We start from the raw sequence: 52,051 nt of genomic DNA, 5'->3' as shown, positions 1-52,051 counted from the left end.
CAAGAGAAGGTGGGATAAAGCTAAGCAAACAACAAGAACAATAATAATAGTAGTAGTAGTGGCACAACAATTATCTGCTAAATCAGATCTTTTTAATATCTTTTAATACCTTTCAGACATTTTGTTCTGTTGTGCGCTGGGCCTGTAACAGCTGTACTTTTCTATAGGACATATACTTTAAGCCCAGCGGGAAGCCAGGGGGCCTCAAAGAGAAGTTCTCAGGGATTTTTCTGAAGTGATGGTCTTTAGAGTCTTTAATGATACAACAAAGTCTTTATTATGGAACAAACAACAAATCTTCAAAGGTTCAAATAACACTTCAAGGCTTTCTTAGTCCAGTCTGGTCTGGACTGGTACCTGACTTTGATCAACTGAACCTTCTCTGTAGGAAAAACCCCTTTTAACCTCTCACAGGCTGCTTTCTATCTATGCCTCATTGGTGTGGGTGCTACTACCAAATACAAGTGCGTCTGGGTATCAAGTAGACCTACCAGCCAAAGCTTGAAGATATTTCAGCTGGAGTTCAGTGGATCTGTAATGTTATCCTCCCTCCGAGAATTCTTTGAGAACTTCAGGGCTGTTTCCCTCTGATGCTGTGGGGCTGAGAGGCTGTGAGCGCTCAGCCAGAGCCTTTGGGACCTTTCCCCTGGAATTTCTGTTTCTGTATCCCTGAATGTTCCTTTTCCCTGGATGCTCTTAAGAAAGGAAGCTTTTCTATGGGACGAGCTGGTCTACGTCCTATAGCTTAGCTACCTTGTGTGAGACTGCCCAAAATGGCTCCTTTCCCTCCCAGAAGCCTGAACAAGGGGCGGAACCAAAGCTTAATTAAGATGGACAGGATGCCTGCCCTATAACTGCAAACTTTAAGAGAAAGAAATAAAGTTGGAGCTCCTGGTACAGCCGTACCAGCACACATTTTCATATGAGACCTTTCCTACAATGAGTACCCATGCATACTTATATCTGATTTACACTTCAGTCTCAAAATAAATTTAATTTTCATTTATTTTATTTTGAATAATAATACTTATGAAAATTTAATTAAACAATGAGACTTTGGAGTAGAAAAGCATAGGATTGGACCATGAATATAGTGCTTTGATTGTGTTTTTCCTGCATGGCAGCAGATTGGATTGGATGGCCCTTGCAATCTCTTCTGAATCTATTATCCTATGATAGTATAAAAATCTGTGCAAAGAACAATCTTGTCTTCTCTGCACTTTAATGTTCCTTTTGGATTCAAACCTCCTCACCCCACCCGTAATATTTTAGTAAGATCTGAGCTTGCTGGCCAAAAGAGAACAAATTAGTGTAATCAGATGAAAATGAAATGCATATGTTCAATAGAATATGCACAACTAAGAAACAGTCACATTTTATCTTCTACCTCCTTCCCAGATTAGGTTGGTGGGGACAAGAGACAGGGCCTTCTTAGTGGTGGCCTCTCGTTCATCGAACTCTCTCCCCAGATAGATTAGATCCGCCCCTCCCTCTTGACCTTCAGGAAAAAACGAAAACCATGGCTTTGGGACCAAACCTTTGGTCAGTAAATTTGAGCAGTGCGATAAGAGATTACAAAATAACACAATGACGAATAGAATAGCCCTAGAGTATGACTTGGCTTGTGTGATTTTAATTGATGTTTTAATGTTGATGTTTTTAATTGTTTTTTATTTTAATGAATAGTTTATTTATCAATATATATATATATATATGTATTTATCAATATATATGTGTGTGTAGCATTGAATCATTGCCTTTGTAAGGTCGCTCTGAGTCCCCTTCGGGGTGAGAAGGGTGGGATACAAGCAGGCCCGTAGCCAGGATTTCGTTTCGGGGGGGGGGGGTAATTTTTTTTCAGGGGGGGTTCGGGGGGGCTGAGTTTGGGGGGGGGGCTGAGTCTGAGTGAAAGAGGGTCTAGCCTAGCAAACCTTTTGTATCATTACCCCAATACCCCCATACATATGGGATATATTGAGTATGGCGATCAGATCATGATATGAATAAACATAACAGTTTAAATAATGCACCAGTAAGGCCTTTTCGCGAACCACCATGAGAATTTCGGGGGGGGGGGGGGCTGAAGCCCTTCAAGCCCCCCCTCCCCCTGGCTACATTTTCTGTTGGTCATGGGGGTTCTGTGTGGGATGTTTGCCCCAATTCTGTTGTTGGTGGGGTTCAGCATATTCTTTGATTCTAGGTGAACTAGAAATCCCAGTAACTACAACTCCCAAATGTCAAGGTCTGTTTCTCCCAAACTCCATCTGTGTTTATATTTGGGCATATTGAGTATTCGTGCCAAGTTTGGTCCAGATCCATCATTGTTTGAGTCCACAGTGCTCTCTAGATGTAGGTGAACTACAACTCCAAAACCCAAGGTCAATGCCCACCAAACCCTTCTAGTGTTTTCTGTTGGTCAGGGGAGTCCTGTGTGCCAAGTTTGGTTCAATTCCATCGCTGATGGAGTTCAGAATGCTCTCCGATTATAGGTGAACTATAAATCCCAGCAACTGCAACTCCCAAATGACAAAATCATAATTTTTTGAGTGATGGTCACTCCTTGTGTAGTGAGACATTTTGTTGCCAAATTTGGTTCTTTTGTTTTTAAGGTACTCATTATACACAGAGCATTTATAGATAGATAGATAGATAGATAGATAGATAGATAGATAGATAGATAGATAGATAGATAGATAGATAGATAGATAGATAGATAGATAGATAGATAGATAGATAGATAGATAGATAGATAGATTAGACTCGTAGCCATCCAATAACCTCGTTGTCCTGTAGGTGGCGCTACCACAGAAGCCTCCAGATTGCTTTGTGCTGCTCCCTTCTGCTTTCCTCTCTCTTGTTCCGGTTTCATTTGGAAGAGGAGGAGGCGAATGGCGTGCAAAGAAGGCAGCGTGCCACTGAAGGTGTCCCAAGACCTCCTTTCTGTGGGGAGCCGAGGAGGTAGCTGAGGTGGAGGGAGAAAGCATCCTGCATATTGGCTCTCACCCTTTTCCATTCCTTTGGCTTCATTACTCAGTATCCTGCTTTTACAGCTATTGGTGCCCTCTCTACACTGTAGAATTTAATGCAGTTTGATCCCATTTTAACTACCATGGCTCAATACTATGGAATCAGGAGATGTTGTAGTTTTACGAGATCTTTAGCCTTCTCTGGCAAACCTTTAGCCTTCTCTGCCTGGTGCCTTACCAAAGTACAACTCTCATTATCCCATAGCATTGAGCCAGTTGAAATTATATCGAACTGCATTAATTCTACAGTGTAGAGCAGGCGTGGGCAAACTTGGGCCCTCCAGGTGTTTTGGACTTCAACTCCCACAATTCCTAACAGCCTACCGGCTCTTAGGAATTGTGGGAGTTGAAGTCCAAAACACCTGGAGGGCCCAAGTTTGCCCATGCCTGGTGTAGAGGGCAACTGAAGTCTTATACATTTAATTTTTGTTTGTGTCAGGAGCTACTTGAGAAACTACAAGTCACTTCTCATGTGAGAGAATTGGCTGTCTGCAAGGACATTGCCCAGGGGACGCCTGGATGTTTTGATGTTGTATTTCCTTGTGGGAGCATGGAGAGCTGGAGCTGACAGAGGGAGCTCACTCACGCTCTCCCCAGATTTAAACCTGTGCAAAGGTTTAACCCATTGCGCCACTGGGAAGTTGTACATGTCTTTTCATATTGTAATACACATATTCCTCATGGCCTTGAATAATGTGCTGTATTGTCTATATTTGTTGCTGTTAAACTTTTCTGTTATGTGCACTTTTAACTATTTCTATTAACACTTTCATAAGGCATCTTGAGCCCTAGAGGGGCAAAGAGATATAAATGAATAAAATAATAAAATATGGATATTACTTATATTAGAGAGTGTACTGTTTAGTAATATTTCAGATACATGAAAATGAATTGTACCTTCAGTGCTGCACTACTATTACCTGTAGTATTCAAATATCACGAAATAGTGCTGCATGGAGTATAGCTCCATCTACACTGACAATTTAATTCATTCGGAAGCTAGCATCAAACTGCAACAGCCAAGCAAGAAACACCCATGAAAGCATGTAAAAGAAAGCCCTTAATGGACATCAGTTTGCATAATCGCCATCTAGACCTCAAACTGATTCCAGAATTTCATATGTATTGTTTACTATTTAGTTACTATATTTCTGTCCCACACCATCTCACCCTGAAGAGGACTCAGAGCGGCTTACAGTTTGGTAAAATTCAATGCCACATAATACATAAGGGGGGGGGGGGGGAAGCAGTACATAACATAATCAATAGACATATAAATACAAATTAAAACCATTAAAACATATTAAAACATATTAAAGATATTAAAACATCATAAAATATATTGAACATTACACCAATCCTATAGTCGTCATTTGGCTGTTTCATTTATATCTGTATCATGATTAAATGTTATACTGCAATTCTGTCACTCAGCGAATGCCTGCTTGCTTACACAACCAAGTTTTAACTTTTTTCCTAAATACCAGGAGGGAGGAGGCTGATCTGATCTCACTGGGGAGGGAGTTCGTGTGCACAGCCAAAGCACTTCCTTCAAAAACTTGTTTGAAACTGCATTAAATGGTCTATATAGATGGGGGCTATGTGACAAATACATTTAGTGTACTAGCTTATCTGCAATATGGTAAAGTCCCCCCCCCCCCCCCATACACACACACACACGTACAAATAGTACAGTCAGTGTGTGCCTACTCAACTGATGTGAAGTTTCTGGATTACAGGTATTCATAAGAGACTGCTGCTCAATTCAAATCATGCTAAAAAGAAAGCCACAAGCTTACAGACAGCCAGACTGCCAAGGAGCAATAGTAAGTACTGAACATCATTAAGGATGTTTCATCTGTAGTGCAATAATAGCCTCAATGTTGGAAATAGCAACCTTCCAAGCCTCCACTAACTGTTTGTTAATGTATACAATTGTTAACCTGTATTCTATGTGTATGTTGATTTTCCAGTTTGGCTGACCTCTTTGATATGGGAGGAGTTATACATGTGGTTATACTGAGCATGTGCAAACTCAGGACTCAATTTTGTGTTTAGTATGCTTTTGAACATTGAAGGTGAATGTTTTCTTTTGGAGGTAGATGTATGCTTATGGACTTCAATGCGATAAGTTTGGTTTCAGACCTCATTGGAGGTGGATGTGTGTGCTCATGGATTTGAGTAAGTACAGATATACTTAAAGACACTTAAAAGACTATGTTTTTGTATACTGAATATATACAAGTTTCTTAGTAAACAAGATATGTTATTTTTCAAATAAGACTGTTTTGTCTCTTGAGTACATGTTTTAAGGGCGTGTATATCTTTTAGGCAACCGCAATTACAATTGCAAATTCTACTTCAAACAACCATCCTCTGCTAACCAGATACATTTTTGTAGTGGCCTGTCTTTATTCTTGGTCGTTTAAAGACGTGGATCTCAGTTTAACAGCTGAGCAACTTGTATGTGCTATTACATTAATACTTTATGAATATGAATTGTCTTAAGGGTTGACTTCTAACAAGGCCCACCATACTTGACTTGTGGTTTTTAGATGATCTCTATGTTCAGGGAGATTTTGCCAAACAGAGGTAACATCATATCTACCTTTGCAATGAGGTTATGGTGCACTGGAATTTCCAATAGATTATGGACTTTACAATACTCAAAATATGTGCAGTGGATCTTTGGAACGGCCCCGGATTATGATTTGGGGATGGGGTGATTTTAATAGTGAATGCAATGTTTTATATGTTTTAATGTGCATTTAATTTTAATTTTTAACTTAAATTTATTTTAACTATTCAAAGCCATTGAATAGTTGCCATATGTAAAGCCGCCTTGAGTCCCCTTCGGGGTAGAGAAAGGCAGGATACAAATAGAGTAAATTCTCTGCCCACTTTTCCTACACAGAAGTACATTAATATTTCTACAAACACTTTTTCATATTTTAGTTTTGGATAGAGTCCAGACCTTTCTACCACAGATGGCCAGTGCAAATGACAAGCTAAGGAAACAAATGGACAGCACATCCATTGAAGAGTTTGATATTGAACACCTAGATCCTTCTACTGAAAATGTAATTGAAATGGTGAGTGTATTAGTTTTTTTTATTTTTGTAACCCAAATCTTTGTCTTTGAATGCTTCACTTTTTTTACAATGTTGAAAAATAATTCGCCTTGCATCTCAAATTCTTTAGTGTATGCTATCTAACGAATGACTGCTTGCCTTATAGCTACCTCAAATCTAAACCTTGTTAGTTTATTATAAAATTGTTGCACTCCAGACCAGGAAAAGCCCTCTGACTTTAAACACCACACAGTTGAGTAGAAATACAATCAATTTATTGAAGATAATTAAAAAGCAGTAAAGTAAAAAGCACTTTAGAGGAATAGGTAAATCAAATTAGGTAGGAAGATAAGCCGGAACAAAATAGTCCAGGGTATTAGTCCATCAAAGTTCATGAAAAACAAAGGCAAAAACTTCTATTTCATGGGAATTCTCTGGTAGCAATTCAGGGAACACACCATCAACTCCACACCCTTCAGGGGCATTCTCATGAGAAAATACACTTTAAACAGGGATCTCCTGGTCATTCTCTGCCTCAATATCATTGGAAACACCATTACCTTCATGAACCTCATTGTCATCATACCCCACATCCAAAGCACCCTGATTCTTAGACACAATCACAGGCTGAGCTCCAACAGAAGTCAAGTTTGCTTATGGTGTTATGCTATCTGAAATAAAAGACTAAATGTCTCCTTATCCCCATCTAGAATCAAGATGCATCGTACTCAGTGCTAGCCAATGCATCTTGACATCTGAAATTAACATTTACAGAAGTTTCTCTTCTGAGGAATAAAAACATGGCAATAATAATTGAGAAATAGCTTCTTTTTTGTTATTTCAAATCAGCTGCTCATGGAAGCTATATAACTGCCTAATTATGAGGGTGATCGACTTATTGTTCAAACTTTAAAGCAATTTTATCTAAACCTGAACCATTAAGAATATAAGCAACATTCTGGATCTCACAACAGTCTGTTGAGTCTATCTTGTTTCTCACTCTGGCCAAGTAATTGCCCATGAGAATCTCAAAACATATATTTTGTCAATTTTCACCACATCAGTTTCTCAATGAATTTATCCAGGTCTCTTTTATGTATTCTGCATCTTGTGGTCATGAATTTCTTAAGAGCTCTTTATAGTTCTGAGCATTGACATGTAATTTAACTGAAACACTGAACTTCAAAATGTCTTTTGTATTTCTTTGGGGGGGTTGCCTTTAAATTGGCCTGCCTTTTAATCTCCAGTTCTCACATAATGATGTTATTCTAGTAACCAGTTTTCTTTGTTGCAGAATGTGGCTTTGGTTGAACTGGATGGTTCTGATACAGAAGAAGAAGATTCAAATTCAGAGGAGGAGTCTGAATGCGAGGACAGCTCCGTCTGTGATGAAGTGACTGTAGACAACATCAAGCTCCCAAAATCAAAAAGTGAAGGCAGAATAGAAATCTTGGACAGTAAAAGTGCGGAATAGACATGTCATCATAATTTCAGACCATAATGATTTCAATGTTCTTTTGGAGAGCTGATCTGTTTCTGGTCACACTGCCTACAGAATAGCTTACTGACTGCATTTCACACTGCTGGAAGACATGCAGGTTGCCTTCAATTCTCAAGATGGAAGAGATGAATGATAGTAAGCATATTTTCTTTCAGAATGCCAGCATGGAGGAGAAATGAGAAAGAAAACATGTAATTGGATGAAAGTTAAGAACTTTTACTGTCAAGCTAGCTCAGGAATTTTGATATTTTGTCTTGCATTAATTTTTCCCAGTTCTTAAATTCTGTTGCACAGAGATCCCTGGAAATTCTTCTGTAACAGCGATCTTCTCCAGCCATTGCTTTGAGTATCTATCTAAATCAGAGTTACTGGTCCAGCAAGACGCTCTTATGAGCAGACAAAAACACTTCAATCTGCTTTGGCGTGAACTATAGCTTGGATAGGAAATGATTAGCTCTGTATATACTGACATAAAGCTCATTTTACTGTGACCATGATGATGTGGGCTGATAGGAGTTGAAGTCCAAAATACCTCAAGCAAAGTGCAAGCTAAGTCTAGCTATGGTAGGACTGAAACTCAGTAACCCAAACCAACATAGCCACTAATGATGAATGCTTGAGGCTGCAGTCTTAACTACATCTGGAGAGATGTGCACCGTAATTTGGATCTATGATCCATAAGTTGCCCTTCTATTTAAGAGTTAACTTTACTTTTACAATAAGGAGAGGGAAGATTTTTATTTCTTGTGGGTAGTAGCTGGTATGCTCAAAACCTTTATAGGTATTTTTTGGGGCACATGGGAAGTGCCATTGAAATCCTGTAGCTTATTTTTCTGGTGTTCGGAAGGCTCATATTTATAAAAGAGTGTGCCTTATATTTCCAGCCACTTCATCTGAATTCTAGGAGCCCCCAGTGGCGCAGTGGGTTAAACCCTTGTGCCGGCAGGTCTGAAGACTGACAGGTTGTAGGTTTGAATCTGGGGAGTGTGCGGATGAGCTCCCTCTATCAGCTCCAGCTCCCCGTGCCTCCCACAAGGATGGTAAAACATCAGAACATCCAGGCGTTCCCTGGGCAGGGTCCTTGCAAACAGCCAATTCTCATACCAGAAATGACTTGCAGTTTCTCAAGTCACTCCTGACACAGAAAAAAACCTGAATTCTATGGGATAATTTATTTTGGAAGTATTTAGTCGAGGATCCCTTTCATGCCACAAATGTTGATTCCACTTTAACTTCCATGCCTATATCGTTTGGATCGGTGGGGTTTATACTTTAAGGAGGTACTAGAGACCCCTGGGTGGTACTGAAGGCCTCACTAAACTACAAATCCTAGGATTCCATAGGGTAGAACCATGGCGATAAAAATGAATATATAGTGTTAAATGTACACTATGCATTTGGGATTATCTTTTCTTAAAGAAACAGATGCAATAAGTTTGTTTTAGTAACTGATTTAGAATGCTCTGTATTTATAATTTTGAATATACAAATCTGCTTATACAATATGCCACTCTTACATTTTGTTATTTTTACAATTCCATAAATAGAAACAGCATGATTTATAGAATTGCTCAGGTCAAAATGTAGTTGTGTCCAGCAACCGGAAGGCTTGCATCAGCATCTCCAATGCAGAAACGACAGACAAGGGTTTGCAGGGAACCCCACTCACTGCGTTGCCACTGCTGCCTTTTGACCCTGCTCTGCAGACATGTGCTTCAGCTGCTCTGTGTTGGAGTCATCAGGGCCTTTCTGTTAATGATCAGAGAGAGCAGCCATTTAACCACGTAGTTCAGTGGTTCTCAGTGGCCTTCAGTTCCCAGAAATCCTAACAGCTCGTAAACTGGCTGGGATTTTTGGGAGTTGTAGGCCGGAACACCTGGGGACCCACAGGTTGAGAACCACTGACGTAGTCGAAGGTGAAGGCCTGCAGGCCACTGAGAGTGAGCTCCGTGGCATCGGCGCTTAAGATGGCCTACTGCTGCTTCATCTCAAGCTTCATAATGAGGCAGTGGGGCATAAAGTTGATTTTGACGTAATCTTTGAAAGTCCATGTTGGCTGTACTCATCTGCAGGGCCATCTCCAGCAAAGCCTCCATCTGGATGAGGATGATGTCCTCCATGGGCTTCTTGGTCAGGACTATGTAGTGGATGTAGAAGTCCCCTTGGTTCATTAGGAAGTAGTGCTTGATGGAGCATAAGTGGGCCACGAGCTTCTTGTCTTCCATGAGGAAGTCCAGGAGGACCTTAGTGGCATAGCTCTAGACCTTCTCAAGCTTCATGTACTCCCACTCCTTCAATGTGTAAATGACCTCCTTGGCAGCTCCTGTTCTTGCCACACTCCTGGACTGGTAGGATCTCGAAATAAATTGGTCTTGGTCAGGTAGAGGCAAAGCTTATGCAATATGCAAAATCATTTTTATTTGAAATTAGCTTATTTTGTGAATTTTAAGTATAATTGTTCAAATAATAATAATAATAATAGTCTTCCGCCCTATTTCCCCGAGGGATCTCAGCGTGGATTCCAGCATACAAACACAAATACCAGTGCCTAGAAACAACCATAACACAGATAAAGGTAAAAGACTCCCCTTCCGGCTCTAGGGGATGGTGCTCATCTCAATTTCTAAGCCAAAGAGCCTGTGTTTTCTGTAGAAGCCTAAGCCATGTGGCTGGCATGACTGCATGGTGCACCGTTAACTTCCCGCCGAGGTGGTACCTATTGATCTCACATTTGCATGTTTTCAAACTGTTAGGTTGGCAGAAGCTGGGGCTAATAGTGGGAATTTACATCATCCCACCGATTCAAACTGCCAACATGATCAGCAGGTTCAGCAGTGCAATGGTTTAATCCATTGCACCACCACAATCTTAACTGGTTGGCAAAAAAAAACCCCAACTCTTAATCTGCCATTTTAGGCATTATTGCAAGTCCAATTGAACAAGAATGGCTTGTTTGTGAATAAACAAATAAATAATATCTGGCCATTAATTTTACAATGGAGTTGGATGAAATTTCAGAATATTGTGCAAGTAAAAAAATGAGATGTGGTGTAGTGGGTTGAGCACTGGACTGCAACTCAGAAGACCAGAGTTTGAATCTTTACTCAGCCATGAAGCCCACTGGGTTAGCTTGGGCAAGTCACACACTCTCAGCCTACAAGCAGTCAATGAAAACTCTTCTGAACAAATCTTGCCAAGGAAACCAGTGATAGGTTTGCCTTAGAGTTGCTATAGGATGGAAATGTCTTTAGTCACACAACAGCAACAAAACAAAGGTTAAATATTTTCAATATCATTGAAATAGGTCTGACTTTAGAGTGCCTATGGAAAACTCGATTTGGCCTAACATTTTTTAAAGGTGTATGAAACAATGAAAGGCAATTATAGCTGTTTCTTAAATGACCAAAACATTGTAGAATCTAAGCAATATAATAAAGCAATCAGTAGAACATGGATTGGGAATATCTGGCCCTTGAGTTCTTGTCCCTTGGAGCCGCCATAATTCTTTTGCATCGGCCATGCAGATGTTTCTGGGAGATGAAATCTAGGATATCTGAAAGGGCAAACTCTTGCTGCCATATTCTGGGATTGTAAAATACCATGTAACACATCCAGCACAAATGAGGTTTAATAATTGGCCTCTACACTTCTGATTACACATCACTCATTGGTCAACAAAATTATAAAATAGTTGATGTAGCTTTTATATGTATAGTTCAATACAAATTATAATAGGATTTCTGCATCATAAGAAATCATAGTAAGTGCACTTCCTTGAATGTATTTACAGTGTTTATGGCACATTTGTTTTCCCCACTGCAAAGAGAAGCAGAATGCTGATGTCAAACACATTTTAAAAGAAACTTAAGTTACACATGACTACATTGGACAGGCATGGAACATTAGTATTTTGCTTCTCACATAGATAAAACATTCACACTGCAAAATCAAGAGGTTGGATGTTTCAGGATGCTGTTCTCTAGATTCCCCACTTGGAGGCTTTTAAGCAGAGGCTGGATAGCCATCTGTCGGGGGTGATTTGAGTGCAATATTCCTGCTTCTTGGCAGGGGGTTGGACTGGATGGTCCATGAGGTCTCTTCCAACTCTTTGATTCTATGATTCATCAGGGCATGATATGAGCATTCAAGTTCACTGCACACAGTGGAGACCACACAGTAAAAAAGGCTAGAAGAGAAGAGATCTCTGATATTTCAAGACTTAAGATCGAGCAAGACTCAAAAATGCAGGTCTTTGTTCATGGATCCATATGTATAATAAACACTTGGCACAAACAGTTTAAAAGAGAATATTTTGTTCCTTTTTTGACTGCAAATGATGTTCTGGTTTGTGTATTAATGCCAGGAACAGTCTTCTACTCAACATTTACCTTTCTTGTTTTGCCTTGTGCTCAAGGAAATATTTAAAAGTTCAAGGTATTGGCAAGAGAACGGTTTAGTTACATAAAAAGAGCAGCTTAATATTCCACAGTTACTGCTTTTGTTCTCAGGTATTCATGAAGAGCTTCTTCACCTGAAGGAAATGAGGAAATAACGTTATCCACTTTGCTTTTACAAGAAACAATGTAGAACCATAAACTAATGCATTGTTGAAAGCTTTCATGGCCGGAATCACTGGGTTGCTGTGCATTTTCTGGGCTTTATGGCCATGTTCCAGAAGCATTCTCCCCTGACGTTTCACCTACATCTATGGCAGGCATCCTCAGAGGTTGTTTTAATTGGCAAGTGGACTGGGGCTGCCAATGGAGCACAATGAATGGGGGAATAATACTTTAGTGTGATGTGTTTCAAACTATAGGTTTTGGATTGCATCTACCCTGATTTTGCAGACTAGAGTGTATGGGATCTAGGTGAAAAAATACAGAAGGCACCAGCTTATCTTCCTCATACTATAGGGCAGGGCTTCTTAAACTTTTCCACTTGGGACCCATTTTGGCCCAAGAAATATTTATATAACTCTGGGTATATATGTATATAAATTAAGTATACATATTTTTAAAACATTATAGATAACAAATCAGCATTTGCAAGGCTTGCTAAACAGGCTCATTTTCCTTTTTATGAAGTACAGCTAAAGCACCTTTTGCAGAGCCCACTGTAAACACTGCACAACCCATTTGTGTAAATGTTTAACACAGCCATTAGGTAATGTCCAGAAAATTCTTACTGTTGCCAAATTTTTTGTGACTCCCAACATTGAGCGAAGGTGTCCCCATTAGGGGTTGGGACCCACAGTTTAAAAGGAGTGCTCTAGGGAACTCCCCATCACTGTATTGGATCTTATGAATGTTGTACAGATTCATTTCATGCAGGCCAATGAGCAGACTTCTGTAGTCAATTACCTTGTATTAACTAAAGAGTCTTATCTTTAAAATACATCCAATGTATCTGTAGATAGCAATTGCACCCATAAAGTGAAGGTGTACAGCTACAAGGTAATATTGAACTATAGCTCCTATAATCCCTGACTGTATTGGCTGGAGGTGCCAAGAATTGGTGTCAGACAACAATTGAGGAAGTCACAGGTTTGTAAAACCCCACTCTAAAAAATAAATTAGATGCACATTTAATTAAAGTAGGGGGGGGGAATTGTATATATATATATATTTAAAAGACTTCCTGCAGAACCATGTCTTTATAATTAAAAGGCAACTTACCTAGATCTTTTCCAAACCCAGATTGCTTAAATCCACCAAATGGGGCTGCCACATCAGTTTTATTGTAGGTGTTAATGAAAACTGTTCCAGCATCTAGTTTGTCACTGACATACAGAGCTTTGTTAATATCTTTGGTGAAAACCCCTGAAGCCAGACCGTATTCTGTTCTGTTGGCTCGTTCTAATACCCCATCAACATCCCTACAAGATGAGAAAACATGTCAATCCGAAGCAACATAGACTGCATTAAAGACTCTGAGCTAATATCTACCTAGCTTTTTCCTCAACATCCCCAACCACAAAACCATTCATCTATGGATAGCATATTTCAGCGGTTACAAAGTAATATATAGGGAGATATCTATAGCTTAAAACTGATATCAAATTTGTAGAAGAAACTGCATTGGTGGACTTCAATCATATTGCACGTGTTGTGTAATATAACAATGTAATCCTCATTTGTGCCACCCTTTCCTTGTGCATTGTCCAGAACTTGGTCTCCATAACTACAAAATCTACAATAAAATCTCGCAATTACCCAACCTCATCTTCTGTTATAATATCAAGCAGGCAACACATCTATTAGATGTATGTTCATAACCCTACTCAAATGTTTTGTCCATGCAATTAGCAATTGCATGACGTTGACTCATATTCTGTCTCATCCACAAAAGGATGTCTATAGAACACAGAGCCTGCTTTATGCATTATAGCATTTTGCTGCAAGAACCAGTCTACCCAACAAGCAGAATGTATCCAAATGCATTAGGCTATTGCTCTCTTCTTTCCCACTTTTGTGGATAATGGAGATGGAAACATAGCCCTGCTTTATGTGATAATTAAGTAACTACCAGTCAGCAGTCAGAAATTCAAAATAAAAGAGCCCACTGGAGAACTACAGTGGAACATACCCATCTTTAAACTTGGAAATTACCATTACAGGACCAAAAGACTCTTCACGTGCAATATACATATGGTCTTCAACATCTGTGAAAATGGTAGGTTCCATGAAAAAGCCTAATAAGAGAGAAAGTAGAATACTAAATGCAAATTCTGAAATTATCTCAGGTTTTCTCTATCTTGCTACATGAATTGTAATGTGATAACTTCAGTGTGGCTGATTGTAGTAGTGATGATAGTAGTCCAATGTTGTTGCCTTCTTAGAGCAGCAACATTAATTAATTTGATCAATGGATAAACAAATTTTGCTCAATGTAAAACAGTGCCTCTGATTTAATCAAAATTTAATTGAGCATGGTTATCACATCTAAATATGTAAAGCACCTTGTAAAAATTCATATTAATTTATTTTCATATCTAGGAAATGCTCCCAGTGGAGGCAAATGGGAAAAGGGATAAGAGACAATGCTCAAGCAACAGGTATAAGGAGCTTGAGTGTAAGATCTGTCCTGTGGCCCTGGCAGCCAATAGCCTCCATCTCAACATCCACTCTGTTTTCTAATCTAGATGTTAAATACGCTGTCCAAGGTACTGAACTCTGTCTGCAAAATAAATTTAATATCTTGAATAGTTTCTTTCAGAGTAAAACATGGAGTGTTGTTCCCACCATTAACATGGAACTCGACCTTCACAAATAGTTGCTTACTTAGGCCTTCTTCAAACTGGCACCCTCTATTCAGAACAAGCGACACAGTTTTCTATTTACTTTGTTAGAAGGAATGCGCAATAGGTATGTGCCGTATTACATTACTTATTTCCACAAGGGAAAGATCAATCAGTTTTCTCTCTCTGTAAAACAATTATATAGACTGCCATGACCCTCTCTTGGCTCCTGCTTCCCACCTCTATGCAATATTGGGACTGTGAAGGGAGAATCAAGAGAGTTTGTGAAGCTGTAGCCTCACCATTTGTAGTCTGACAGATGGTTCATACGATTGCATCATGATTGCATGTCAAGTGTCAGAACGCAGCCCATTATTATTTTCTTCACCGATCTGCCCCTGTACTGCTCTCTCAGATTTTGGGAGACAGATAATAGGAAAGCTGGAACTGGAGGGGTGAAAGTAGTCCTTGAGACTATTTGAGGACCGAGAGGGAAATGAGAAAGCAACTTGAGGAAGATCGGAGATTTCAGAAACTTAAAAACCCATTTTTCCAGTTTTTGTATTTGAAGCTTATTTGCAGCTCTAGTTGTCTAATGTTTTGTATTTGAAGCTTATTTGCAGCTCTAGTTGTCTTCTCAGTGGTGGCCCCCCACCTGTGGAACTCACTCCCAGTGGATATCAGGGCATCGACATCACTCCTGTCCTTTAGGAGAAAGACAAAGACGTGGTTGTGGGACCAGGCCTTCGGGCAGTCTGCTAACTAGATAGGACAACCAGGCAATTAGGACCGGCAGGACTGATATATTTGGACTGATAAATGTGGAAGAAAACTCTGAACCATGAGATAGCGAACACTGACTGGCAAGAAGGAAGAAGTGGTTGTATCGGTTTGTATGAAATTTTACTGGTTTTATTGGTTTTAACGGGTTTAGATGCAATGTATTGTTGTTGTTGTTGTTGCTAATTTGTTATTTTGTTTTATTGCTTATTATTGTGTATTATGTATGCTATGGGCATCGAATTGTGCCTTGGATGTGTAAGCCGCCCTGAGTCCCCTTCGGGGTGAGAAGGGCGGGGTAAAAGTAAACCAAATAAATAAATAAATAAATGTTATGTGTCAAAAACAATGTAACAAGTAAAAGGGATCTTCCTTCTCTAGTACAAGAAGAATTACAAGCAATATAATGAGCTATTGTTTACTACAACCAGGGCAGACACAGCAACATATAACAAGAACTCATTATATTTAAACAGATATATTCCATTTCAGTCAATATGATCTAGTGGTTTGAGTGCCAGACAACAGAGTTTGAACTTGTACTCAAAAATCTACTGGATGAAATTGGGCAAAGTACATCCTTTCAGCCTTCTAGGAAGGCAATGGCAAGCTTCCTTGAAGAAATTCCTAAGTAAGGCTCACCATAAGTCAGAGTTTGTATTTCTAGGGTGCAAAGATTACTGCAGATGCAGACTACAGCCAAGAAATCAGAAGATGTTTACTTCTTGAAAGGAGAACAATGACCAATCTCGATAAAATAGTGAAGAGTAGAGACATCACACAGGCAACAAAGATCCGCATAATTAAAGCAATGGTATTTCCTGTAGTAACCTATGGATGTGAGAGCTGGACCATAGGGAAGGCTGAGTGAAGGAAGATAGATGCTTTTGAGCTGTGGTGTTGGAGGAAAATTCTGAGTATGGCTTGGACTGCAAGAAGATCCCACCAGTTCATACTTCAGGATATAAAACCTGACTGCTCATTGGAGGGAAGGATATTAGAGGCAAAGATGAAGTACTTTGGCCACATAATAAGAAGACAGGAAAGCTTAGAGAAGACGATTATGCTTGGGGAAATGGAAGGAAAAAGGAAGAGGGGCTGATCTAGGACAAGATGGATGGATGGTATCCTTGAAGTGACTGGCCTGATTCTGAAAGAGCTGGGGGTGGTGACGGCCAACAGGGAACTCTGGCGTGGGCTGGTCCATGAGGTCATGAAGAGGCGGAAGCGACTGAACAAATAAACAACAACAATAGGTCGGAGTTGCTTGAAAACACATAATAACTACAGGGGTTTGGTGGGGTGTGGTTGGGATGACCCCCAGGCCCACAAAAATGCCCATCTCTGGTTAAAAACAATTAAACAAATGGCCTCTTGTATAATTGGGACACGATCAATCTGATCCAGCATTACTCTGGGGAAATACCTTATTTGCTTAGGTTGCCACAATAGATGTAGAAAAGGATAAGCCCTCAGCATGTAGAGTTATAGGATGAAATATTGTCCTGGGGAGAGGCTTTCAAAGGGTACAAGATTTACTGGATCTATCCATCTGAGAACAAACAAAGAAGTCCATACCCAAAACGGGCAATGTGACTTGGGTCCCTTCCTAAGCCCTGCAGTGTTGCACTATAGCCCTGGAGCACTTTTTCACTCAACACCACACAATGTTGAGATAAATAAGTATAAAAGGGAAAAGGCAAGTCAAAAAACAAGAAGCAGAAAAAGTACAAAAAGTAATTCCCAACAAGATCAAGAGTTCATCAGCTTTTGAATCAAGGCATCGAAAGGCAATCCACAGAGCAAAACAGAGCAAAATAATCCTCAAGCAGGATATTGTTCAAGAGTTATATCCATAAACATGAAAATAGGAACACAAGAAATGTAAAACCACCAAGGACATGGTCATAAACCGAAATCAAACCCAGAATCTTGAAATACAGGAACCCGGAACATAGGACTAGAAGGAGGAGCTGTTCCCCCTTTTACAATGTTGTTTCCACTAAAGGCCTGAGAGTCCAGAAACCACTTAAAAGGCCACAATTTCTCCCATGAAATCACTTTGCACAAATCTGCTTTTTTCTCTCCTTATTTCTAAGCCTCTGAGAAAAACGAGTTTGTCTTTGTTTTACATTCTGCCTCCTAACTTCAAGGCGACTTGATCTGGAAAAACCTTTGTCTCTCATATTCTCTTCCAAAGGCCACTCTGGCCTATTCTCATGGGAACTGATATCAATTTATCCTCTGAGCACTCAGAAAGTTCATCTGATACTTGCCAAGCTACAACATGCAGAAATATTCACCTACCTCACTTCTCCCATGTTGAAAGTGCAATAACAAGAGAGCGGGAAAGAGGGGGAAATAAACAGAGGCTCAATATGGATTGCCTGGGTAAGTATTTAGATCTGTATTATCAATTCCCGTTTTGCTTCCTGAAGCTGACATAAATCTTCTTGGCCTCATGGTAGCAATGAGACTTGGATGTTCCAAGTCAGAATGCTTCATAGTGGTCAGTTGCCATGCCTTATAATCAAGTAGTCTTACTTTTGTAGGTCTTTTAATCCTTCTTTAAGCATTGGTTTACCTGGTCTACATACTTGTCGTCCTCCATAGACTAGTGTAGCTCCTTCTTTCACTCCAGTTTCACAGTACTCCAAAAGTTTTTCCATGTGTGCTTTATGGTTTTGTGGACCATGATCTGTAGATCTATCTAGTGGATCACCAATTTTCATCTTGCTCGTTTCCTCCACCTATATTATATAATGCAAGCAAAATGTAAGGCCTTTTCAGATAATTATGTCCAAACCCCATCCAAAACAGTAGCAAGAACCAGGGTGATTGAAATTAATTGAGTGGGGAAAGTGTCAAAGTGAATTACAATGTATATGAATCCTTAGAGGGGAGAAAAGAGGCAGAACATGAATGAAAGAGCAGGGTTGAAAGTACAATTTAGATAAGTCAAAAGAGCAAGTCATTATAGTGCAATGCAAACTATGAAATTAACACTGTAATGCTTCTCCCATGTTGAAAGTGGAATAAGAAGAGAGCAGGAAAGAGGAGGACCGGATTGTGATGCAACTGGTTGGGAGTCAGCTGCATTAAAATCACTACTGACTGAGGGGGTCATGAGTTCGAAACCAGCCCAGGTTGGAGTGAGCTTCTAGCCATTTGTCTAGCTTGCTCTCGACCTTTGCAGCCTGAAAGACAGTTGCATCTGTCAAGCAGGAAATTTAGGTACCACATATGCGGGGAGGCTAATTTAATGAATTTACGATGCCATAAAACTCTCCAGCAGCATGCAAAAGAATGAGGAAGTACTCTATTGGTGTCATAAGTGAATGGTGAAGCGATAGCTCCCCCAGTGGCTGGAATTCAAAAAGCATACCCTCATGAAGCTGGAAAGTTAAATAGCCTCCGTGTCTCTGTATATGTTGTGTGTCTATGGCATTGAATGTTTGCCATGTATATGTGCATTGCGATCTGCCCTGAGTCCCCTGCAGGGTGAGAAGGGCAGAATATAAATACTGTAAAATAAATAAATAAATGCTAGTATAACAGATTTATTTTGAAGCACCCAAATAAAGTTTCTTACCACTCTCCTAACAAATTCATCATGAATTGATTCTTCCACAAAGAGCCTCCCAGCTGCGATGCAATTCTCCCCTTTATTGAAGAAAACTGATCCCATGCCCTGCATCAGAAAAGAGAGGATGAAATTCTATAAGTATCCTCAAGTCAACTCCTGCAGCCAAAATCCTAGCAGACCCCTGGCAAAAGGAGATAGCAGAAAATGGTCAGGAGACTCCTTTAAAAATTGTTTGTGTATGTTTATAAGAAGACCTACCATTCTCACAGCTTTGTCAAGATCACAGTCATTAAATATGATCAATGGTGATTTTCCACCCAGTTCTAGAGAAACTTTTTTCAGGTTGCTCGCAGCACAACTACATTGAAAAGAGAAATGAAATCAGCAAGGAAGTAAATGACAAGCTTTCATAATTTAGTACCCTTCAGTTAATAACATTATATAAATAGGGACATTCCTATATATTTACTGATTTGCTTAGTCCCATCCAAAACTATTCAAATTAGGTAATCTATGTTCATACAATAATTGGAGCCTACTCTTTATATTGTTGTGTTATTTTTTATGATTTAACTAGATTTTGAGCCACCTCCCTTGGGTGTATTTTACTTGGGTATATTTTCAAGGGAATTCAAACTATATCAGTAAACAAGTGGGGCTGTTTGTATGAAAAGGGGTACAACCATGTCTGATTCAAAAAAGTAAGAGAATCCAAGCTAATATCTCAAAATATTGAGGGCTTTATTCAGATACAAAGAAGTTCAGGGCTGGAAGGCAAACTAATTGAGAGCCAAAAATGTCTGCATATTTTACTGTAAAGCTCTTAGTGGGAGAAATGATGTCTTAGGAGAGACGTCTAAACTTTGCCGAATGTGAGAAAAACATAGCCTGTCCTAACATTAAGAAACTACCACATAACCATATCATGGGAGAAAAGCAGCCGCTATCAAGGAGATTATACAAATTATAAAAATGAAAAATCTAATAAAAATGCAGGGAAAACATTACCTCTTCATTATCTGTTTTCCAATTGGTGTTGAACCAGTAAAGCCAAGTTTACGAATATCTGGGTGTTCTGACAAGCGTTTTCCTGCTACACTACCTTCACAAAACAGGTAAGATTAAATACAGTGATGTTTAGTAAGCTGTAAGTTGTTGTTCTTTGGTTACTATTTAAATGTGTCACACTCCTCACAATCTACTATTGGATTGAAAAGATGGATATTTCTATTACCTGATCCAGGTAGAATATTTATGACACCTTTGGGAAATCCTGCTTTAACAGAGAGCTCAGCAAACTTTAAGGCAGTCAGTGGAGTGACCTAAATAAAAGCATACAGATAAACCAGACAACATGTCATTTTCAGATATAGATGTGTTTTCAGAGAATATATTTCAAAGTAAGCATAGCATATACTGCAACATTTACTTTCAAAATATAAAGTAAAATATCTACTACTCTGATTGGGGAAATTAGAAATTTTAACAGCAGTTATGTTTATTAGAATGGCTCCCTGATGGTGCAGTGGGGTTGTACCATTGAGCTGCTGAATTTGCTGACTAAAAGGTTGGCGGTTCGAATCTGGGAAGCAGGGTGAGCTCCCACCTTTAGGCCCAACTTCTGCCAACTTGGCAGTTTGAAAACATGCAAAATGTGAGTAGATCAATAGATACCACTTCTGTGGGAAGGTAATGGCACTCCATGCAGTCATGCTGGCCCCATGACCTTGAAGGTGTCTATGGACAACACTGGCTCTTCGGCTTAAAAATAGAGATGAGCACCAACCCTCAGAGTCAAACACAACTAGACTTAATGTCAGGGGAAACCTTTACTTTTATGTTTATTAGATTGGAGCATGCAGTTGTTTACATATTTTAATACTCTTCCTAATACTTGCTCTAGCTGAGACCGAAGTTTTGAATAGATCCACACATTTGCTAGCACTTCATTTATTTTGCACTTAAAATGTTTTTGCTGTACTAAATTCTTCACAGATTCTTTGCAGTAGCATGAAAACCTCTACCTCCTCAAATCACCCATATTTATCCCAGTTCTTTTTGTGACAACAAAATTATTATGCATATTTATCTGGGACTTCTGAGAGTTGAAATACAAAATGTCTAGAAGAGCAAAGTTTGAGAAGCATTCTTGTGTTTCAATATGCAGCAACAATGACAATGACAACAACTTTAACAATGTTGTTGTTGTTGTTCATTCGTTCAGTCGTCTCCGACTCTTCGTGACCTCATGGACCAGCCTACGCCAGAGCTCCCTGTCGGCCGTTACCACCCCCAGCTCCCTCAAGGTCAGTCCAGTCACTTCAAGGATGCCATCCATCCATCTTGCCCTTGGTCGGCCCCTCTTCCTTTTGCCTTCCACTTTCCCCAGCATAATTGTCTTCTTTAGGCTTTCCTGTCTCCTCATGATGTGGCCAAAGTACTTCAACTTTGTCTCTAGTATCTTTCCCTCCAGTGAGCAGTTGCGCTTTATTTCCTGGAGGATGGACTGGTTGGATCTTCTCGCAGTCCAAGGCACTCTCAGCACTTTCCTCCAACACCACAGCTCAAAAGCAACTTTAACAATAATAATAATAAATATGTTATTTATAGACCACCATTTCTCCCTAAGGGGACTCAGAGTGGTTTACATACAAAAAGGCAAACATTCAATGCCGTAGTCAACAAATATACACCAATCAAAGTAAAACAAAATAACACCAACAAACTTATAACTAAAGAGATAATAGAAATAAAAATAGAATAATAATGGAAAATTCAAATATTTCAATAGAAAACATAATTACACTAAAAACATGTTCCCTGGACAGTTAAACAACTGAAATGTATAAAAAAGTGACTAACATCAGCTGTAATTTAAAATGTACCGTAGCTGCCATTGACCTACCTGGTACATTTTTTAACGTTATTGATATTTAATTCTGTTTTAATGTTTGTATATCGGTAGATTTCAAATTGTATTGAAATGCTTTTCATGTAAGCTGCTTTGAGTCTCCTTTATGGAGAGAAAAAGTGGGGTAGAAATAAACATAACAACAACAACAACAACACCTGTGCTGGTTTCAGAACCAAAGTATTGCCAGCAGCTAAGCATGCGGCACTCTTCCAGGCGAGCATCATCAGAGGGTAATTCCAAGGAATGATAATTGCACAGACTCTGTAAGTAGGATAGGGATAGGGGAGAAAAATATCAAAAATACACAGATGACACAAACTGGCTATTGGTAGAAGTTTAAAACTAGTTTGGTTTCATTAGCAAAAAGAAAAAACAAACAATTATGCTTACCCTAAGGGCTCTTTCTTGGTGAAAGTTAAGTTACGATTTGGACGTGCATGGTTTATCGGGATGGTAGAACCCTAAATTGAATGAAAGCATTCTTGTAAAAAAATCACACTAGTGATGAAATATTCTCGTATGTTCATGTTAATTAATTAATTAAGGTAAGTTTGAGGATTTGATTTCTCTTCTGCTTTTGCTTGTGAAACAATTCAATCAGCAGACTCTGTGGCTAGATCTACACTGCCCTATATCCCAGGATCTGATCGCAGATTATCTGCTTTGAACTGGATTATATAAGGGCCCTTCCACACAGTCATATAACCCAGAATATCAATGCAGAAAATCCCGCAATTTCAGTATTGAATTTGATAATCTGAGTCCAGATTGCCATATATTCCAATTCAAAGCAGATGTGGGATTTTATTTAGCTGTGTGGAAGTGGCCTGAGTCTACATTGCCAAATAATCTGGCATAAGAAGATAATCTGGGATCGGATCCTGGGATATAGGGCAGTGTAGACCAAGCCTGTCTCACACAGACCTCCCATATTTTGTAAATTCCTATGTATAAGGAGAGTTTTTGTTTCTGTTGCTAGGGTAAGCAGATGTCAGGCTTCCAGGAAACACTATGCAATATGGTGATTTCTCTCATGAAGAAAAGCCTGTGAAAGGGCTGCCTTGGGTTGGTAATTTCACTGCAAAGGACTGAAGTGTGCAAAAAGACACAGTTCCCTTCTTTCATTCATGACTGTTCATATATGAGCTTGCCTGTATTTTGTCACACCATCCAGCAAAATATCGAAATGTTTGCACTGACATCCCGATGTGGGTCTTCAGAGCAAGTGTGTAAACAGCTCCCGAATCAATGGTTTCAATGGTTGCCAGTTCCTCTTGATGTTCTTCCATCAGGTCTGCAAGTCTTTAAAGAGACATTGAAAAATATATAAAGGACATATATAGAACTTGGTAAAAGTAAAATTCTCCTAACTCGGTATTCTGGAAGGGGATGATTGACCTACAGTTGAAAATGGTTCTCACTCTGAGGAATTTGTTTTTCATTCAGCAAATAAATTAAATACATCCTGAAGACATGGCTGGAACATCATTTCACATTTCTATGTGCATACAGGAACAATTATGGATGCAGAAGGGAAAGGAATGACAGCCAGTGCGATGTACCCTTTAGAATGTCAGATTCAAACAACAAGGTTGTTGTTGTTTATTTGTTCAGTTGCTTCCGACTCTTCGTGTTCTCATGGACCAGCCCACAACAGAGCTCCTTGTCAACCATCGCCACCCCCAGCTCCTTCAAGGTCAATCCAGTCACTTCAAGGATACCATCTTGTCCTTGGTCAGCCCCTCTTCCTTTTTCCTTTCATTTTCCCAGGCATCGTGATCTTCTCCAAGCTTTCCTGTCTTCTCATTATGTGGCCAAAGTACTTCATCTTTGCCTCTAATATCCTTCCCTTCAGTAAGCAGCCAGGCTGTATTTCCTGGAGTATGGACTGGTTTGATCTTCTTGTGGTCCAAGGCACTCTCAGAATTTTCCTCCAGCACCACAGTTCAAAAGTGTTTATCTTCCATCAGCCAGTCTTCTTTATGGTCCAGCTCTCGCATCCATAAGTTACTATGGGGAATACCCTTGCTTTAACTATGCGGATCTTCGTTGCCAGTGTGATGTCTCTTCATTATTTTATCGAGATTGGTCATTGCTCTCCTCCCAAGAAGTAAATGTTTTCTGCTTTCCTGGCTGCAGTCAGTGCCTGCAATAATCTTTGTGCACAGAAAAACAAAGTCTATTGAAAAATGTTTTCAACAAGAACCCAGGTTCAAATTCCTGTTCAGACATGAAGCTTGTTGGGTAACCTTGACCAGCTACTCTCTGGCTTATTGTGATTATAGGCTTATTGTGACTATAAAAGTTCAAGGGAGACGAAGGAAAAATCATGCATGTTCCCTCAAACAATTGGGATAAAGAATCTAGTATAAATAAAGTCAAATAATTAGAAAATTCTTAGATACCACTATTACATTTTTAAAATTTATTTGTCAACCTTTGCCCCAGGAAAGGCTTCGAGAATTTGGTCTTTCACTTCATCTTATATGTATTTCTAATAAAATAAGTTATATTTCAGATTTATAATATATTATGAAGATATAATAATATCATACCTGTACATTAATCTCCCCCTTTCTCTGGCATTCATCCGTCCCCATTCACCAAGCTCAAAAGCATCTTTTGCTGCGGCAACTGCTTTGTCAACATCACCTGCTGTAGCATATGACACTTTTGCAATCACCTGTCATAACAATAGGGAGATGTCACCAGCTTTAAAAACAGCTTAGATTTTATTTCAAGCTGTAAATGACTATTTTGTCATTCTTAGATAAGAAGTTTAACTACTAGCTGCTCTCCTTACCTATCTTTAGCCTTTCACTTTTATTTTTATGATGAAAGCAAGGCAAGAAGGGAAGAGCAGATGATAGAGAGTAAGAAACGAGGAATAAGAAAGGAAAAGACAAAAAGATGGATAAACTATGGAGAGAACATGCATTCATTAACTGGAGTCAAGAGTGTGTTGATATGAATACAGGTCTCTTATCCTATTTAGAATTTAAGTATGTTGTGGTAAATTGCCTGAAACGTGTCCTCTTTATATAGCTTATATTGAAGCACTAATGCCTAAATTCCCTAAAACCACTGGATCCCATCTGATTTTGGAAGCTAAATACAGTCAACCCTGGGTAATACATGCATGGGAGACCATCAATAAATACCAGGTATTGTATGCTATTTCAGAAGGAGATTGGCAAACTTCTATTACTTGTCTAAGAAAAACTTATGAAATTCATACGATTGCCATGAGTCGATGGGTGACTTGAAGCCACAGAGTACACATAAACGCTGGTTGAGGATGGTAGGAGTTATAATCTAACACAGTGGTTCTCAACCTTTTTCATGCCGCGACCCCTTAATACAGTTCCTCATGTTGTGGTGACCCCCAACCATAAAATTATTTTCATTGCTATTTCATAACAGTAATTTTGCTACTGTTATGAATCGTAATGTAAACATCTGATATGCAGGGTGTATTTTCATTCACAGGACCAAATTTGGTACAAATATCTGATATGGTGGGGTTGGGGGAGGGTTGATTTTGTCATTTGGGAGTTGTAGTTGCTGGGATTTATAGTTCTACAATCAAACTCCACCAACAATGGAATAACCAAACTTGACACACAGAACTCCAATGACCAACAGAAAATACTGGAAAAGTTTAATGGGCATTGACCTACATTGTTGTAGTTCTCCTACATTCAGAGTTGTAGTTCTCCTACATTCAGAGAGAACTTTAGACTCAAACCATGATGGATCTGGTTTGATTTGGCACAAATACTCAATATGCCCAAATGTGAACACTGGTGGAGTTTGGGGAAAATAGACCTTGACATTTGGGAATTGCAATTGCTGAGGTTTGTAGTTCACCTACAATGTAATATAATTCTGAACCCCACCAATGATAGAATTGGACCCCATGACCAACATAGAGTCCCCATGACCAACAGAAAATGTTGTGTTTCCTGATGGTCTTTGGTGACGCCTCATGACCCCCTCCCAGGGGTCCCATCCCCCAGGTTGAGAAACGATGCTCTAACACATCCTGGAAGACATCAAGGTAAGGAAAACAGATGGAGAGTTTCTATTTGTGGGCTCAAAGTCCCAGGTGTCCATGAAACCTGCTGTTAAAATCCATTCAAATAAAAAACTAACAAAAATAGAAGGCCTGATGCTCTATATTGCTACATTTTCCAGTCCCAGCCAAATCCATTAAAGATGACCACAATGGTAAACTTGAGTGAAATCCAGATATAAAGACCAAAAATAATATACCACAGAAAATTTACTCACTGATCCATCTGTTGGGTTTATAGAGTCTTCTGTCTTTCCATCTTCAGCATCCACAAATTGCCCGTTGATAAAACATTGATAAGGCATCTTCACTGTCATGTGGTTGACTTCCTTTGAAACCTAATAGCAAACCAAATCAAATGGGTCTGTTTATCCTAAACGCTTGTGCCACATAAACAATGCCTTCCTGAAGAACACATGAAGGACTGCTAATTTACATTCTGAACATACACAACATTCTGAACGTACACAATGTGCTTATATGCAGTATTTTTCAGTTCCTTACATAAAATCACCTTAACATTTAGCATTCAGTTTTAGACTATCTTTCGGCAAGAGTAGCTAAATGTCTATTTATGTCTACAGAGTCTGTGCAATGTAAATGTCTTTACATACTGATCCAATCTATCACAGCTGCACCTTAGCTGGAAGGTATTCAGAGGAGGGCAACTAAAATGATCAGAGATCTGGAGACCATGCTTTATGAGGAGTGCCTTAAAGAACTGGGTATATTTATCCTGTAGAAGAGAAGGTTGAGAGGAGACATGCATAAATATGTGAAAGGATGTCATAAAGAGAAGGGGGCAAGCATGGTTTCTGCTGCCCTGGAAACTAGAACTCAGAGCAATTGGTTCAAATGATAGGAAAGGACTGATAGGAAAGTTCCTGACTGTAAGAGTCATTCAGCAGTGGAACTCTCTGCCTTGGAGTCTGGTGGAAGCTTCCCCCTCAGAAGCTTTTAAACTGAGGCTGGATGGCCATCTGTCAGGGTATTTTGATTGTGCTTTTCCTGCATGGCAGGGGGATGGACTTGATGACCCATGTGGTCTCTTCCAACTCTATGATTCTACCATCTCAGAGGTTTGCTACTGTATTCCCCTAATGTTGAGAGAGTATGATTTGCCTAAGTTCACTCAACAGGTTTCCTAGTCCTACACTCAAACCACTAGCATTATGTTAGTGATTTATTTTACACATAATACAATTGACAATTAACACTTTCATGTTTAACTTTTTTGGATTTGATTATTTGTGCATTTCATAAATATATTTTCTTTAGGAATTTCTAGAGCCTCCAGAGCAACTGTCTGATGAACTTCCACCAGAATTTGACCATTGAGTTGGTTTGGGGGATCTAGGGCCCTTCCATACAGCCATATAACCCAGAATATCAAGGCAGAAAATCCCACAATATCTGCTTTCAACTGAGTTACCTGAGTCGACACTGCCTCGTATTTTAGTTCAAAGCAGAAAATGTGGGATTTTATTCAGCTCTGTGGAAGGAACCCTAGAGATTCTTAGAAAGAACATATCTCTAGGAATCTCTAGGTCTTCCACCAGAGTCTTCAGAGAACTAACCAGGAAGCAGAGGCGCTACAGATGGCAGCAATGAAAATGGGCAGCAGGATAGCCACCATGACATTTCCTTCAAAGTGTCTCTGGTAGCTCTGACAAAGGCAAACATGAGATTGAAAAAGTACCACCCACTGCCTGACCTAATTCTTCCCTCCACTCAATGAAAGGACAAAGAAAAATATATTTTTTTTCAAAAGGGGGTTGGTGTTAGTGATGAACACCAAGTATTTTTTGACTCACTAAAGCTCACCTGCCCACTTCTACATCCCACAGGTATATTTCAGCATTAAGCCATCACTTTTTGCTCCTGTTTATTTATGATTAAATTATTAAAGTAATAATTAAGTTGTAAAAAAACATCAAATCATCCAGGCGTCCCCCTGGGCAACATCCTTGCAGGCAGCCAATTCTCTCACACCAGAAGTGACTTACAGTTTCTCAAGTCACTCCTAACACAACAGGAGGAGGAGGAGACTGATAATCTCCTCCATTTTATTAATACATTTCTTAATAGATAAACAAACATGTTGATATTAATCTACTTTTTTCTTGCTTGTTACAGTACTTTTAAATTGCTCTACAGAATACATTCTTGAGTGGTATGCAGTAAGACCTCATCTCAGACTTTAGATATGGAATGGATTTCTGTTTGATCTCAGGGAACAATGTTCTCTCATATGATCTGGCCCTTAATGACTGATCCTGTGTGTGTGTACAACCTGTGTTTATGTGCAGGAGGCACAGAGATGTTCATAAAGATTTTTTGCAATCTTTCCTTTTGGACACATATTGCCCATGATTATGACATTTGGTTAGTCCACTGTAAAAGAAATCCTGCTTTTGGGAAAGTAGCTTACATAATCGATTGCTAATTCCTCCTCTTTGTCTTCTCCCCTGTGTCTCCTGACAGCCAGTTGGATAAAATCTCCAAGCTTTGGCGCCATATAGACATCTTCATTCTGTAGTTCGAGACCAGCACATTTTTGCTTGATCTCTTCAATCAGCCTTAAAAGTAAAACAAATACAAAATGATAAGAATCTGGTCAAAATGAGGACAGCCATAGAACATACTAAAATCTTAAAATAGAGGACAGGATAAAAATATTACATAAAATAAATAAAATAGCTTCCCCAGCTCCTGTGGTTGTGTTTTTTTGCACTTACTAAATCAGGCATAGTTACCTATGTCTTTTGAGGGAAGGACAGTCTTTATCTAACAGCAAAAGGATGAGGAGGGAGGGAGTTGTCCTACATCTACACTACAGAATTAATGCATTTTGACAACACTTTGTCATGGTTTGATGTTATGGAGTTACAGACGTTGTAGTTTTACAAGAAATTTGGCCTTCTCTGCCAAAGAGTGCTGGTGCCTCACCAAACTACAACCCCCATAGTTTCATAGCATTGAGCCATGGCAGTTAACATGGTGTCAAATTACATTAATTCTACAATGTAGATGCAGCTCTAGATTATATCAACTGAGAAATCTAAAATGGGTGACCAATCACTGGGAAGGTCCTGTCCCATATTCCTGCCAGTCATGTGGTGTGTGGATGAACAAGACTCTGCTTTTATGTTTCCTGCTACAACATGGGCTCAGTGTAGAAGCTTTATAAGATATTGACTTACCGAACAACATCCATAGAGGAGGCTCCAGATTTAAAGAAGTCAGTGGTATCCTCCAGGACAGCCACATTACTCAAAATTCCTTTCCAAGTGGACTGCAAAATATGGAAAATATTTCAGACAAGGCTTCTTGGTTCCAAATTACACATTCAAAGATTTTACATCTTTGATTCAGGCCCCACTGTCTTCCCCGACTTGGGCTATAAGACATCCAGAAACTCCTGAGAAACTAAAACCATTGTTGTTTTTGTTGTTACTGTGTGCTTTCAAGTCATTTCTGACTTACGGAGTACCGCAGGTGTTTTGGACTTCAACTCCCAGAATCCCTGGGCCATTGGGCAAGGTGGCTAGGGCTTCTGGGAATTGGAATCTAAGACAGCTGGAGGGGCACAGGTTGTGCAGACTTGTCCTAAGGTGATTCTTGGCAGGGTGCCCTTGGCATAATTTGTTCAAAGGGAATTTTCCTGTGCTTTCAGGTGGAGAGTGTGTGCCCTGTCCTTCTATACCTCCTTATGTGGTGTCCCTTCAAGATGTTTCCAACTTACAGGAAATCTATCATGAAGATTTCTGGAGCTAAGTATGTGTTTAACCCAAGATCACCCAGTGGGTTTCCACATCCAAGGAACTGAATCCTGGTCTCCATAGTCATAGTCCAAAGCTCAGATTGCTACACCACACTGACTCTCATACCCTCCAGCATTTCACAGATGAAAAACAGGATACGTGTGGTCAAGCAGCATCGGAGTGTGGTGAAGGCAGCTCAAGTTATAAATGAAGACATTTTTCATATTCCCTTTCCTTTCTTATTCATTTATTTAGAAAGCATTCAACAAAGTTGTGAGAGCTGTCCAAAATTTAAAAGACAAGTATATCCCTCCCCACTGACTCACAACAAGGTTTAAATAAACATTTTTGTGTGTTTCCTCTTTAAAATCAAGCAATAATTTACTTTAATATCTTCTGCCATCTTCTTCTCCTCTTCAGTAAGTTCTATGGTAGAAATATCACCAGTAGAAAAATATTTAGATGCTGGGATCATTCTTCCATCTTCAAACTGTAGATTTCTTACTAACAACTAGAAGAGAGGAAAAACAGAAATCCAGTTAGTAGGGTAGAAAAAGTGTACCTCATTTAACAAGTTGATCTATTTCTGGACATTTGTGTCTTGTAAAAAAAAATCTGATACCAGAGACACAAATAACATGGAAAACATAGCTATAGGTTTCCACTCCATAAAAGAGGAGGAGGAGGGTGGCAGTTCAATATGTTTCGGCAAACCTTTAAGCCAAAACTATGCATATTTGAAACAAGTCAAATAAGTTTTGCATAAGGAAACAAACATTTTTGAATCTTCTAAGCATCCAAAATGCATCCAGTTGTGACTTTTTGTTTCACCAGTCTCCACTTTTCTTAGATTTCCATTTGGAAAGTGGTGTGGCTAGTTAGTGAGGCAGGCTTGTCTGGTTTCCTCTTTCTCTCTCATCTGCTGTTCACACATAGCCAGTAAAGGCTTCTGCAGTTAGCTACAGTTTACTTCTCCTATTGTAGGTATGCAAATGCAGGTACAGTAGAGCAGATTTGCAACTTCTCTCAGCTCTAGCTGCATTGCATTATTGACTACAGACATGCTACTGCAACCCAGCAATAGAACACCTGGATTTTTTTCTGTCTTTTAAAACCTAAAACATCTTCCCAATACCAATATTGTCTGCTGTGAAGACACAGAAAGACTCTGTAAACAGAAGTGTGTCTGTAATAATACAGGGGTCAGTAAAGTGCTGCCACATTTTTGAGCTATCTCCAAAAGATATAGAGGACATTTATACCGTATCTGAAGACTCTCTGGACCCCCAGGTGTGTGTGTGTGTGTGTATCTATCTAGTGACTTAAAATGTTTTTGACCTGCAAATATCCTTTTGGGAATGTGGGAGGCACAGCCTGCCTGCCCTCCACACACAGCCCTTTTTATAACAGAAAGGCATATCTGTTCTTTTTGTCTTAAATAAAGTCTCTCTTCTGTCTAATATGGTCCAGGGAGCCCACAAAACATGGTGAAAATGTCCCATAAGGTTTGGTGGGAGTGATGGGGGATGCATCGCTCCAAGATTTCTAAGGTGACCAATGTAGCTCCCTATCTTTCCACAATTGCTCATCCTTCTTTTAATATCTGGTTCTAAATCTTGTTCTGAAAACATTTTTTGCTTCTTTTTTTATCACAGAGTTAGTATTGGTTTTATATATATATATATATATATATATATATATATTCACTCAACAATGTATATTTTCTGTCTGGTATCTATCTGTGCTATCAATTACTGTTGATTTTCTCAAAAACTTACCATTTTCTCATCATTGCCAAACAGAACTAGGCCATTCTTAGTTACAAGTCCTGGTTTTGCTGCACCTTTTATTGCCAGTTCTTCACCCGGAGGCACTGAGCCCTCCAGTAATGAGGATCCATAGAAAGTAACCATCTGTAATAAGAAATAGGAAAACAGAATTGGGTTTTGTCAACTGGGAATAGGCCACAGATTCCATATCTAATGTACTCAGGTGAAGATGACTTTTGCCAGTCTGTGTCAATACTACTGTGCAAGTAAATTAATTTGGCTCAATAAAATAGCTTCCTACATATCCTCCAACTCTTCTGATCTAACAAGAACAATCATGATTAATTTCCCTAATCCCACTTTTTTCAGATACTACTAAAATGTCCCAATATCTCTCCCTTCCTCCCAGTTTCCCCCTTTCACCTTGGCTTACCTCAATTGCTGCAAACTGAGTTCAAAATCCAAAAGTAGTCTGCACTCAGTTAACACAGCAATTGGGCAGGGGAAAACTTGCCCTTCCCAATAGACTCAGGAAACAGTAAACTCCTGCAGCATTTTTGTCTTGTAAGCTCCCCCTCATTAAAAAAACCTTTGTTATCTTCATTACATTCTGATATTGCTTTGCCAAATGTGCCCTGATTTTCATATGTAAAACTCTGGGGAGTATGAAACTGATAGGTTTTTTTTTTTCATGTCAGGAGCAATTTGAGAAACTGCAAGTCACTTCTGCTGAAAGAGAATTGGCCATCTGCAAGGACGTTGCCCAGGGAATGCCCGGATGTTTTACCATCCTATGGGAGGCTTCTCTCATGTCCCTGCATGAGAAGATGGAGCTGACAGATGGGAGCTCACCCTGCTCCCTGGATTCAAACTGCTGATCTTTAGGTCAGCAGTTCTGCTGGCACAAGGGTTTAACCCATTACACTACCAGGGGCTCCTACTGATAGGGGTAGGTAAACATAAATACTTTCTTTTCCGTAGCACTTCAAAGGAGAAATCCCATTTAAAATTGTAAAATTATGCCAAAGAAGAAAAATACTGCAAATGAACACATTCATTCAAATGAACACTGACTTCAATGTCCTTCAGGCAATGTTTGAGTCAAGAGAGAAATCCAAAGTATTGGCATTTTTGCTCTCTAGAACAATGGCAGCTTCTGAATCCCATATCAGCAGAGCAGTGGATTTTAGTCTGAAATTTAAAGGAGCAATCCAAAGTGTCACAGTTAAGCACAGTGCATTGGATAGCTCTTAAGTTTATGGGCACTGGAACCACTACCTGCCACTGGACGTATTCCTTGTCCTTTCAGCAGTTTACCTATAATGTTCTGAACCATCTGTGTGATAAAATATTTATCTGTATTAATATTTATACCAAGGAGGAGAAAGAAGATGCTCGGAAATTACAATGTTTACCTGGCCATCAATTGTTGCCCAGGCCCCAGGTACTTTATCGTGCCCTCGAATCCAGTTGTGCAGAGCAGATGCTGGTTGGTCCCAGGGAATCTAGGAATAATTGAAACAGAAGTTGAACTATTCCTACCTATGTATGTGATTTCATTCTGTCAAACTCTTTCAGATATCTGTTAATCAGGCAATGGCAGGGGAGCTGAGAATAATGTTCACGTGGATGTTAAGCAGAGGGCATATCACCTGGCTGTTAATAAACATAACATAAGGCAGTGAGACAGTGTGCACAAAGTGAGACCACTTGGTCCAAAATAAACCACATACAGTATATATTGCAACAATAAAAGGCTACAAGTTTGAACATCATGAGATGCAACCTCACAACATACACATAAAGAACTAGATTTCACTTGCTAAACTACTGATGAAGAATGCGATCAATGCATTGTGTAAGCAAGATCTGGGAACCTAAGAAGTTGCACTCTTCATTTTCTAAGATACCCAGACTTTTGCATTCTTAATTTTCAAAGATACTCACACAGTCACAGCGTCTCCACCTTATATATGCAGGCAGTCCCAGAGTTACAAATATCCAATTTACAAATGACTCATAGTTAAGAATGGAAAAAAGTGTCTCTCACTGAAGCTTTATTACTAATCCTTGTTTATACAACAAGCCAATTTTTAAAAACCCAATTATCACAAGGACAGAAAGTGAACAGGGGCACAAACACAAAAAACAAACAAACAAACAACACCACCACAGAGGTGTTAACCCTTCCCTATGCTATCCAAAGCTTAAAAAGACACCTTTTCTTCAGGATAATTTTTTCAGGAGTGAATTTCCCTTCCAAGCGGTAGATTTTTCTCCCCCTTCCTGGTGTCTCATCCACATTCTTAACTGCGAGTCATTTGTAAGTTGGATGTTTGTAACTCGGGGACTCTCTGCATATTTGAGATGCGACTCTAAGGGCTGTGTGAATATCTTGGAAATATGGCCCAAAGGCTGCACTTTTCTAATCCCTGTCGTAAGGAATCCACACGGCTTCAACAGATGGTGTTGGCTTTTAACAACATGAATATACACAATTATAGTCTTCCAGCAACTATATTCTTCCAGCAAACCATGCTCTTTATAGTCTTAATTTTTGGAAAGGATCTTTTTAACCTCATCCCCCAAATATTTCATAGAGAATGGCTAATACATCTATATTTCCATGTGCTAAGTCTAAGGAATGAGCATCTGTTCCATATAAATTGATCTCATACTGTAAATGCCATATGAGTCATTATGTTTCTAATTACACTGTGTAACATAATTTTGTTCCTGCGTTATAAATATAATTTCCTAATTGATTCTATCATAACAATCTTGAAAAAGTTTATTAAACTGCAAAAACTTTGTTTTTGTGGGACTTCCTGCAGCGCATTTTGCTATAGTTTCCCAATGAATATCTCATAAGTGTCTCAACCAATTTGACATAGTTTGTGGTAGCCACAAAAACAAAATTTCTAGAATATAACAACTACTTTCAAAGTAAGTACTGTACAATTAAACAGGAAATAGCACTTTCAAACCAGGGCCATGTTTCAAATTTTGTTACATAGTCTTATAAATGGCTTCTGTGGAGTCATATTGCACTTCCTTGGAATCCATTCAACTTCTGTGTGGGTCAAAAGGCGAGGGATCTTAGGAAGACCTGCCCCGGATTTTGAAGAGTTTAATCTAAAAAGTAACTTTGCCAAGTTCTGATGTTATGACACACTTCCTGAAATGGGTAAAGTCATAGTAAATTCAACATTCAATAACCTGCTGCTGAAATAAAATCCAGATAAGGATCTCATACACGTGCGTGCACACACACTGTTGAATACAAGACCTGTGCATTTTCTTTTTTCTGGATGCCTTCATAAGTTGCTCCTTCTTCAGATTGGGGAATACGTGGAGCTTTGCCATCAGCAATGAGTTGTACAGCTTCTACCTAAGGAGAGAGAAAAAATCAGTTTTGTGATACTAATCTAAATATTCTGGCTTTGAATTAATATTCCAAGTCCATGTTCCAATAAGCATACAAGATTAAATAATTCTGGACTCAGTATGGTTATCAAGTAAAGCTTGGGAAACTGCCATGATAACTGGGGGATTCTTAGAGTGCTTTTCCAAGAAGTAATATTTCCAAGCTCTATTTGGCAGTAGTATCTATGATCATGTATTAATTTCAGGATATGTCATCACATAGGAAGAACCTAATCTCAAATTCAGTGCAGATTCTTTTTACTTCTGCATATTCCAATGCTTCTTGAATAGCCTCAGTTCCACATTATCATGCTTTGGAGGACGGTTGGGAAATTCTTGAAATCATATATGTGAAGTTGTGATGACTAAAAAAAGTCCTATATAAATATCATGCATAACTACAATCAACTCTGTCTGCAACTTGCTGCATTATTTTTTGCTAGACTGAAATTCTTCAATGGTATTTCAAGGTATCATTTTCGCACCATCTGTGTTTCAAATTAGCTTTTCCCAACAGTTATATTGAACTACAATCTCCAGAAGTTTGCTGTCAGCACACAACTATAAGTGCAATACAGCTGGAATACACCAGATTGGGAAAAACTGTCAAAGTAGCCATGTTGTTGTTGTTGTTGTTGTTGTTGTTGTTGTAGTTGCTGTTGTTGTGTGTCATTTCTGATTTATGGTGACCCCAAGGGGCTTTGCTCAGAGAGGATTTGCATTTGCCTTCATTTGGATTTAGGTAGTGAGACTTGACCAAAGTCAACCATTGGGTTTCATGACTGACCAGGAATTTGAATGGTCCAACGCTCAAACCATCACCTCACACAGTCTTACCATAGCCTTTATTCCCACTGGGAAAAGGAACCGATTGTACAGATCATCAACAGTATCATTTGGACCAACATCACATTCCCTCTGCAGAAGAATGGGCCCTGTGTCCAGACCATCATCTGCCCAGAAAATTGTAAAGCCAGCCTTTTTATCTCCATGAATTAAAGTCCTGAAAATAAGTAAAAGAGATATGAAGAGTCAATATTTTTCTTAATATGTAACATGAACACTTTTCATTATTTTGAACTATAAAGCAAGTAAATGGTAGCACTGCAAACTTCAGAATGGACTAGAATGCAGCAGGGCTAGAAAACTATAACAGTGATGGACAAAGTACAACCCATGGGTCCATTTTAGTCCCAAAACTGGTGATAAGCAACCAAAGCCAGCAGCAAATGTGGTGGTCTGTTTCCCATAACCCTAGAGCCCACTAAAGCCTAAAATAAACTTATACCATCTAAAATAGTGGCCAGGAAATGCTGAAATGTCATGATGTTGTCTATTTTTGTATTCCAGCTGCCTAACAAGTCTTGTTTTGGTGTACAATTTCCACCTGGATGCTAGTACAAAATCTTTCAACTTCTCTATCTCTATAGTTTGAGCTATAAACCTGAATTATGGTAATATAGATAGGGGCTCTTCCACACAGATCTATATCCCAGAATATCAAGGCAGAAAATGCCACAATATCTGTTTTGAACTGGGTTTTCTGAGCCCACACTCAGATAAAGGAGATCTACCATGTTTCCCTATGCATAGTACTAACAAGTGTTAACTAAAGTGGCTCTGCTGTTTTCTCTGACTGATTCTCTACTAAAGTCACTCCCCAATACTGCTGCTGCCCAGTTTGACCCTTGTAGTCTGGATCCCCAGTAAAAGTCTCTACTAAGAGCACTGCTGCCATGAACATAGCCTCCTGACTCACATGAGCACACAATCTCACCATCATGGAAACACAATGCCAATAGTGGTGGTAGTGGGGTGGGGCGGGGATTACCTACTGTACTTACCAATTAATGGCAGATGCTCCTCTGTGGCGGGGCAGGATGGATGGATGGTAGATAATAGATCCGTGCTGTGGGTTATCAATGACATCCATGGGAATGAATTGTGTACAGAATGGAAGGACATTCAACTGAGCCCCAACTGATTTGTAAGCATCAATGACTTCTGGGAGAGTCTTGCCCTTAACTCTCCACCGTGAGAATTTAAACACTGGTGTTCCATCCTTTTCTGCAGCAGATGCTAGGAATCAGGAGAAATTAGATGTTTAGAAATATAGTATATTATTGAAAATACTGAAATGCAAGATTTACACAAACATTTAAAAACAAATAATGATTTCTTACAATGTTGCTTGAACATACTTTAGTTTCTATCAATGCTGTATTAGGGTTATATACACTGTAGTAATGATGCCATTTGACACTACTTTAACTGCCACGGTCAAAGGCCTTGTGAAACTACATCTTCTATAATTCGTTAGCATCAAGCCATAGCAGTTAAATTTATTATTTTATTTATTTATTTGGTATGCTTGTATACCGCTAATATCTCAGCCTGTGCGGCGACTCATTGCGGTTTACAACATGTTAAAATATACAATTCATTTAAGCATATAAAATTAAAATAAAAATACATACAAAAAACATACACAGTATTGGGCCACCAATACAGATCGGGACATCTCATAGTTAAAATCATCATCCAATTCGTTATCTTGATTGCTAATCCATTGTCAGATAAAACATCATTAAACATTAAAGAGGCATCAAACTGCATTAATTCAACCATGTAGATGCACTCTTAATCATGGCAATCCAGCAATGAAAGGAGAAATTAAGGAATGTCTGGGAGAACATTAGCTCACATACTCTGTAAGCTTCCTTTCTGTTTCCAAGTTACTATTTGTTTCTAGTCACAAATTCTGGGGAATAACTTTTCTGAGAGAGTTAGAGTAGTGTAGTAGTTTGAGCCTTGGACTGCAATTTGAGAGATCAGGGTTTGAAGCCCTGTTCAGCCATGGAAACTCATCGAGCCAGATAAGATTCTCTCAGCCTCAGAAAAAGGCAAATGAAAACTCCCTCTGAACAATCTTACCCTTTAAAAAAAATCCTCTCACGATAAGTTTGCATGCAGGTTGCACAAACTAATGATAACTTTTCTGAAATCCCTGAGGAATGATTTTCAGATTGATTTGCAAGTCCATGAAGAGTTTTGTTATGTCTGTCTGTCTGTATGTATGTTTGGGTATGTCATTCATATTGGTTAATACAATACTTCTTATAGATTTTATGTGCAAGTTAGTATAAAGCATTTGTCGTTGTTTTGTGGCTTCAAGCCATTCCAATTTATATTGATCCTATTATGGGGTTTTCTTGGCAAGATTTGTTCAGAGGAGGATTGCCGTTTCCTTCATCTAAAGATGAATGTATGTGACTTGTCTGAAATCACCCAATATGTTTCCATGACTGAGGGCCCTTCCACACAGTCCTATTGCCCAGAACATCAAGGCAGAAAATCCCACATTATTGGAGTGTGGACTCAAATAATCCAGTTCAAAGCTGATATTGTGGGATTTTCTGGCTTTATATTCTGGGATATAGGGCTGTATAGAAGGGCCCTGAGTGTAGATTCAAACCCTGTCCAACATTCAAACCACTATACCATGTGTACTTAAAATATTTATACCTAATTCAGTTTATATCTTGCTTAAAAGTATTAATGTGTCATTCATTATTCATATGTATGTATTGTGTCACTACAAGGAATAAGAAACCCAAGTGCCAGATATCTCTTCAGCTTAGTACATGGAAGCGAACATGGATATAGGGCACATTTGCAACTTTGGACTGCAAATCCCATAATCCCTCAGTATGGCTCATGCTGGCAAGAGTTATGAGAGTTGGAAGGCTCCAGGTTCCTCATCTCTGCTAAATAATAAATGTCACAGTTAATATAGAGCTCAACAAGAATTGTGAGGCCTTCCAGATGTTACTGGACTGCAAGTCCAAGCATTCTTCAACACTAACTATACTGGCAAAGGCTGCTGGGAGATGCGTATAATTCTCAAACCTGCTGAGGAACATATTATTTATTTATTTATTTATTTACTGTATTTATATCCCGCCCTTCTCACCCCAAGATATGTACTCACCCAAAGGATCAGCCTTTCCATTTTTGTCTGGGACTGTGAAAACTCCTACAACTTTGTGTCCTTCTTTTTGTAAGTGCCGGTACACTTCTTGTCCAAAAAGGCTCTGGCCTATTAAAGCTAGCTTTAGTTTATTTTGGTAGTAATCCTATCAGCAGAGGCAAAACAAAAGTTTAGAAAACATCTGACCAACACAAATAGAAGCATTCCTCTTAAGAAGAAATGTACACAGAATCTATGCTTAGCTAGGTTCACTGAACACACCTGTGCTTTTTCTATGGTAAAGTTCTCTTTTATATAGTGAAAGCAACAACAACAACACTTTATTTCTATTCCGCTCTATTTCCCCGAGGGTACTCAGAGCAGATTACAACATACACAGATAGGCAAACATTCAATGTTTTTTTTATTACAGTGGAATAACAGTGACATTTCATCTCTGGCTTTCTGGAGGCAGTGCTCAACTCTGGCCAAGGGGAGGTGCTTTGTTCCATCTCCAAGCCGAGGAGCCTGTTGTCTGTAGACACCTCCTGGTCGTGTTTTGCTAGCATGGCTGCATGGGTGCCTTTATTATCTTCCCACCAAAGTGGTACCTATTGATCTACTCACATTTGCATATTTTTGAACTGCTAGATTGGCAGGAGCTAGGGCTAACAATGGGAGCTCATCCCAGCTTGCAGCTTTGATTGTAATGTAAGATTCCTCCTCCTATTTCCTTCTCACCCATATTACAAAAGAAAAATATACATACAATATTTGTGTACTACTCATTGTCCAATCTGTTTCCAGATTTGGTCAACATTACTGATAATAACTTATTTATTGCTCCTGCTAGGTTGGCAGGAAGTAGGGCTAAAAGTGGAAGCTCACCCCGATCCACAGCTTCAATTGTAAGGTAAGATGTCCTCCTCCTATTTCTTTCTTACACATATTACATGCAATATTTGCCTACTACCCACCACCCAACCTGCTTCCAGATTTGGTCAACATTACTGGCAATAACTTATTTAAAACCTAACATGACACACCAAGTAAAAGCATACTGGACTCAACAAGAAAGGATATTAAGTATAATAGATATAAAATCCATTTGAGACATGGGAGTATGTGTGTGAGAGAGTGTAAGTAGGAAAGTATGGTCCAAGGATAAAATATGTTAAGGCTGAGTAGATTGCATTTTATATCAGATTTTAATTTATTCAATGGCACACAAGGAATCTACTAAGAGAGATTAAAGGAAACCATCTGTTCATACAGTTTCCTTTCCTTTCAGCAAAAGTGCTACCAATGAACTCGATGGATAGATTTTAAAAGGCCATCACACCTCCTGGATCTTACCTATAGTTACTCAGAAGGGAGATTTCCAGTTTCCAATTTGACTGCAACACATTAAAAATATATTTGAAATTTACTTTTTTAGCTCCATGCTCATTGAGAATTCTAGGGATTGCAACCTGAAAAGTAACTTTCCAAGCTCTTCACAAATAAAGTAAAATAATCCCCACAGGTTTTGCCTTGATGGCTTTCCATTTCTATGCTGTGATCTCTTTTTCAGCAACAAAATCTGCAGTGGCAATCTAAACCCTTCGAAAGCCAAGCCAGCCCTTCTACATCTGTATACAACGTGCTGTTGTCAATCATTCTTTCTCATATTTAGAATTGATGCAATCCAAGGAGCTCAGATTAATACTACTTAGTATACCAACCACTTGTCATAGATTCCCCCCCCCCCCCCCCAAAAAAATGTAGGTTACTTGGCAGCATGCCAGGCAGTGTTGTTAAACACACCATACTACAGCAAGTTGGCAAAAACCTGTGGGGTTTTCTGCCTGGATTTGGAATGCCTTTTTTGTATGGACACAAATTGCAGGGAAATATATTGGACGTCCAAGCAGGGGTGGGAAACTGCAGCAAATCCAGGAGCCAGTTTTCTACTTCAGGATCACACATATGGCCCAGAAAAAGAGCAATCCAAAGGGGCTAGACTAGAGGCTCAACCACAAAAACAGCTTTAGGATACAAAATCAACTAAATTTCCTAGGATCCCCCAGCTAGCAAGGGGGGTTTGTAGGCCAGTATGTGCACCGCTACCTGGTCAATTTTAAGTTGTGAATTTTCATCACTGGATTTTAACTTGTATTTTAACTCTGTTATATGTTAAACAACCTGGGGTTCACAACCAGACACAGTGATGACATCTGACCTTGCGCTTTGCTACTTTGCTGCTGGTGTAGACCCAGTGTGGAATACATCTCACCATGTTAAAACAGTAGATGTGGCTCTAAATGAGATATGTCACATTACCACAGAATGTCTACACCCAACACCACTGAAGAAATTATACTATTTAGCCAGTACTGCACCACCTGACATCCATCAGGAAGTATTTTATTTATTTCAAAGTTTTCTATACCGAGCTTCTCACCTCTTAGAGGGACTCAGCCCGGTTTACAACCATAAAAACATACAATCGGTAAAATATCATAGTTCATAAGTAACAGCAGTAAATGGGCTAGGATTTCTTAGAGTTGTAGGCCAAAACACCTGGGTACCCACAGATTGAGAACCCTTGTCCTACTACAATGCAACCTGAGCCCTGCCACAGGCACAATGGAGGGACTCCCAGGTGGCCAGCTTCTGGACAAAGTGCATTTAGCATAATGCCAAGTTTTAAACTTTGTTTGCGTTTTTAAATACATTATGACTGTTCCCTCAATTTGCTTCTGACACAATAAATAAATAAAATTGGAACAGACAAGTCAAAACAAGTTCAGAGAAGGGCAACAAGGATGACAAGAGATATGGAAAACAAAATATATCAGGAACGGTTGAAGGAGCTGAGTTTGTTCAGCTTGGTGAAGGATACACTGAGGAGTGACATGACCATACTCTTTAAATACAACAAGGGGTGCCATAGGGAGAAGGGAACTTGCCTGTTCCCTGTTTATCCAAGGGATAGGGCCAGGTTTAAAGGTTTATAAGTTACAGTAACAGATTTCAACTGAAATATATTCTCCCGTAACTTGATAGTGGAAATGTTTCTGAAATGGAAAAAAAATCTACTGGATTTACCTTTTCTGTGTGTATTAAAGAATAAGGCTGATTTCCTGGTTGAAAAAATATTATAATACAATTTAGGTGCATGTGTTATCAGATATTCCAGTTTTTTAAAAAAGAAAAGAAAACAAAGACAACTTCCCTTATGTCAAAGTCACTTCTAGTTAGAAGTGGAAAAGCTATTAGAAAACAGTAAGCAGTCTAATTAACTAATCAATAAAAAGGAGATTAACAGTTTCTAATAACTTTTTCCTAGGAGATAACTGGCATTAAAATCAGGAAAGACGCTTCTGGAACACTCAAGCGTCTTCCAACTGCTGCTAGACTGCATTAGCACTTTCACCCCTTCCCTGTTCCTCCGTGCCGCACTTTATACCGTTAAGTAGAGCACTTTAGATCTAGCATTTTAATGTGCGCTGAATGTGTGTTGCTGCTGAGTGATCATTGACGTTCATCCTCGATCATTGACGGCTGTTCCAGAAATTGTTGCACTTTAAGAACGTAAGAACTGGCACCTTAAGACCTAACGATATTTTGCACTTTAAGAACTGACTATATCGATACCACCATCCGAATCGTCGCCACTCATGTGGTTCCCTGCCCCCCTCTGGATACTGTTTACGTTACTCTGCTGTGGCGGAGGGGGCGGAGGAGGAGGCGGCCTGGAATCTGGAATTGAGAGTGTGGTGGGAAGGGGGGAGGGAGGGGAGGGGAGATGCTGGCAAGAACTAATAAGCTTGACAACAAGTATAGGAGGAAATACCCTTATGGCTCACAACTGCGGCATGGAGGGAGGGAGGTGTTCCACTAGCCGAGGGGCCCCCATAGAGGTCGTGGTGGGAAGGAGGAGATGCGGGAGAAGGAGACCACGAATTCGGCTTAATTCGGACCGCTTTCCTAAATTAACTATTCCCAACAGGTCTCCTAAGGTAATTTGGTGTAACCAGGTGAGCGGGCCCTCTGGCTTGAAGGTGGTGTTGTTGAACGCCAGGTCGGTCAACGGAAAAACATCTTGGATCCAGGACTTAATCCTGGAGGAGCGGGCAGACCTGGCGTGCATCACGGAGACCTGGCTGGATGAAGCGGGGGGCGTAAATCTCTCCCAGCTTTGTCCTCCAGGCTTCTCCGTGCAACACCAACCTAGAGCCGGAGGACGGGGAGGCGGGGTCGCAGTGGTCTATAGAGATTCCATCCATCTAACCAGGAGCCCCATCCCGCAGACCACAAATTTCGAATGCGTCCACCTGAGGGTGGGTGACCGGGACAGAATAGGGATTCTGCTAGTGTACCGTCCACCTCGCTGCACTACAGTCTCCCTACCTGAGCTAGCGGGGGTGGTCTCGAGCCTGGCGGTGGAGTCCCAACGGCTCCTTGTGCTGGGGGACTTCAACATCCACGCCGAGGCAACCCTCACAGGTGCGGCTCAGGACTTCATGTCCGCCATGGCAACCATGGGGCTGTCCCAACGAATAACTGGCCCCACCCACTGTGCTGGACACACATTGGACTTGGTTTTCTGTCAGGGATGGGAGCAGGGTGGCGGTGTGGAGGAGTTGTCTAGCTCTCCGTTGCCATGGTCCGACCACTTCCTGATTAGATTTAGACTCACTGCGCCCCCTAACCTCCGCAAGGGTGGAGGACCTATTAGGATGGTCCGCCCCAGGAGGCTAATGGATCTGAGTGGATTCCTGACGGCTCTTGGGGAGTTTCCCGCCGCCGCGGTAGGTGATCATGTCGAGGCCTTGGTCGCTCTCTGGAATGGGGAGATGACCAGGGCTATTGACAAGATCGCTCCGGAACGTCCCCTCTCGAGTAACCGAGCTAAACCAGCCCCTTGGTTTACTGAGGAGCTGGCAGCGATGAAGCGAAAGAAGAGGGTTCTAGAGAGCGTGTGGCGCTCAGACCCAAGCGAGTCAAATCGAACACGGTTTGTGTCCTCTTTAAGGGCATACGCCGCGGCAATAAAAGCCGCAAAGAAATCTTTCTTTGCGGCCACTATTGCGTCTGCAAAAAACCGTCCGGCGGAGTTGTTTCGGGTTGTCAGAGGTCTTTTAACTCCCCCAACCTCAGGTGGGAGCACTGACAACTCGGCAGCACGCTGTGAAGCATTTGCTCGGTTCTTTGCAGACAAAGTCGCTTTGATCCGCTCTGGGCTGGACGCCGCATTAGATGCAGTCTCCGTGGATGTGACACAAGCACCTGCTTGTCCGATTTTATTGGATTCTTTTCAGTTTGTGAAACCCGAGGATGTGGACAAGATACTTGGAGGAATGAGACCCACCACGTCCATCCTAGACCCCTGCCCATCCTGGCTTCTGAAAGAGGCCAGAGGGGGATTGGCCGAGTGGGTAACGGTGGTGGTTAATGCCTCCCTTCGGGAAGGCAAGATTCCAGCGAGCCTAAAACAGGCTGTTGTAAAGCCGCTGTTGAAGAAACCATCACTCGACCCCACTAAATTGGACAACTTTCGGCCTGTTTCCAATCTTCCCTTCTTGGGCAAAGTCATGGAAAGCGTGGTGGCCTCACAACTCCAGGTATTCTTGAGAGACACGGATATTCTGGATCCGGCACAGTCTGGTTTCAGACCGGGACATGGTACCGAGACGGTCTTGGTCGCCTTAGTGGATGATCTGCGCCGGGAGCTAGACAGGGGGAGTGTGTCCCTGTTGGTGCTCCTGGACCTCTCAGCGGCCTTCGATACCGTCGACCACGGTATTCTTCTGGGGCGCCTTGCAGAGATGGGACTTGGGGGCACTGCTCTGCAGTGGCTCCGGTCATTTCTGGAGGGTCGTACTCAGAAGGTGTTGCTGGGGGACTCCTGTTCAGCGCCACAGCCGTTGATCTGTGGCGTTCCTCAGGGTTCCATCTTGTCCCCCTTGCTGTTTAACATCTACATGAAGCCGCTGGGTGAGATCATCCGGAGTTTCGGGGTGCGGTGTCACCTGTACGCAGATGATGTCCAACTCTGTCACTCCTTCCCACCTGCTACTAAGGAGGCCGTCGAAGTCCTGAACCGGTGCCTGGCCGCTGTAATGGTCTGGATGAGGGCGAACAAACTGAAATTAAATCCAGACAAGACAGAGGTACTCCTGGTCAGTCGCAAGGCCGAACAGGGTATAGGGTTACAGCCTGTGCTGGACGGGGTCGCACTCCCCTTGAAGGCACAGGTTCGCAGCTTGGGTGTGACCCTGGACTCATCGCTGAGCCTGGAGCCCCAGGTTTCAGCGGTGACCAGGGGAGCATTTGCACAGCTTCGGCTCGTGCGCCAGCTGCGCCCGTATCTTGGGAAGTCTGACTTGGCCACGGTGGTACACGCTTTGGTCACATCCCGCCTCGACTACTGCAACGCTCTCTACGTGGGGCTGCCCTTGAAGACGGCCCGGAAGCTTCAGCTAGTTCAGCGCGCGGCAGCCATGTTGTTAACGGGGGCTGGACGCAGAGAGCATACAACGCCTCTGCTGTCCCAGCTCCACTGGCTGCCGATTTGCTACCGGGCCCAATTTAAGGTGCTGGTGTTATCCTACAAAGCCCTAAACGGTTCCGGCCCAAAATACCTTGCAGACCGCATCTCGGCCTACGAGCCCACGAGGGCCTTGAGATCATCCGGGGAGGCCCTTCTCTCGGTCCCGCCTGCCTCACAGGCACGTTTGGCGGGGACGAGGGAGCGGGCCTTCTCGGTGGTGGCCCCCCGGCTGTGGAACACCCTCCCTGCTGAAGTTAGACAGGCGCCCTCCTTGATGGCCTTTCGCAGGAGCCTAAAAACATGGCTCTTTGAACAGGCCTTCAATTGAGGATAGTTAAATTGACAATGGAATGAACTAGGACTACGAATTTCGGCTATGACCCCAGGACTTGACGAAGCGGATTTTTAGTGTAAGTGTATGTTGTGTGGTATCCGTCTGGTTTGTATCGTCTTTATTTGCTGTATATTGTCTTCTGGTTGTTGTTGTTCGCCGCCCCGAGTCGCCTTCGGGCTGAGAGGGGCGGTCAATAAATGCAAGTAATAAATAAATAATAAATAATAATAATTTCTAGAGGCATGATTACTATCACTGCCATTTAGAAGGCACTATGCAATTATTCAATACTTTCTGGATAAATGTCTCACCAGGGGAGGTAGGGCAGGTTATAAATAAAGTATATTGTTATTATTATTACTAATAAAAATAAAAGGGGTGTGGAATAAATAATAGGCAGTGGCAGCTGGTGATTTCCCAGTCAGCATGATGACAAATCTGCTTTCAGTTGTAGTCTGAATTTTAAAGGTTCTGTCCACGGTGCTGAACCCTATCTCCAAAACAAATTCAGTTTACACCTTGGGTGTAGCTAAACTAACTAAACTAAAACCCAACACAAACCCAATGCCTGACTGAAACGAAAGTCACCAACCACCATGGGTTGTGGGAAAACATAGAAGGCTTGCAAGTGGGAGATGGCATCCTCTGGAATATGCACACCCTATGAAAATCTGTGGGCGATTGCACAAGGAAAGACTTGCTGGGGAAGATTTCTCTTTTGTGTGAAATCATCTGCGTATGCACAAAGCCACAAGGAAAGTGCAAACCATAATTATCCCATGCTGAGGCAGGCTTCCAGGAGCCCCTAACACAACAATGCTGATTAAGTGTGAAATGTGTTGTTGAAGGCTTTCATGGCCAGAATCATTGGGTTGTTGTGAGTTTTCCAGGCTGTATGGCCATGTTCTAGAAGCAGTCTCTCCTGACATTTCACCCACATCTATGGCAGGCATCCTCAGAAGTTGTAAGGTCTGTTGGAAACTAGGCAGTGATAAGAAGCAGGAGGAGAAGTAGTAGTTGCCAGAGGGGCTTAGGGCATATTCCAAAACATAAAAGACAAACATTCAATTCCCGAATAAAACAGCTTCAAAGCCTGGCTGCTTCCTGTCCGGGGGATCCTTTGTTGGTAGGTGTTAGCTGGCTCTGTTTGTTTCCTCCCTGGAATTCCCGTTTTTGACTGTGATCTTTATTTACTGTACTGATTTTAGAGGGTTTTTTAAATACTGGTAGGCAGATTTTGTTCATTTTCATGGTTTCTTCCTTTCTGTTGAAATTGTCCAGATGCTTGTGGATTTCAATGGCTTCTCTGTGTAGTCTGACATGGTGGTTGCTAGAGAGGTCCAGCATTTCTGTGTTCCCAAATAATATGCTGTGTCCAAGTTGATTCATCAAGTGCTCTGCTATGGCTGAGCACTTAAGAGGCTGAGGGGGGAAAAAGAAGGGGCCTGAAGCTTGTTAGGAATTGTGGGAGTTGGAGTCCAAAACACCTGGACGGTCGGAGTTTGCCCACAGCAAACGAGATCTATATGCTAGATTCCATATCACAAAATCACAAGTTGAACATTTCCCAAGCATCTAGGACTGTGTTATGTATTTTCGAATGATGAGTCCAGATCCAAGTAAAGTGGCCTTTTGCAGTTGACAGATTGTGATTTTGTTAATGTTTATTGTTTCCAAATGCTGGCTGCGATCTTTTGGCATGGCATCCAGTGTGCTGATGACCACTGGAACCACCTGTACTGGTTTATACTAGAGCCTTTGCAGTTTGATTTCGAGGCCTGATAACAGTTTTGTTTTTCCTGTTGTTTTTTGTCAATTTGGCTTTCACCTGGTATGGTGACATCAATAATCCAATTTTTTTTCTTTTCCACAATCGTGATGTCTGGTGTATTGTGTTCCAAAACTTTGTTAGTTGGGATTCAGAAGTCCCACAGTATTTTTGTGTGTTCATTTTCCACTACCTTTGCAGGTTTATGATCCCACAAGTTCTTTACTACTATCAGGTGGTACTTATAAGTTCCAATGAATCATTTGGGCCACAGAGTTGTGCCTCTGTTTGTAGTCCATTTGTGTGATTTTCTTGCAGCAGCTGAAGATATGATCCGTGGTTTCATCAGCTTCCTTGCACAGTCTGCATTTTGGGTCAGCAGCTGATTTTTCAATCTTGGCTTTAATTGCATTTGTGCTGATTACTTATTATTGTTGTTATTATTATACTGAGATAATGCATAAAAGATGAAATAAGTCAAAATGGTCAAATGGTATCAATACTACTTGTAAGTATGTACTAATTTTAAACATTTCTGTCTATATTTAACAGAAGTTGATGCAGTTAGCAGAAGAGAAGTATAACATTTGTATTGCACCTTTGGTTTGAGTGGGAGCAGAGAGAAATAGGTTGTGTTTTTTAAATGGGGAGTTAAGAGGGGAAGTGTTAGGACAGTGCATCTTGGTATTTGATCTCCTTGTTGAATTCTAGTTTTTGCGATTTCATTTCATTCCTAAGGGGTGAGATTTAAGTGGCATATTTTGGGAAAGGTAATCATGCTGCAGTCCTTCCTTGCAAAGCTTTTAAAGTGCCTGAGTCCCTGCAAAGGTCTCTCTCCGGCAGGAGGGAAGGGGCCAGGGATTTGCCAAGCATCTTCCCTCCCCACCTTGGCAGCCCCTTCCCTTCCCTTCCCTGGGCTTCTATCTAAGGATCATCTCAGACTCACCCTGGCCGAAGTGGAGAATTTCCTCACCAGTTGGTTGGCTCTGCAGAGCATTCTGTGGCCGGCGGAGATGTGCTCATCCAAAAGGGGGGAAGGAAGGGAGAAATGCAGGGACACCTGGCGAGGCGCCAAGGGAGCGATGGGAAGACGGTGCCTCGTCCAGCCTTTGGGTACCCGGCAGCGGCGGCGGCGGCGGAGGAAGGCGCAGGAGCCGCGTCTCGTCTCGTCTGATGCAACTCAGCCAGGCTGCCAACTCAGGCAGAAGCCAGCGCCTCGGGAGCGCGCGCAGCGAAGCCCCTCCGCCAGGCGAGCACGCGCAGGGGAGCCTGGCCTTTTCCCCCTTCCAGCCCCGCTGCCTTGCAAAGAAAAAAGGAGCCACCAGCCTGCCTCTCTGTCTATAAGCGCATCTACGCTGCACAGTCAATGCTGTTTGACACCACTTTAACTTCCATGGCTCACTGCTAAGGAACAATGGGGATTGTAGTTTTGCAAGGTCTTTAGCCTCCTCTGCCAAACTACAAAGCTCAGGATTCCATAGCATCGAGCCCTGAGAGTTTAAGTGGTGTCAAAGTCTATGTTTGAGATGTACAAAGGCTCATGGAGTTGGAAGATACCACAAGGGTTATCCATTCCAACCCCCCTTTTTTATTTATCGTGTCATCCGCAACCAGAACATTGTATTACATTTCTAACAGAACAAAACAAACAAACAGATTTTAAAAAACCACAAATTTTGCAAATTTGGTAGCTGGTTAAATGTCCTTTGACCAGAATCTGGCCACTTGGAGTGCCTCTGGTGTTGCCGCAAGGAGGTCCTCCATGGTGCATGTGGCAGGGCTCAGGTTGCATTGCAGCAGGTGGTCAGTGATTTGCTCTTCTCCACACTCGCATGTCATGGATTCAACTTTGTAGCCCCATTTCTGAAGGTTGGCTCTGCATCTCGTGGTGCCAGAGCGCAGTCTGTTCAGTGCCTTCCAAGTCGCCCAGTCTTCTGTGTGCCCAGGGGGGAGTCTCTCATCTGGTATCACCCACGGATTGAGGTGCTGGGTTTGAGCCTGCCACTTTTGGACTCTCGCTTGCTGAGGTGTTCCAGCGAGTGTCTCCAACCCCCTGTCATTCAGGAAAAGCACAACCCAACCACTCTAGCAGGTGGCCATCCTGTTTCTGCTTAAAAACTTCTGAAGTTCACTGAAGTGGAGTCCAGGTCAAGCTGATGAGGAGGGACATCTACAAAGTGGTGCCAAACTGCATTTATTATACAGAAGGCATGGGCAATGTTTGTCCCTCCAGGTATTTTGGATTTCAACTTCCACAATTCCTAACAGTCAGTAGGAATAAAGAGCTGATAATAAACTGCATTCATTGTACAGCAGGCATGGGCAATGTTTGGCCCTCCAGGACAACTTCCACAATTCCTAACAGCCAGTAGGAATAAAGAGCTGATAATAAACTGCACTCATTGTACAGCAGGCATGGGCAATGTTTGGCCCTCCAGGACAACTTCCACAATTCCTAACAGCCAGTAGGAATAAAGAGCTGATAATAAACTGCATTCATTGTACAGCAGGCATGGGCAATGTTTGGCCCTCCAGGACAACTTCCACAATTCCTAACAGCCAGTAGGAATAAAGAGCTGATAATAAACTGCATTCATTGTACAGCAGGCATGGGCAATGTTTGGCCCTCCAGGACAACTTCCACAATTCCTAACAGCCAGTAGGAATAAAGAGCTGATAATAAACTGCATTCATTGTACAGCAGGCATGGGCAATGTTTGGCCCTCCAGGACAACTTCCACAATTCCTAACAGCCAGTAGGAATAAAGAGCTGATAATAAACTGCATTCATTGTACAGCAGGCATGGGCAATGTTTGGCCCTCCAGGACAACTTCCACAATTCCTAACAGCCAGTAGGAATAAAGAGCTGATAATAAACTGCATTCATTGTACAGCAGGCATGGGCAATGTTTGGCCCTCCAGGACAACTTCCACAATTCCTAACAGCCAGTAGGAATAAAGAGCTGATAATAAACTGCATTCATTGTACAGCAGGCATGGGCAATGTTTGGCCCTCCAGGACAACTTCCACAATTCCTAACAGCCAGTAGGAATAAAGAGCTGATAATAAACTGCATTCATTGTACAGCAGGCATGGGCAATGTTTGGCCCTCCAGGACAACTTCCACAATTCCTAACAGCCAGTAGGAATAAAGAGCTGATAATAAACTACACTCATTATACAGCAGGCATGGGCAATGTTTGGCCCTCCAGGACAACTTCCACAATTCCTAACAGCCAGTAGGAATAAAGAGCTGATAATAAACTACACTCATTATACAGCAGGCATGGGCAATGTTTGGCCCTCCAGGACAACTTCCACAATTCCTAACAGCCAGTAGGAATAAAGAGCTGATAATAAACTACACTCATTATACAGCAGGCATGGGCAATGTTTGGCCCTCCAGGACAACTTCCACAATTCCTAACAGCCAGTAGGAATAAAGAGCTGATAATAAACTGCATTCATTGTACAGCAGGCATGGGCAATGTTTGGCCCTCCAGGACAACTTCCACAATTCCTAACAGCCAGTAGGAATAAAGAGCTGATAATAAACTACACTCATTATACAGCAGGCATGGGCAAAGTTTGGCCCTCCAGGTGTTTTGGACTTCAACTCCCACACTTCCTAATAGCCAGTAGGCTGTTAGGAAGTGTGGGAGCTGAAGTCCAAAACTTTGCCCATGCTTGCTACATAAGAAATGCAATTTATTATAGGCTTTTTATTAACAGCTGGTAGGCTGTTAGAAATTGTGGGAGCTGAAGTCCAAAACACCTGGAGGGCTGAAGTTTGTCCATGCCTGTTATGCAATGGAGATAGGCCTATATTACTAGAAGCTTAAAAGTGGAAAGGTTCTGCATCTTGTCTTCTGATTTAAGATAGTTTGCATTAAAAAATCCAGCCCTTCCTTTTTGCAGAATATGGCAATGACTTCGTCTTGTTTTGAGGGACTCCGAAAGTTGCAGACAGATTGAGCCACCAAGCAAAATTGGCTATTGAACATGGAATGGGAGTGGGTATCATCTTGATGATAATAGTAATTATGCAGATTGATTGTGGGGATGTAAATTTGCCTACCATCATTTACTTACTTATGTATTTACACACTGGAGCCCCTGGTGGTGCAGCAAGTTAAACTGCTGAGCTGCTGAACTTGCTTACCAAAAGGTTGGCAGTTTGAATCCGGGGAATGGGGGTGAGCTCCTGCTGTTAGCCCCAGCTTCTGCCAGCTTAGTTCAAAAACATGCAAATGTGAGCAGATCAATAGGTACTGTTCTGGTGGGAAGGTA

At 40.9% G+C, this 52,051-nt stretch overlaps 2 protein-coding genes across 3 annotated transcripts; one reads left to right on the top strand and one right to left on the bottom strand.

Moving 5' to 3' along the window:
• The first annotated feature begins 2,868 nt into the window (after positions 1 to 2,868).
• On the top strand, positions 2,869 to 8,985 carry NOPCHAP1 (NOP protein chaperone 1). The gene is made up of 4 exons (XM_060776910.2): positions 2,869 to 2,958; positions 4,766 to 4,852; positions 5,982 to 6,118; positions 7,392 to 8,985. The coding sequence occupies exons 1-4, from the start codon at positions 2,889 to 2,891 to the stop codon at positions 7,569 to 7,571; spliced, it is 474 nt and encodes a 157-aa protein (XP_060632893.2). The 5' UTR covers positions 2,869 to 2,888; the 3' UTR covers positions 7,572 to 8,985.
• Positions 7,917 to 48,977, bottom strand: ALDH1L2 (aldehyde dehydrogenase 1 family member L2). Of its 2 annotated transcripts, none has more exons than XM_060776911.2 (23): positions 48,706 to 48,977; positions 39,141 to 39,285; positions 36,994 to 37,228; positions 35,987 to 36,152; positions 35,013 to 35,114; positions 33,139 to 33,228; positions 31,733 to 31,867; positions 30,340 to 30,465; positions 29,394 to 29,485; positions 28,622 to 28,769; positions 26,409 to 26,528; positions 24,671 to 24,798; positions 23,267 to 23,417; positions 22,506 to 22,576; positions 22,271 to 22,376; positions 20,436 to 20,523; positions 20,210 to 20,303; positions 19,460 to 19,559; positions 19,208 to 19,306; positions 18,200 to 18,365; positions 14,184 to 14,289; positions 13,274 to 13,473; positions 7,917 to 12,129 (listed from the first exon to the last, which is right to left on the bottom strand). In XM_060776911.2, exons 1-23 carry the CDS (start codon positions 48,754 to 48,756, stop codon positions 12,074 to 12,076), a joined length of 2,775 nt encoding a protein of 924 aa, XP_060632894.2. In that variant the 5' UTR covers positions 48,757 to 48,977; the 3' UTR covers positions 7,917 to 12,073. The 2 variants fall into 2 exon arrangements, with proteins under 2 accessions (XP_060632894.2, XP_060632895.2); XM_060776912.2 differs by having other exon boundaries at positions 48,733 to 48,977.
• Positions 48,978 to 52,051: the final 3,074 nt, after the last annotated feature.

Source organism: Anolis sagrei, chromosome 5 (assembly GCF_037176765.1).
Source record: "Anolis sagrei isolate rAnoSag1 chromosome 5, rAnoSag1.mat, whole genome shotgun sequence".
NCBI lineage: Eukaryota > Metazoa > Chordata > Lepidosauria > Squamata > Dactyloidae > Anolis > Anolis sagrei.
Note: the sequence above shows the minus strand (reverse complement) of the source record. Positions and strands in the feature narration are given on the sequence as shown.

Bases quoted from the DNA above. Each gene is read 5' to 3' on its own strand.
- ALDH1L2 (XM_060776911.2), bottom strand. From the start codon at position 48,756: ATGCTCTGCAGAGCCAACCAACTGGTGAGGAAATTCTCCACTTCGGCC. The intron at 36,153-36,993 runs GTAAGTACAGTA...ACTTATTTTCAG, and splicing joins GGAGCATCTGCCATTAATTG to GACTTTAATTCATGGAGATA. The intron at 33,229-35,012 runs GTCTTGTATTCA...AATTATTCCTAG, and splicing joins AGAAAAAAGAAAATGCACAG to ATTCCCTGGGACCAACCAGC.
- NOPCHAP1 (XM_060776910.2), top strand. From the start codon at position 2,889: ATGGCGTGCAAAGAAGGCAGCGTGCCACTGAAGGTGTCCCAAGACCTC. The intron at 4,853-5,981 runs GTAAGTACTGAA...TTCATATTTTAG, and splicing joins CAGACTGCCAAGGAGCAATA to TTTTGGATAGAGTCCAGACC. The intron at 6,119-7,391 runs GTGAGTGTATTA...TCTTTGTTGCAG, and splicing joins CTGAAAATGTAATTGAAATG to AATGTGGCTTTGGTTGAACT.